The sequence below is a fragment of the Prosopis cineraria genome, unplaced genomic scaffold (assembly GCF_029017545.1).
Source record: "Prosopis cineraria cultivar Desert tree isolate PC_DT_omini unplaced genomic scaffold, ASM2901754v1 PC12, whole genome shotgun sequence".
In the NCBI taxonomy this organism is placed as follows: Eukaryota; Viridiplantae; Streptophyta; class Magnoliopsida; order Fabales; family Fabaceae; genus Prosopis; species Prosopis cineraria.
The window spans coordinates 26,350,238-26,422,326 of record NW_026555343.1 but is presented as its reverse complement, the minus strand read 5'-3'; the positions used below and the strand labels follow the sequence as shown (position 1 = coordinate 26,422,326).

General features: G+C 31.4%; 2 protein-coding genes and 1 long non-coding RNA gene across 4 annotated transcripts in view; all 3 read right to left on the bottom strand.

The window, feature by feature from the left end:
• Positions 1–24,549: 24,549 nt before the first annotated feature.
• LOC129288993 (uncharacterized) lies at positions 24,550–27,711 on the bottom strand. Its single transcript, XR_008588107.1, has 3 exons — positions 26,598–27,711; positions 25,612–25,696; positions 24,550–24,846 (listed from the first exon to the last, which is right to left on the bottom strand). It is a non-coding gene; the product is annotated as an uncharacterized LOC129288993 (long non-coding RNA).
• A 512-nt stretch (positions 27,712–28,223) lies between these two features.
• LOC129288992 (pentatricopeptide repeat-containing protein At2g22070-like) lies at positions 28,224–47,514 on the bottom strand. Its single transcript, XM_054925823.1, has 4 exons — positions 44,639–47,514; positions 41,363–43,720; positions 39,831–40,044; positions 28,224–28,510 (listed from the first exon to the last, which is right to left on the bottom strand). The coding sequence occupies exon 2, from the start codon at positions 43,572–43,574 to the stop codon at positions 41,724–41,726; it is 1,851 nt and encodes a 616-aa protein (XP_054781798.1). The 5' UTR covers positions 43,575–43,720; positions 44,639–47,514; the 3' UTR covers positions 28,224–28,510; positions 39,831–40,044; positions 41,363–41,723.
• Positions 47,515–68,924: 21,410 nt separating this feature from the next.
• Positions 68,925–72,089, bottom strand: part of LOC129288234 (Golgi SNAP receptor complex member 1-2) — a 10,755-nt gene continuing 7,590 nt past the window's right edge. The window contains exons 5-6 of one of the 2 annotated variants that reach the window (XM_054924745.1): positions 69,811–69,940; positions 68,925–69,337 (exon numbers count right to left, since the gene is read on the bottom strand). In XM_054924745.1, the coding sequence (XP_054780720.1) occupies positions 69,240–69,337; positions 69,811–69,940 (228 nt within the window). In that variant the 3' untranslated portion in view covers positions 68,925–69,239. Of the gene's footprint in view, positions 69,338–69,808; positions 69,941–72,089 lie in introns of those variants that run through there. The other variant, XR_008587962.1, reaches the window with a different exon arrangement.

Genomic DNA, 72,089 nt, shown 5'->3' with positions numbered 1-72,089 from the left:
TCAAATTAGAGCATCTTTTCTTTTAATGTCAACAAAATGGAGTAGTGTTAAGACAGCCTTGCAGCGCAAAAAAATGAATGGTTGGCATTTCCAATGGATGTGCGTGCGACTGTGTATGTATGTGAGAGAGAGAGAGAGAGAGAGGAAAGGGACGTGTGCATGGGAGTGATAAGCTTTGGGTCATTCACCTGTTGTTTTCACAGTTAATAAGAGACGGGCTAGCTGCCTCGGTTCTCTACAATTCCTTTTTATGATGATGCCCTATTAGGCCCTATCAAATCATGTTTTGTTTCTCCACAATAATCTAATAATTAATAAAATGAACAATAATATTCTCAAGTCCCAACAACGCGGGCCACTGCAATCGAGATGCTATGTGATGACACTCCTTTTGCTTTCCATTCTGCGTTTTGAGCAAGGTACTGAAGATCGGACCGGTCATTGAACCGGCCAAGTTCAGGGGTCAGGGGTCATGGGTTCAACCGGGGGTCAAACCGGAGTCAGACCGATCATAATAAAATAATATAATTTAAATAAAAAATGTATTAATTCTCAATACGTTCATACATATCCAAGTCTTAATATCTCATATAACATATAACAATAATTGTAACAATAATAAAGTATAACAACATTTCTATATTTTTTTAAAATAAGGTTAACTAAATGATAAAAAAATTTCAATGAGTTAAAATAATAGAAATAAAAATTTATTTTAAAATAAAAGATAATAAATGAAAGTGATATATTTTAAAAATTATTTAATTAAATAATTCAAATTAAAAAATAATATAATATAATATATATTTATACTTTTTGATTTCTTTTTACTTGTTTCATCCCCTTATCTGACATAAGTATATTTTTTTTACCCTATGACTCATATTGACCTATCATTAATCATTATCATGTTAAAAATAAATATATATCTTAATTAATCATTATTATTTTTTTTTAAATTTCAACCCGCCCAACCCGCCTGAACCGAGGGGTTGGGCGGGTTAATCCGGGTTAATCCCGGGTTAACCCGGGTTAACTGAAAAAAAAAAAAAGAAAACCGGACCGGACACATGGCCGGGTCACCGGTTCACCGGTCGGACCGGCCGGCCCGGTCCGGTTTTAAAAACAATGGTTTTGAATCTTCAATGATGCTTCTCACCTATCTTACCCTCTCATTCATTTCCCTCTTATTTGTACTAGTCAATACTCGCCCCAGCCTACCTTTTAAGAGTACAATTCGATCCACCTTGTAAGTTATAAGTTATTAGTTGATATGATTATTTTATTTTAAAATTAAAATCTTTAAACCAACCTATTAAAAAAATAAGAGAGAGATAAAAAAATAATAATATTATATAGTTGTTAACTTTTTATTTAAGGATTATATTTAAAATTTTATTTACTTTTATTCTTTATATTTTTATTGTATTAATATTGATAAGATTAATAAAATTAATTTATATAAAAATAATTTATAAATAAGATGCATACAATTTTTTTAATGCAAATTATACTCTATCCTTTTAATTTTATAAACTATTTTTGATTCAATTAAACTTTTCAATGAATTAGTTAATTATTTATAAATTATATACTATTTTTATGTTTATCCTTTTGAATAAGGTGTCTCAGTTAAATGTTTTTATTAATTATACTTCTAATTAAAGATATATTTGAAAAATTTATTAAATTGCATTTTAAAATATCCAAAATGTTTTATATTTTTTAGCATTATACTTTCAAAAATATCTTATAATATTAAATGAAGGGAGTATTGTATATGTCTCACTTCCAATTCCAGGTATATATGTTTGAAATATATATGGATCACTTAAAAAAACTTAGTTTTTTATTTTACTTGATCTTCTTTTGTGTTTTTGTTTCCACTCTACATGCAAAATGGTTGCTTTAATTAATTATTACGCAAAATGGTTTTCATTCTACATCCAATTTTCCTGTTTAATTCTTAATATTTTGTAGGTAGAATCTTCTCCCCGGGGGGGGGGGGGCGATGACATTTACATATGCAGGAAAATATATTAATTATATTTAAAACCTTCAGAAAATAACCAAAAAAACCTTAAGAATCAAAATAATTACTGCCAATGACTAAAGTACTACTCTGAGCTTTTCAAAATATTTAAAAATTACATGTTGATATTTTGGATGAGACAAGAATGTTTTTGGTTTATAATTTTAAAAGTAAGAGTGATAGACTTTGAGTGCATGGGGCTAGTTAGTTGATAACCTTTTTGAAATCGAAGTTTCCAAAATAATATTTTGAATGAAACTTTTGCCTGCCTTATTATAATATATAAACTTTTTTATTCCACAAGAACTAATAAATAAATAGCATCATCAATGGTTAGAAATTTTATATATATTCCATCCTTTTTAAATTATCAAACACGTTTTTAAAAAATTTAGTGTTTTAAAATATAAGAGACTTTAAAAAAAATAAAATTTTATTAATAATATTTTTTTAATATTGCACTTCCTGTTATATTTTCTTCCTTTAATATTTTTTTATGAATAGAATATTAAATAAATAATATTTTTAAAATTTTATATTTTATTTAAAAAAATAAAATTATAAAGTATATTTAATAAACTTTATTAATATAAATAATTTTATTTAAAAATATTTTATAATTTAAGATGGATGAAACGTTATTAAAATAACTATAAATAACATATTGTGATACATCTTTCAAATTTTGTGCAATGTTAAAATGTCTCGTATGAAGTTATAATTGATGGATTTGACTCTCCATAATAACCAAATACATGTCTTATCCAAATGAATCAAATCCATGATTCGGGCAGTTCAATCGTATATTGATTCTTAATTATATATTAAGAAAAAGAGATAAAATGAAATTATCTATTGAAATCACAAAACATGTATGCTCTTTCCAATATTTGTCACAGTTAGGAATTATCAAATATCTCTAAAAAAATGGGGGTTAGAGAATGTTCTTAACAAACAATTAACTTGAAGATCACGACTTTATTTATAGACTTAAATTTGTTACACACACACACACACACACACACACACAAAATTTGATCTCTCAGCAAATTATAAATATTATCACTCAATCTCTACACTTTAATTTTATCACAATTATATCTTCTAAATCTTAAAACTTTAATTCTAAATAAATTAATTATTTAAATTTAATTAAATAATATCAACATGATTTTAATATTTCAATTTATGTTCCCATATATTGAATTTTATTCCAACAATATATAATTAGTGTCATGCCTCTTTTAATTTTAGAAAAGTTAGCATAGATAATTTTCTTGTGAAGCTTAGTCAAAAGAAAACAGTCACATAATTTAAATTTCTTGATGTTTCAATCACAAATGAAGCTCAGTTCTGATTTTCTTGAGGTATTCCCAAACACGAAAAAAAAAACAGAGAGAATTAACTTAAGATTTAAGGTTAATTTTTGTCCTTAATTTATTTTTATAGGAGCTCTCAATATTTTAAACTCTTTATCATGGCGATATTGCCTTTGAAATAATTAAATTTTGAGCAATGTTTTTCTTGATATTAAATTGGCAAATGTCCATTAACTTTACTAACTCAAACTTAACATCAAGGGCAATATTATTACTATTTAATTATTTAAAGAGCAAAATTGTTGTGATTTAATTATTTTTAGCACTACATTGTTATGATTTGAGTTAAACTTATTTCTAATTCAACAAAGTTAATGATTAACATTTGTCTATTTAATGTTAGGGGTAACAATATTATGCTTAAATTACTACAAAGATAATATTACTATAACAAAGAGTGAGGGTACTAGGTGCTTTTATAAAAGAGGAAATGACAATAAAAACTCTTCAAATTATATAATTAACAATTTAATCTCTTAAAATGTTATAATATTAATGAACTCTATAGAGACCTCTTTACCAATAACTTTTCTTAAAAAAAGATCATTTTACTCTTACTGAAAATACCAAGACTCAATCACAATTTTTGTTTGAGAAATCACAACTTTTGTTTTGTAAATTATAAGAATTAAATAAAAAATTATAACATATCAAGTGTAATTCCTGTTATTGAAAAACAAACTCCAATCATAATTTTTATTTAGGGAATAATAACTTTTGTTTTGTGAATCGTAAAAGTTGAATAAAAAATTATAATTTATCAAGTGTAATTTCTATTATTAAAAAATAAGTTTTTAAAATAAAAAACTATATTTATAATTATTATTTAAAGAATTACAATTTTTTTTAAAAATTACAAGAGTTAAATAAAAAATTATAATTTATTAATAATAATAAAATGATATTTTTTTAAAAAAATTATCGATAGAGAAAACCTTAAAAACTTCATTAATATTATGATATTTTGAGAGATTAAATTATTATTTATATAATTTAAAGGGTTTTATTATTATTTTTTTTTATAAAAAATAGTTTAAAAGTGAAAATATCTTAATCCTTCACTTAATTTCTGCTGAAATTTTATTTTATTTTTATGGGGTTCTCGTTTCACCTCACCGTACATGTAGGTACGTACACGCAGAAACTAAATCTTGAGAATGCCTAGCTGATTTGACTGCTCAGTAATCCCCCCCTCTCTCTCCCTCCCCCACTCTCTCTCACACATATTTATACAATACGTACCTGTCAGTGTTAACAGAAGGCAGCGATATTTTAATCTCGTTGGCTTTCCTTTGTCGTTAGCAAAATTACATGTTTCTTTTGGGGTTACTGTTTTCCCATTTCAGTTTGGTCCTCCTGCTTAACTGGTAGCTCTTGTGCATAGGCTTTACTGTTGTCCCTCCCGCAGATCATCTCCAAAGTAACCCTAATTTCGCTGAAAAAGATGTCCCGTCGTTTTTACCCTCCTCCCTTAGAAGGTTGTGTTAGGAAGTGTGCGAACTTAAAATAATACAAGAAGTTTTCAATCGCATAAAATTGCGGCACATAATAATTAACATAATTTTTTTGTAAATTTAAATATTAAAGTTTTGAGTTATAATATAATATATTTTTACTATTCTTATTCATTTATTTCTCTTTCCCGCTTCCTTTTAGGTGATTGCTCCAAATTCCTAATCTAAGTGTAAGTATATTCAGACCAATGTGAAAAGCTTAACATCAGAGAAATTATACTTAATAACCACGTGTGTGTGCTTGATTTTTAATTTGTTAAAAGTTTATTTGATAAAAATTTATTTAATAAAAATTAGTTTATTGAAAGTAAGCTGTTGTAATGAAATTTGTGTTTGAATATATTTTTTTAAAAGTTAATTTAATACATTAAAATTATTTAGATTATGATAATAAGATGTGCTTTTGAAATAAAGTTTGATCTATATTGCTAAAAACTTGATATTTAGTTATTTGTACTTTTTTAATTTATAATTTTAAAAAATGTGATAAAGATTTATAATTTTTATTATATATTAATGTTAAAAATTAACATGATTAATTATTTAATTTATAATGCTAAAAACTTGATACCTAATTATTATTATTGAAATAATAATTATATTTTTAATAAATTAACTATTTTTTAAATAAATGAATATGATATTAAACTTGAGGTAGTATAGTCAAATATCATTTTACTTTTTAAATTCACTTTTCAATTTCAAATAATTATTTTTTTAAATTCACTTTCAGTCACTATTTAAATATGCTTTCAGAATATATTTTTTTGTAATTTATCCAAATAACTTCTAATATTTTAAAAGTAAAATTTTATTTTTTAAAAGTGAAACAGAAGCAAACCAAACAACCCTAATATAAGAAAAAATATTTATAAATTTAAATTTTAAAATTTTGAATTAAAAATGTAATCTCTTTTTACTATTTTTGTCTGCTTGTCCTCTGCCTTGTTGCCTCCTGTTCTCACCAAGTTAGTGTAAAACTTTGCTCTTCCATGCCACTTGTCAACTTGGGCATAAATACTTCATCGTCCCAAAAATATACTGCAGGGACTTCGTCCACTAACTTACAAAGTGCTTTGTGGGGCCTTCACCAAATGGTGCTGTGTAGTTTCAGCGTCCTTTTATGGGCTATAAGTTATAGCCAGGGCTTCGCCGGCATGTTGCACACGTGTGGAGTGTTTGGACGATCAACAACTCTTTGAAAATGGTAATTGTTCCCCCTTTTAATAAAATAATTATTTATTTTTAAATTAATTTTATAATTTTATATTTATTTTTATTAAATGTATTATAATAAATATAAAATCATTCATTAATAAAATATTTTAAAAAAAAGATAATAATTACACCTCAAAAGATTAAAAATATCTTATATTTTTTAATATTCAACTCTTTAAAAAATACTTTATATTTTTAAATGAAGGGAGTACCGTCTTAGATTGGTTGAATTGGTGAATGGTACATGTACAATTAAAGCTGGATATGATGGTGAATGAGGATAATATAATTTAGTAATGTGCATTGTTGTTTTGAAGGCAAACTTAGCATTGTTGAAAGCATTAAAATTATATTATCAGGAATTTCCAATGGAATCGTATACACTTCACTCAATATTCTGAAAAAATACATGAAAGAAATAATGTCTTCAGCACTACTGAATAAAAGAGAGAAAATTATGAAAAAGAATATATATATATATATATATACATATCTCTGTGTGTGTATGGTGTTCATTGATCCAGTACATTAATACAATTAAGAAAAAGTAGCTCTAGCATTCACTGCAGCTGGTGTGTATGAAAAATAAAAGAGAAGAAAAGCAAAAAATAATATAACTTGTTTGAATTCTTGCTTTCAATAAAGCTACACTGTTTACGATGGAGAATGTGGCATTCATTATGATAGTTATACATGCATACACACATACACATACATTACATACAAACATACAAACATATGTTATAGTGTAAAAATGATTTTTTAAATCTAGTGAAAATGGTTTTCTAAATCAAATCTAAAACTGATTTAAATAGGGGTAGTTTAGAAGTCAATTGTTCAACTAGTTTAAAAATAACATTCTAAATCAATTTGAGCTGCTAAAAGTGTAAAAGTCATTGTTAAAGGTTTAGTGGTGACCAAATTTTGCTGCCGAAAGTTTCATCACTAAAACATTTTGGTGGCAACAATATCACTGCTAAAAGTTGACCTTTGTTGCTGCCAAAAATTATAAAGTTGCTGCAAAATGTATGAGGTGTAGTCTCCGCCAATGACTAAACTTTTGGCAGTGACATAGGTACTTTTGGTGGTGACAGTATTTGCCACCAAAGAAAAATTACAATTTGTCTAAACTTTTGGTGGCGACTCTCTATTGCCACCAAAAGTACTTTTAGCGGTGACCATACTTGCCACCAAAAAAAATTATGATTTATCTAAACTTTTAAGGGTGATTCTTTGTCGCAACCCAAAGGTACTTTTAGCAGCGATAACACTTGCCACAAAAAAAAAAACATTTTATCTATACCTTTAGTGGTGACAAGTTGTTGCCGCTAAAAGGTTTTTAGCAAAGGCTGGTCATAAAAAAATAATTTCTATTTATAACGAGTACTTTCATATTTAAATTAACTATTCATATTATATCCCTTGATTGAAATAGCAAAATCCAATAACTAATAATCCAGCAACAGAATAACAACCTAAAATTAAAATATAAAAAATCCATACAACCATCCACATAACATCCAATTAACTCAACAATACATAAATCATTGAACAATGTAACAACTAAATTTATTTAGTAGGTAAACTATTCAGAATTGCAACCGCCACTACGCGTATCAGTGGTTGGAGTTGGAGTTGGAGCTGGTGTTGGTGCTTGAGACTATCCTATGAGAAAAAAATACATGTTGGTTTATAATTTATTTTATGAACGATAAATTAAACTCTAAATAATAAAATATATAAATAATGTAAAATTAATAATTACCTGCTAAAATGAAGCCATAATGGTAGCCACTTCATCTTGAATCCTTTGCAAAAAAATTTGTTCCATCTGCTCATGTTCTTGTTGATGTCTTTGACACTCTTCTTGAAATCTCCTCTCAAAATCTGCCTCCATTTGTTGTCGAATTTTTTCATCTCAAAAGATTGAGGTTGAGCCCTTTTTTTGGTAGGATGAATTGCAATGAACAATGAGCATCGAGGGGTTGGAGATTCAAAGTGATTGTGCTAGCTCTAAAGTGCCCTAGCTACTTGCGCACGTGAGAGTTTCTAAGGGAATTGGGAAAAATTTTGGGATTTTAGAATAAGGAGGGATATTTTGAATTTTAGATTCATCAATTCAGTTTTACAATACACGAACACAAATTTAGTATCCTATTTTTTATTGTAATGTTTTTATATTAAAATATTATTTATTTTTAATATTATTTATAATTTTCTTATATTTACTTGTTCAGAAATTAAGGGCCCATCTATCTAATATTAAAAAATAAATTGTTTGTAGATATTTTAGAGACTTTATAGAAAGATATTTATTTTATAGAGATTTTATAAAAAGTGGATATTATCTTATGTTTGGTTACAATAATAAAAAATGATTATTAATTAGTTATTTTTAAATTTTCTGATGTCTTGTTTGATTTTTATTTTGTAAAAATGATTCAATATCTAGTTATTTTAAAATTTTAGAGCCACATTAGAGGTAAATAAAACATGAATAGCAGAACATAAAAGAGAGAGGGTCAGACTCAATTTATAAGTTTGGATTGAATTCTTTCTTCCACTTGTTTATTTGAGTAGTATTGAATGAGCTAACCCTAACTCATGATAGGAGTGTTAATTTTATTTAAATTATGAATAATTCAACCTAACTATTCTGCATTTCAACTAACATGATTCGATTTCACCTATATCTTACTAATAATGCTTTGCTCAGCATTATGCTAAAGTATTACATTCAAATGGATAAAGAGAGAGAGCAATAAAAAGTGTGTGCAGGTATTAGTCTACTCAAGTTTCAAGCTATTAGTTGAGGTAGATTTGCTAGATGAAGATTTCCTCCATGTGAGAGAGACTAGTGATAATTGAAAAGGTCAGCCATAAGAGAAAGAGATATTTACATTTTGTATGCAAGTAATTATAAGGGAGAATTTCAATAAAGGCTCCTCAACTGTGCTTATTTAAATTTAAAGCTTCTAAATTTCTAAAATTACACTACAGTTTAGGGGTACAGATTTGATATTAAATTTTTAAACAAAAATTACAAAATTGCCCCTCATTTAAATTAATAACAGAATTTTCCTACTTTACCTGTTCATTGTCCTACTTTACTTGTTAATTTACATATGGAATATTGTTAATTACCCTACTTAACTTATTTTCATTTCAAGTATTCAAATTATCTTCAGACAATTTATTGATTCCTACACTGTATGTTGTTCATTTTACTTATGGACTGTTATATTAATTACCTACTTCACTTATTACTTTCCAAACTTTCACTTGATTTCATTACAGGAAAATGAACAAGTGAATCCAATTAACTACATTCAATAAGCAAATGAACAAGTAAAGTAAAACAATTAACGAGTGAATTATGGTAGTTTTGAAATTAATTTAAAGAAAGGGCAATTTTGATATTTTTCTCATAAATTTAATATCAAATCAGTATCACTGGAGTGCAGTGAAATTTTAAAAATTTAGGAGCTTTCAATTTAAATAAATGTGGTCAAGGGGGTCTTCATTGAAATTCTCCCTAATTACAATCCTCATTCTTCACATGCAATAATAGTAAACTACAAAAATCATAAAAGTATTCCTAGGAGATAAAAAAATAAAATTGTACTCCTTTCGTAAAAAATTATAAGACACTTTTAATAAAGATTCAGTGTCCCAAAATATAAGATATTTTGATAAAAATAAGGATTATTAATGATAGTTTTTCAATATTACCCGTCCCATAAATTCTCTCTCTTCAATATTTTTTTATCAATAGAGTATTAAATAAAAGGTATTTTTGAAATTTTATATTTTTGTCTTGAAAAAGTAAGATTATAAAGTATATTTAATGAGCTTTATTAGTATGTGAGATTTCATCTAAAAGTGTCTTAGAATTTAAGATAGAGGAAGCATTAATATTAAAGAACTATATATATAAATTTTTATTTTATCATACTAAATAAATTCTTCTAAAATAAACATAAAATTATTCAACTAACTTAAAAAATAAAAATAAAAAGTAAAAAAACTAAAATGCCAAAGGTATACTTTTTGAGGCGACAAAAAAGATGTCGCCACCAAACTTTTTGGCGGTGACAAATTCACCACCAAAGATCATGTCCTACTTAGATGTTATCGTAATCTTTTAGCAGCAACTCATTGTCACCGCTATAGGTGTGTTATGGTGGTGACTATTATATGCGCCGCTAAAACTCAACAGCGACTAAAAGGTTGCCAATAAAAGTTTTTTTTTTGTAATGTGAAAAGTCACTACTAAAAAAAGCCAATATATAGCACCCTCTATATAAGGATTATTTCAAAAACCATTATATAAAAGAGGCTAGATTGAATTGTAGAGACTATATAATAGTTATATAATAGAATTGTTATATAGTTTCTAGGTCTATATATGATTACTGAGAAAAAAATTGTTATATATTCTTTATTTTTTTAATTTTTCCCTAGACACTATTTAGCGGCTAGTTTAAACTAACCACTAAGTTAGTGTTTGCAACTATATATTGGTTAGTTTCAGTAATCATTATATAGACTTATTGTTTTTGAAATTTTTTTACTTTAGAGACTATAGCGGTGATTTCAATATAACCATTATATAACATAGAGTTTATATATACTACTACAAAAAATGCAATAAATGATGACCCTTATTGGATGGTTTAAAGACCAATAGTCCAATAAGGCCAAGAGGAGAGCAATATTGGATGGTTGCTATTGAAACCGTCTAATATGGTTTAATATGTTAGATAGTTATTTGAGTAACCATCCAATATGTGTTTCAACATTTTAAATTTGAGAAAATAAAATTCATATTGGACATTTAACTTTATAACCATCCAATATATTTATGCTATATTGGACAATTTTTGAAGACAACTATCCAATATAGGTATTTAAATCCCTAGATTTTGCTCAGAATCTCCATTTTCCTTCACATTGTCTCACGTATCTCTTCTTCTTCAGTGAAATCCCCATCATTCTCTTCGATTTTTGCCCAAAAACAATGGCCAACCTTCATAGAATCCTCCGCCGAACTCTTACAGCATGTCTCCCTCATTTGGTTTTCTCTTTTTTGCTAACACCACTTGTTCTTCAAACTCTCTAACATAGTTTTCGTTCATCGGTAGGTGTGGAGATTTTGGGTATGTGAATTTCTTCTCCCATTTGTATTGATTAATTTTTCTGGGTATGAATTCATGGAGTCATGGGTTTCTAGATGAATTTTCTGTTTTTTAATATTTTTTTAGATTGGTGATTCTTTGAGTAGTTAGTGGTGAAGAAATCTGTGTTGGTGGAGATTCTTGGAACTTTATGTAGCTTGATTTCCTTCTCCCTTTGGTGAAATCTAGAACCCCATTTGGCAAAATTCACTGTAAGTCTTTTTTTTTTTCCTTTGAGTTGTGTTTCACATTTTCTTCTTAAGCTTGCTTATTTTGATTGAGGGGTGTTGAATGGAATTTTTGATTATTTGAAATTGTTGTGTTAAATGGAATAGGCTATGATGTTACACTGTGAATGATTATGTATGTTGGAATTATTGTGATTGAAATGTAAAATTTGTAAAAAAAAAAAAATGTTGTGATTGAACTTGCTTATGTAATTGTGATTGTAGATCTTATTGAATTTGGGACCTTTTTAAGTAATCTTTAATTGTTATGGATTGAATTTAATATGAAAAGAGGGCTAAATGCATTGGAAAGTTTTATTTTAATGCTGTTATACTATCAAATTTTAATTTGAATATAAATAGAATTATGAAATTTGTTAGAATATGGATAAACATACATTTCACTTGCTTGTTTCTGTGGATTATTTTTTTTAAAGTTGAGTCAATGAATGATTTTGATGTATGAATTTAATCTTTTGTACTATTTTCAATCAATTGGCACCTTTTTGTGTTATCTCTGACTGCATTGCATTGAATTTAATATGAAAAGAGGGTTAAATGCTTGGGAAGGTCTCATTTTTATGACGTTGTGCTGTGGGATTTTAGTTTGAATATAGATGAAATTAAGAATTTTTTTAATATAGACAAAGATACTGTTTACTTTCTTGCTTATATAGAATTTTTTTAAAAAAAATTGACTCAATGAATGATTTATGTGTATAAATTTAATCTTTTGTACTATTTTCCATCACTTGGGACCTTTTTAAGTAATCTCTAATTGCCTTGGATTGAATTTAATACGAAAAGAGGGCTACTGGCTAGAAAAAGTTTCATTTTTATGTTGTTATACTGCTAGATTTTAGTTTGAAAGTTCTTACAATTATTCAATATAATTATAAGTATTATCTTAAATTTAATTAGCTTATAAAGGGATAATATATATGTGAAAGCATGTGGCTCATGATTGATTGAGTTAATAGTTAATTTATTCAATCATATTGAACCACTAATTACATTTCCCTCAACAATTCTTGTTAGATTGAAATAGATCATGGGGAAGAAATAGATATGTGCGAATAGAGTCATAAAAGAATATGTGGATAGGGTGAAGGGATTTATTAGATTTGCACAAGAACATGAGACGGATTATAATAGCATTGTGTGCCCTTATGTAATGTGCAGCCTCTTGAAGCATGTTAGTGTGAGGGAGTTGAAAGATCATTTAGTATGCCATAGAATCGATTAGACTTATACATGTTGGCATAAGTACGGTGAGCCAAGAGATGTGATTGAAAAGCCTTAAGTCATATCAAGCTTTTCAAAAATTCTAGAATGTCATTGAGTATACTTTAGGTCATCAAATTCCAAGAGAGCAAGCTTAAACAACCAAAGACAATCCATAAACTATTTTCACAATTTAAAAGCAATGTTGTTTTCGAAAGGCAAAATCAAGGTTTAAGTGCTTATGATTTTTGAATTTTATAGAAAAATGTGAAGTAAGATAAAATTGACTTAACCAAGCAAACAAGTAAGTTCTCCAAAGTTTGAATCCACTTTCATTATTATAGAATCCTAAATTCAATCCATTCAGTTCTTGCAACTTATTTGACATTAAGTAAAATTCCTAATTACCACTAGGACTAGGTGATTATGACTTAGATCAAGTCACAATTCCTATGAAAATTATGCCAAACAATAACTTGACTCAAGAATTAAACCTTGCCTTGCCTTGACCATGTTCTAACACTTAGAACCAATCAAGAATTGAGCAATTAACTTTAATTTAAGACCTAAACAAAAGCTAAATGGTTTAAATATCACCACAGTGATTGGATAGATTAGCATTTACACAACAATAACCATTGAAGCATAAATTTAAACATATAGTGTACATCATCCAATTAAAGAGTCAAATCATAGCATCTAATTCTCTTAAAGGAATGAAATCAACTAAAGAAATCAACCTAACTAGAATTGAATCAACTATTGAAAGCGACAAAGAAATCAAATAATTCAAATGTGAATTACAACAAAATTGTAAAGCATTGAACTAAGAATACTCATGTTTAAATCTTATCTTCCTTGAAGAACTCTAAGAAGAATCAGCTACTCATTTTGGTTTTCTCAATGATTGATTGAATGTAGACGCTTGTGAGAGCTACCATGGCTAATTGCTTGAAGGAGTTGTGAATGAAAGAGTGTGTGACTGAACTGAAAACCAAGAGGAAGATGAGTGTTCTTGTGTGTGTGAGGTGATGCGACTAGAGGTGTAATGCCCTCAACGACATTACCATACAACCTTTCATGCTTTCTACTAATTAATTCAAAACCATTTATTTTGAAAGCTTGGGATCCTAAATAAAACATGTCTAAAACCATTTCATAAAATATTCGAGTTGTAAAACACTACACAGCAGAAGTATGAGGCATAAGCACATCAAAGAGCAACTAAAACCAACTAAATTCACCCAAAAACTGGGCCATGCACCGTGGCTCCTGCTACATGTGCTACGGCATGTGGCATAGAGGTATAAGCACCATGTTTTGTACCATGCATCGTGGCATGTTGTCACATGTTTGCACATGCACCACAGCACACATACTAGAATCTATTGTCAAATTACAACTTCTGATACGAACTTCGAACGTGCACTATTTTTGCATCCAATGTTAGTTAGTGTGGTTAAAGTGCCCACACGAAGCTTGTTTCACAATCTAACCAATGACTTTCATTTCATTCAAATCTAATATTCTATTGAAAAGTTGGACACTCAAGTGTATTTTGATCATTTTATGCCAAAATTTACTACTTGAGCATCTCTATTTGAAATCACAAGTCATTGACTACTTTTAAGACCTTAACCATATCCAAATAGACAATATACATTTGATTGAGTGGTTGCATATGTAATATAGCACAAAGACACACATTTGGCCTACAAACTGCCCATTTCACACAAATTTGGGCATATTCACATTTTCTCTCATTCCAAGCATATGAGTGGCCAAACTTTCACAAACATCATACATTCATCTTTCCTCTACAATCACAACCAAAAATCTAGCCCATAGCATTAAATCTTACCAAACACATATATACAAAGTCAATTAGGCTAGAACTCAAAATTCTACACATTTCACAAGTTCATGCACAAGTATTGATTCCTATAGCAACTTATATATATACATACAACATACATATTTTCAAGTCATTAAACTAATTCTTACAATGTGCTTTTAGGAGAAATCTCTACTCTTATACCAATTCCTTTTCCTTTGCACCACTAGTACTAGAACTTGAAAAATGTAAATAATCAGGGGTGAGATCAAAATCTCAATAACCAGTATAGCTCATTTAATTTCTATCAACAAAAATAACCATGCAAAGTAAATAAAAATCAAAGATATATATATATATATATATATTATCATAACATAGCTTTTCTTTTCATAAACCTTTTTCACAAATCTTACATACTAGCATGATCATCTATCCGTCGATCCTTTAAAGCTTCCTAACATGAAACTATAGCCTCTCTTGGATAAATCACTCATTCTCCCGAACACACTTTCGGTGGTAGAAACACCCAGCCAAAGGTAATCTATCTTACCTACGAACTATGATTTTCTTCATTTCACACACTTGTGATAGAGGTATCATTAACTCCTAACCGCACCCTAACAGGTACTAAGGAGTTGGCAGACTGCTTGAATGTTCCATGGTAACAATCCTAATATAATGTTGTACCAGATTACCATGGTACTAGCCCATATAATGCTGCACCAGATGTTCTATGGTGCCAACTCGACTATATGGATTTGTTCTCTCACATCTCCACACACATACATCCATACATACCCTAGGAGAACTCCCACCCCTTATGATTATGCTTTTCACAGACAATTCATTGCTTTTTCACACTTTATACCACACACACACACACAGAGAGCACCAATATATGTCAAATAAATATTGAAATCATCAAAATTTTATTTCATAAATCAATTTCATGCTAAATTGTGCATAAAGACTCACAAAACAATAGTTATACATTTACTTCTATACAGTTATGATAGCTAATAAACATAAACAAATTAGATGGTTACCTCAACCTTTCTATCTGATGGAAAAGGTTAACTGTGTTTCACAATCTCACTCAACTTTCTCTACTATTCAACTTATCGTACATAGAAATTTATACAATTAAAGCACCTAAAGTCAATTACTTTATTGACTACAAGTGCCTATTACATCAATTAAGCACCTAATCACTACCATTTTTTTTACTCGTGTCTATTTCCACGTTCTACGCCCAAATCACCATTCAATTTAGGCACTAACATCTCCACTATCAAATTTCTCCTAATACTCTTTCTCTAAATTAGGTGAATTTGAGCCTATAGCTTTAAAGCTCTATTGTTTTGACCTAAACCAATCATAACGTCTTAATTTAGTCCTAGAGAACCTTTCTATTACTATAGGATAAGAAATCATCTCCTTAAAACTTCCAAATTCAATTTTTCAATAGTTTCAACTGAGAGAAAATAGGGTAGAATCAGAGGTTAAGGCAGTACAAGACTTACCCGATAAGTAACAAGTCAGAAACATTGTCCTTGCTTCCGATTTTGCTTGCCCTAACACACCTCTTCTCTCTTCTCTAAGCCTGAACCTCTTTTTCCTTTCTTTCCTTCTGTTTCATGAGTTGATACATGCCCTAATTAATCAGAATTCTGTGCCATACACCGCAGCACATCTAACTTCAGCTGTAGTGTGTGGCACAATGAGGAAACTCCTTACTGCACTCACATGCTTTGCTTTAGGACGCCATTCTTCCACTCATATCTATTTATATTACATCCTAAAGAGTCAAAATATCATTCCACCATCCAAAATCCTAATCTCACATTAAATTACTAATTAATTTCTTAATTAGCATTAGTGCAAGAATTAAAAATTCAGGATGTTACAAGAGAAGAGTTAGCAATCGTGCTAATTGGAGGAAGATGTGTGATAATTTTGTGACTCAAAACTCTTGAGCGTCAGCCTATGATAGTCTGAAACCTCAGAGGAAAGTGAGCGATAAACCTGTACGATGACTGGGAAGCTGAAGGAGATGAATTCATGAATGGCCGAATTAAAAAGATGATCACGTGTGTGGTGGCAGTGAGCTCTGAACCTATAGGAGAATGAGAGGAGATGAGTGATTTTCTTCCCATCTGAACTCAAATTAAGCAAGAGAGATGAGCGATTTGTGTGTCTCTTAAAGCTGTGTGACTAAAGAAGAGATGAACAATTTTTCTATGTGACCCCTAGCCAAGAAGATCATTATGTGTTATGCATTTTTGGTTTCTACGTTCCTCCCCCTTGAAAAGTCAAAGTTGAATTAAAAAGGAAAAAAAATGAGATAATTACCATATTGGCCCCAAAAATGCTAAACATGCAAAATAAATACAACTAAATCAATTTAATGAAGTTGAACAAAATAAAATCCTAAAAATGAGAATAAAAATTACCCAAATAATAAAATTTGTTAAGGAACTAAAATTCTAGATTAAAAATAATTAATTCTAATAAAATGTGCAAAATAACCAAAAGGCCCCTAATGCCAAAATTGAATGAAAAGTGAGCCAATGATCAACTTTAGTGCCAAAACTATGCATATAAAGGTCTAAACCAATAAAAATATGTTCACAAATATAAAACAAAAGTGTGCAAAATATGTGATTCATCAAATTTTCCTACACTTAACTTTTACACTCTGGGCAAAATTTAAACTCAAAAACAACTTGTTAAGGATCCTCTAGTTATTGATCAAAGATCTTTTCACAATAACTCAAGAATTGTTGCTGTTCTAGTTAAAGAACTCTATCCATCATATGCAAACCATTAGAAAAGTGAAATATCATAAAGAGAGCCTCAAAAGGATAAGTGTTTAGCACTCAAGCTACTCAAAGTGTTTATAGTAATGATTTTGCTCAAATCCCTTGGCAAAGCACCCTACCATAAACTTGTAAAATATCTAAATCTCTACTATTAATAAGCAAATGCAATCAAAAATCAAGTGAACTTTTATTTGGATGTAACATGGTTAAAAAAGGAATTCTTGAATTTTCATGTAAAAGGGTGGGGTTTGGCTTAAGAAACTTGTCTTAGCCACAATGTAGCATGCAAAAATATACAAAACACCCCAGAGTTTAACAAATGGACAACCAATAAAAAATGAGTGAAGAAAGCTGAAAATATGGAATAAGATAGGACATGGAAATGATGTTGAAAAAGGAAAGAACAAGGAACAATTCTCATAACTTACAACCCAAACATTTATTTCAAAACTCTTTCTTTTCATTTCTCTACTTTTCACTTCTTTCTTTTGCTTTCAAATATTTTTTTCTTCTTGTTTTATTTTCCAACTTGCTTGTTCTCTATTTTTTTCTTTTCAACTTGGCAACTTAGGTTTTTAAAATAACCTTATTCTTTGACAAATATTTAGGTAACTTTGTTGGAATGGAATGAAATGGAAAGGAATAGTATAATGGAGAAAATAATGGCTATCCTGAAAGTTAAACCAAAGAGAGAAATGTACATTGCAACATGCAAATCAAATTTACATGCAATCCATGGTTAAAGAGGATGAAATGTTTGTTTTTATGAATAAAATAAACCAAAAAGGCTCAAGGGACTAACAAAGGATATAGAATAAATCAAGGTTAGCTAAAAGCCTTTGACTTTTTTTTAATGAATGCTTGCTATCACTTTCTTTCAACCGCATGCAATGATGTAGTCTTAAATAAGATGAGAAACAAGTTCTAGAAGACGTTAAAACTAAGGGAAAACTCACTTTATAATGTTTGTCTTCTTTCAACAACGTTTGTGCCTCTCTACTCAATTGCACATAATATAATAGAAAGCTTGTTTTACAAGGTACAATAGCGAAAGCAAAAAAATTTCAAGAGTTATATTCTAAAGTCTAAGAAAAGTTCCTTAATTCACCTTAACAAAGTCAAAAATAGATTTTTTTTATTTTTTTTGAAAAAATAAAATTAAAAACCAAAATTTTTATGACTTGTCCCCCACACTTATGCCATTCATTGTCCTCAATATGTGCTCAAGGAAAAATCAAGACAATGATCCCATAATAAAATGCATGCAAAGTGTGTGAGAAAAGAAGTTTTTTTAAAAAACCAAACAAAAAAAAGAAAAAAAATGAAAATCCTAATATTTTTCTAATCACGAAATATATTGCATCTTCCCCATACTTGAACTTGAAGAAGATGTTCACAAACACAATCACATGAAAAGTATAGTGTACTACACGTGTGATTTGTATTAGCAAGCAAATTTAGAAAAGTGCTCCACTTGTGTGAGTTGAAAACAATTAAAGCAATCAAAAAAGACAAAAGGAGAGATACAACCTTGTGGACATTATGGAGGATCTTTGTAATGGATTTCCTTAAGTTGAGAAGAACTTCCCATGTGATCTTTTTGGTGGATGCCCTCATTCCTTAAAGAAAATATTACATTCAAGTCATAGAAATGTGATATAGAAGCATTTAAATACCTAGCACAACTAATGAAGTCTAATAAATTCAAACCATCATATAATAAGCAATATATGCTAGGCAATAAAGAAATCACACCCCCACACTTGAGGTTGACCATACTATTAGTTCTTAGTGGAAGTATATGAAATGTAAATTCTCTTATTAAGAACTCAAATATACTATTAAGAGTTGCGTGAACACAAGATATAATGCAATCATATGTATGATTATGTAAGCTTATCAAAGAAGAATCAACTCCACCAAGATAGGGAGGAGTGAAATCTTGCAATAATAGGATTAAGCAACAATGACCCTTCAATAAGAGTAAGGGAAGAAGAGACAATAGTAGGAAGTTTATCACCATCTCTTAAGAAAATGCATTTTAAATGTAAAGCTAATGGCTTGAGATCTAATTGAGGGGGCTCCAAAATGCTAGGAGAGTTATTCTTCACTTGAATTTTATTAGCTGAATCCTAATCCTCCATGATGTGCTTCTCAGCCACACCACTCAAAGAAATTCCAGCATGCTTGTCACCTGAACACTTCTTAGATTTGGCTTCATTTTGCACAGGTAAAGCCATGATTTGAGCCTCTTTTTCCCTTAGTACATCACTTAACAAACTTCTCTCCAATGATGGAGAGGGATTAGGTGCAAAAGAACATGAAACATGGTCTAAATCTTCACAAAAATAAGAGCAAAACTCATTTAAGGTTCTAGAAGTATGGTAAAAAGGATAATCAATGCATTTTGGTGAGCTAGAGCCACTATGTTTTAGAACTTCACATACATCATTCAAGTTAAAAGAGGATGCATTTGAAAGGCTAAAATCAATTATCAATTTATCAAACTCATCCAAATCAAGCAAGTCATAAAAAAGAAGTAAAAATTAGTGAAGCTTTCTCACTAGTGGACTATTTTGAGTCTAGAAATGCATGTGGTATTTAATCAATGTCTTTCTCATTAATGGCATGGAATCAGAGGTAGCATTCTCATTAGAGTCTAGAATATCATTCTCCTTTAAATTAGAGAGCAAAGAAATCATTTCCATGCAATTTGCACACATAAAATCATTACTACAAGCATAAGAATGTAAAGCAAGTTTAGACCAACTTAATGCATCAGTGTATGTGATATATGATCATGAGAAGACCATAATGAAAGTGAAAACTCATCCTTTGAATGCTCAAGAGAATTCTTCATTCTTTCATCTAAATTTACCATTTCAATGCAACTATCACAAGATTCATTATTCATGTAAGCACAAGAAAGTATGGTATTCAAATCAATGTCAAATGCATATTCTTCATCATCCTTATGTGAACAAGCAATGGAATCAAGATCAAGTGAAGAAGGGTCTTTAATTATACTAATAATACTCAACTCATGATGAACATAATATTTTTCAATTGATTCAAAAATATCAAACTCAATTTTCTTATCAAGGAACTCTATAGTCATCTTACCTTCTTTCATGTTGAGAATGGTGTTGCTTGTTCTTATAAAAGGTCTTCCTAAAATGAGTGCTCTCTCTCCTCCTTATTGTATATCCAAGACATAGAAATCAACTGGGAAGATAGGGCCTTTTACTTTCACTATAATGTCTTGAAGCAACCCTTTAGGCCCTCTTATACTTCTATTAGCTAGTTGTAAGATTATATGTGATTCTTGAAGATTCTCTAGATTGAGAGATGAGAAAATATGAGAAGGCATCACATCTATTGCTACACCTAAGTCAATCAAGGTATAAAGTGCCTTAATTAATCAGGACTTTACCATTCTCAAACACATAATTATCAAACAATAATCATACAATATTAAAGGAATAGTCTTTTAATTATTTTTAAAATGCAAGATCCTGACTTTGTCAAAAACATGTTTAAATAAGAGGGCTAACGGAAGCATAAACATGATCTTAACTTAAAAAGGCAAAACTATTTTCTAGGAAACATGCCATGCATTATGGCTTGTACTATCATGCATTGTGACATGTGGTATGGAGCGACGAGCTCTATTTCTATTTGTGTCATGCACCACAGTGTGGCACACAATGTGTCACGGCGTACTATCATATGACAATTCATAGGATGAACTTCCGTTGCACGCTATTTCTATATCTGATGTCTAATTGAAGTGATTTAAGTACCCACACGAAGCTTATAATATATTCTATCTAATGAGATAAGTTTAAAAATGATCTAATGATTTGATCTAAAATTAGACACTCGGGGTGCAAAAAGATACTTTTTCTTTCAAAACTTGCACTCAAAGTATTCAATTATCATTCCTTATCCTATTAAACTATTTTGGGCCTTGAACTAAGTTCAAAAGGACTGTATACACTTAATTAACACAATATATCATATATATCATATCAAATACTCATTTTAACCTTTCAATGCCACATTACATACTTGTGGACTTATATGAGGCACAACACATATAACTACATACATATATATATACATATATATGTATATACTAGTTCCACTTTAATCATTTGAATTCCTCATATAGGGCTAAGCCTCACTATATGGTCAAGAATAATAAATATATTTGAATCTTCCAAATGGGGCCAATCCTTACCATTTGGGTCAAGTATAATATCCTGAATTTCAATCCAAGAAAACTAGTTGCTAATCAGGGGTAGATTAATAATTAGTGGATTGATTATAGATTGAATGTTGGATTAATATATGGTGTTGGTTGTTGTTATGTTTATAGAATTGAAGGATAGAATGGCAACTTGGGATGAAACGTGAGACCATAAGTGAGATTAACCTCATTGTGCCATGCGTCGCAGTGGGAGTTCTATGTGTCGTGGCGCATTACACGGATTTCACTTAAAACTCATGTGATTAGCTCATGAAATTAAAAGAGGGAGTGAAGGAAAATGCATCTGGAGAGGAGAGGAAGTTCATCTTTACTAGGGCAAGCATTATCTGGCTATTGGGAGTTTGCTTTAACTGGTGACTTATCAGGTAAGTATCATATAGCCCTGAGCTTCATTTCTACCCTATTTTCATTGAGTTTGATTAATAGAGAAATCAAATCAGGAAGTTTTAAGGTGTTGGAATCTAAAAGAGAGGTTTAAAAAGGGCTATTGAATTTAAAACTAAGTTTTTGTGACTAGTCTAAAGTTAAATAGTTAAACTTTAAGAGTTTAAGCTCAAAATTGTCTAAATAATTAGGTTGAAATTGAGAAATTGGTTGATTAAATGAGTTAGGAGATTGTTATAGTCATTTGAAAAGCCTATAGGGCAAATGACTATAGATAATAGACTTTATAGATCTAAAAGGTGATGATTGAACTATTTATGTGTTAAGGGATTCAGTTTAACCAAATCAATGCCTATGTTGAGTATTAAAAATTGATTAAGGGACAGTATATTATGTAGATTAAGAATTTAAGAAGTTGCTTAGGAGAATCTATACTTTAAGAGTCCATTGTGACTGGTAACCCTTGATTATAAGGGTAAAAGGTAACTAGAGTAACCCTTTTACTTATTCGTTTGTGAAATTATTTACAAGTATTTTGTATAACTTTGTGCATTGTGTTATGAACTGATAAAGTAGCAATATTATAAAAGGAATATGCATGCGGGGGTATGAGTAATACATGGGATGTATGAGATAAGACATATGCATAGATATATGCATTGCATCTGTGAGTATACCCTAAACTAGGGTTAGGTGTTGCAGCCCTACTCTACATAAGTTTAGGAAGTCCTGAAGGTCTCAAGCATAGAGCTTGACTTTACCAGGAAGGACTTAAGAGATCCTAAAGGTCTCAAGCCTAGAGCTTGACTCTGCCACGATGGACTTAGGATGATGATCCACAAGTGTACCCTAGACTAGGGTAAGGGGTTATGGTCCTACTCTGTGCAAGGCTAGGAAGTCCTGATAGTCTTATGTGTAGAGCTTGACTTTTCCCAAAAGGACTTAGGGGACTACCCATATACGAAGAGGATACCTGGTTTGAGACAGAGGTATGGTGGGCCCTGTTTCATGTAAGATTAAAAATCCTGGTTCGAGCATAGAGCTTGCTCTATTAGGAAGAACTGAGAGTGCATGAGCATGAGAATGATGGATGATGTGTTTAAATTCATGTATATGTATATTATATTTTTTTATTAGAAAACATGCTACTTTATCTCTTATTTATAATTTTACTTACTAACTGGCATTTGGGTTATATTCAAGTTACTGAGATATATATCTCACTCTGTTACCTTTTTACATAGGTGAAGAGAGTACAAGAAGGTCAGGAAAGGAAGCAAGAAGAGAGTAACCTCGATTGGAAGTGGTATGACTACCATTGAGTAAATGAATGTATAATATGTTGTTAGAGTTAAGTTGCCAATTAGGATGCATAAGTGTATGTGAAATGAATATGTGAATGTGTATATGTTATGTGGTTAAAAACTTGCTTGTATATATATGATTTTGCATCTCGCCAAGGGTACCATAGTAGTAGGTACATGGGTAGGCTTAGCTGCCATTCAAGCAAGTGTATGTTATTATGTAATTTGTTATACTTGTTTATATGTGAATTGTTATGTGAAATTGTGTATATGCAAGAACTTGACACAAATAGTGAGGCTAGGCCCTATTTGAAGGAGTTAAGTGTATTTATGATTCCTAATTATATAGTGAGGCATAGCCTTATATGTAAGAGTCGGATGACTGAAAGTGGAACAAGTTTATACATATATGTGTTGAATATGTTTGTACCTTATATAAGTCCACAATTTTGTAATGTGACATTGAGAGGTCAAATTAAGTATTTGATGTGATATTTGTATTGTGAGGAGTCAGTCAGTTGTATTTAGTCCTTTTAGATTTAGTTTAAGGCCTAAAGTGGTCTAATGGGACAAGGAATGAGAATTGAACACTGATGGTGGAAGTTTTGTAAGAAAAGTAGCTTTTTGCACTCAGGTGTTTAGTTTTAGATCAGATTATTAGATCACGTTTAAACTTATCTCATTAGATAGAATATGTTATAAGCTTTGTACGGAAACTTGAATCACTCCAATCAGACGTCAAATGTGAAAATGGCACACAGTAGAATTTCACCCTACTAATTGTCATATGACAGCAAAATTTGTTGTCATATGCACCGCGACGCATTGTGTGTCACGTCACGGCGCATGGCATAGAAAAGAACAGAGCTTGTGGCTGTGTACCAGTTATGGCTCATGGCACTTTTTTAAAGAGAGATGTTATGTTTCATTGAGTCATTGAATTGTGCTTACGCTTCTGTTAGTCCTCTTATTTGAACATGTTTTTGACAAAGTCAAGATCTCACATTTTGAAAATAAATTGAGGACTATTACTTTGATATTGTATATATAATTGTATTGTGATGTGTGATAAAGATGGTAAAGTCTGGATGAGGTTATGGACTTTACGTCAAGTTTTCACACATATACATAATTTCACATAACAAAATCACATTCAATTCAAGTGGAACAAGTTATACAATAACATATACTTTTTTGATTGGCATCTAGGGCTACCCACGTACCCACTGCTATAGTATTCTTGATGAGATGCAGCATCATATATACAAGTAAGTTTTCAACCACAAATTGTATACACATTCACATTTTTATATTCACATACACTTATGCATCTTGGTTGGCAACTCAAACTCTAACAACGTATTATATATTCATTTTACAATGGTAGTCAAACCACTATCAAGCGAAGCTACTCTTTTCTTGCTTCCTTTCTTGACCTTCTCATGCTCTCTTCACCTGTGTACAAAGGTAATGGAGTGAGACATATGTCTTAGTAACTTGAATATAACCCAAATATTGGTTAGTAAGTAAAATAAAAAACAAGAGATAAAGTAGCATACATTTTAATAAAGACAGTATAATATGCATATACATGAATTCATACCCATCATCTATCATGCTTATGCTCATGCACTTCCGATTCTCCCTAATAGAGTAAGCTCTATGCTAGAACCAAGACTTTTTGTTTTACATGAAACAGGGCCCATCATACCTCTATCTCAGACTAGGTATCCTTTTTGTATATAGGTGGTCACCTAAGTCCTTCCTAATAGAGTCAAGCTTTATGCTCAAGACCATCAGGACTTCCTAGCCTTGCACAGAGTAGGACCATGACCCCCTACTTTAGTGTAGGGTATACTCGTGGATCATTATCCTAGGTCCGTCATGATGAAGACAAGCTCTACACTCGAGACCTTTAGGGTCTCCTAAGTCCTTCCTAAAAGAGTCAAGCTCTATGTTCAAGATTTTTAGGACTTCTTAGCCTTGCACAGAGTAGGGCCGCGACCCCTTACCCTTGTTTAGGGTATACTTGTGGATGTAATTCATATGCCAATGCACATATCTTTTCACATTCATTTCATACATAACTCATATACTCGCATGCATATTCCTTTCACAATATTACTACTCTATCAGTTCATAAATCACAATGCATATAGTTATATAACATACTTGTAAATAATTTCACAAATAAACAAGTAAAAGGGTTACTTCAGTTACCTTTTTATCCTTTTTACCAAGGGTACCTATCACATCAAGCTCTCAAGGGTGTGGATTCTCATGAGCAATGTCACAAATGCTCAATCTACATAATACAATGTCACTCAGTCAATTCTTAATACTTAACATAGGCACTAATTTAGCTAAGACATATTTCTCAATATACAAAACAACTCAATTATAGTTCTTTGAGTTCATATAATCTTTACGCTATAGTCATTACTCTGATAAGCTATTCAAGTGACCATAACACCCTCATACATCCTTTATTTATCAAATTCTCCATTTTTAACCTAACAATATGGGTTAACTATGCCCATATACTAAAGGTTCAACCATTTAACTCTCGATTAGTTGCAAAACCTTAGTTTTGCATTCAAAAATCCTTTTTAAACCTTTCTTTCATATTATAATTCCTTAAAACTTCTTGATACAATTTCTCTACTACTCAAGTTTAGAGAAAATAGGATAGAAATATAGGATAGGGATGTACGATCTTTACTCGATAAGTCACTAGCTGAAGCAAACTCCCGATAGCCGGATAATACAAGCCCTAGCAAAATAAAGCTTCGTCTCCTCTCTAAACATGTTTTCCCCACTTATCTCTTTTGATTTTATGAGTTGATCACATTTATTTTAAGTAATTTTTGTGTAATGCCCTGCAACTCTTCCAGCACTCACCTCAACACGTGGCACAGTAAGTTTAATCTCACTTATGTTCTTGTGTTCTATCCTAAATTGCTATTCTACCCTTAAATCCTATTAACGTAATAGCCAACCAACATAAAATATTAACTCAGCGTCTAAACCATAATTAATCTACTAATTATTAATTTATCCTTGATTAGAAACTAGTTCTTTAGATTTAAATTTAGGATGTTACATAAGGCATTTGGGACCATAACATTTCCAATTTGACAAGGAATAGTGCAAGCTCTTGGATCTTTGCACTTTATAGGAACTTGAGGTTTAAAGATGGAACTTACATTGGGACTCATTTGAATTGTTGCTAATGGTTTGAAACCCCTCTTTGTTGTACATAACTCCTTTAGAAACTTGGCACATTTAGGCATACTTTTGATCATGTCAAGCAAGGGAACAGTCACCTCAACCTTCTTAAGTATCTCAATTAAATCTTGCTTTTCCTCCTCTTGATTCTTGAAAAATCTAGCCAATGCCTTTAGGAATGGCATATCCTTAGGAATTGGATCTCACACTTTATATTCTATTAGCTTCCCTCTTCTCCCAAGTATTTCCTTCTCTTTTGGAGCTTCATCTCCCTTTAAATGCTCCAGATCACTCTCTTGGCCCTCTTTGATCTTAAACTGTCCAGATTTGGAGTTTGATGTTCCCTTACCATTTGAGCTACTATTTGAATGATGTAAAGCATGAGAATCATCCTTGGGACATAAAGGAACATGTTGGGCCTCCTTTGGTGTCAATTTTGGATGCGAAACACCTTCAAAACACAAAGAATTCCCAATGCTATAAAACTGTCCAGATTTGATTTCTTGACTTTGCTTTTGATTCAAACTAATCTATTGAGGTCTAAGGGTGTTTTCCTCATGATTTGGGACTTGTATGCTTTCATTAAGACCCTTAGAATAATTTTCAACCAAAGGAAAAGTGGAGAAATGAGATGAAGAACTATTATTACCATCAAAGATTAAATATGACCAAGAGCTACTTGATGCTTCAAGCTTCCTTCCACTTCTTAATTCAATAGCACTAATGTTCATGACATTCTTTCCTTGATTTTTATCTTGAGAGATTCTACTTGCCATTTGGTTAATATTAATCTTAGTTGACTCTTATCCAGTTTCTGATTTATCTAACTTCTTAATCAAAGCTTCAAATTGGTAGTTCACTTTACCAAATTTGAAATCAACATTTAAGACATGAATGTCCTAAAACCTCTCCTAATATCTACTTGATATTAGCAAGGGTTAACTTAATCACCACTCTAAAACATGAAGTAGTATCAAATACTTTGTTTGAAAAGCTTGGGCCCAAGACTTGTTTTGCAAAATCATTAAAAATCATAACACATCATAGCATTACACAACGAAATTGAATCATATGCATCTATATCAATCACTGCATGCATCTAAAAAAACAAGTCAGATTAAGGGCCATACATTGTGGTGGACAACATGCATGGCATATGGCACAAAACCACATGCCTTAATCACCTCTGTGTCACAAGCCTACTTCTGCAGCTGTCATTTGACAATGTAAATGATGAACTTTCAGTGTGCATCATTTTCACATGCAATATCCGATCAGAGTGATTCAAGCGTCCACTTATAGTTTATCTCGTAAGCTAACTAATGAGATAGGTTTGGACTTGATCTAATAGTTTGATCAAAATTTAGACACCCAGGTATAAAAAGTCACTTTTTACAAAAATTTCACACACCCAAACGCTAAAATCGATCCCTTAATCTCATTAGACCTTTCTAGGGCTTGAACCAAGTATAAAAGGACCTATTTCACCTGATTAACCATATAATATCTCAAATATATCCACATATCAAAATTTGGCTATTCAACGGCCAATTTTCACATTTCACAAAATTTCACCACTTAGTATAAATTGACCTACTTGGCCATTTTCACAACAAAATCACCACTTTATATATTTACCACATATTCACAACTACAATCTTAGCCCAATTAATTATTTCACCATAAAATCACACATATGGGCTAAGATTCATGAATTCACTATAATTTTTCACATTTCACCACTAAAATATGCATGCAAATCCCTATAGAAACTTATATATACAATAATCACTGTGTTTTCATACATTACACAATCTTAGAGATTTTCCATGATAACAGCACCATTATGCTAGTCCAAACTCTTTTCCCTTGCTTAGCTCATTGCTCTGTCCTGTAAAAATGTAACCACGGGGGTGAGATAATAATCTCAGTAATAAAATAACTCACTACTGTCAACTATCACATGCAACTATATGAAAGTATAGCAAATATATAGTTAAGCATAACATATATCATATATTCACTTCAATTTCATTTATATAAATCATTTCACCTCTTTGACCATTTATTCACCATTTTTCACCACTTTTCTAACACAAAGTATGCTCACTACTGACCGAACTTTCAAATCATCTCGACTTTAAACCATAGGCTTGCCTTAGACTAATTACACTTTCATTGGCCCTGAGCTTACCTTTAGTGGTAGGATCACCCAACTCAAAAGTGTTCTATCGCACTTCCGAACTATAATTTCCCTCAATACACACAATGGGGTGTTGTTGACTCCAACATTACATCACATCACATCAATACTAAGGAGTTCGAATCTCCAACAACACACCACAATAGGTACTAAGAAGATAATCTTCAATATCACACTTCAAAAGGCACTAAGGAGATACAATTTTTTAACATCACACCCCATCAAGCACTAAGAAGAATAATGTCATCTTTCACTATACTCCATATAGGTAAACTCTCACCTTTATGATCATACTTTTTGAACCAATCATAGGTTCCCAATCACTACTTTCCACACACGAACACACACATAATTGCACAATTTCACATATTTATTCAATAAAAGTTCATTTTTCATTCAATAACCATGCAATGCTACAATACATGCTCAATTTAAAATAGTTTCATGCAATAGATAGCATACTCATACACAGTTATAACAAATAATCAAACAAAGGAAGTTATTCGGTTACCTCAACCCTTATGTTACTAGAAAAGTGACCCATAGATTTTAGTTACCATAAAAGCTCTATACAAGCTTCTCTCCACAACACACTCATGAAATATGTCAATCTACACAAAATTGACATTATTAGTGAATTAGTTCAATTGACTAAAAACACTTAATTGCTACTTAATGGTACAATTAGTAAATCTTTCATTTCTACTTATCCATTTTAGGTTAATTAATACCTGATTATCACTTTATATCACTTCAAATGATCTCATTTTGGCTAAACACGATTTCCACCTTAATGTTCTTAGTTTTGGGCCAAATTGAGCCAACAGGTTCAAAGTTCTATCATTCAGCTCTAAACCAATTATGAAGCTTTAATTTAACTCTCAAGAACCTTTTTATTACTATTGAGTAAGAAGTAAACCCCTTAAATTTTCTCGATTCAATTTCTCTATAACTCATACTAACAGAAATTATGGTAGAATGGAAGGTAAGGATTATACGAAGCTTACCCAATAAGTTACTGATCAAAAGTGCCTTCCTATGCTCTGAAAACCTTTGCCTTAGCCAACCTTAGCTTCCTCTCTTCTCCTTCTTGTGTGTTTCTAATTTTTCCTTTTGAAATTCACCCTAATTTCACAATTAAGGGGTCACTTTCTAGTCCATGTGCCTCGTTGCATGTAGCTTGTACCACGGTGCATGGCACAGTAATAGAAATCCTCACCACACGCAAATACTTCAACTTGAAATGCAATCCTTCCACTTATATCTGCCTATTCAATATCTAAAGGACATAAATCATCAACTAATCATTTAAATATCTAATCCTTTACTAATTACCACTTTACCCCTGATTAATAACTAATCACAGGATTAAAAAATTTAGGATGTTACATGTCCAGCCTTCAATTCAATTATGTCATATTGTTATTCATCTTTTCCAAAAGTGAGAAAAGCTTGTTATTATTGGAAGAGTCTTGGATAGGAACTATTTGATTGTTCCTTGAAGTAGTAACCTCTTGATTAGATCTATAAGTCAAATTAGGGTTATTTCTCTAACTAGAGTTATATGCATTCCCATATGGCTCAAATTGACCACTTCCTCCTTATTGTGGGTGATTATATGGCTTTTGTTGTTGATAATAGCAGCAACATCTTCCCTCTTATAGGCATGTGTGCCATTTGAGATAATGTGCATGGTCGAGTGGCAAATGGCACAACTTAGAGCTACCAATGCTCTTGATATAAAATCCATTTGAGGTTGTTTAGAGGTTGTAAGAGACATCTTGAGGAAGTTTAATTGAGAGTAGATATCATCTAGTTAAGCATTAGGAATTGAAGCTTGATAGATTCCATTCACACCTCTTGTGTTCTCCTTTGTGTTGTACTATTGATTATTATTGGCCATCTTCTCTATAACATCCTAAAAATTTTAATCTCGTGATTAGTGATTAATCAAGGGTAAAGTGGTAATTAGTATGGGATTAGAGATTTGGATGATTATTTAATGATTTGTCTGATTAGGATGTTGTATGAACAGATACGGGTGAAAGGAGTACATTTTGGGTCGAAGAAATTGCACATGGTGAAAATAAATCTCACTGCGCCATATGTCGTAGCTTGTGATGCATGTGCCGTAATACATGGACCAAAAAATGCCTTCACAAGTCGTGAAATTTTAGAAATTTTAGAAAAGTGAAATTTAGAAACACATGAGAGGAGGAGAGAAGAAGAGTTGAGAAGCTAGAGAAAGCTATTTCAAGTCATTAGAAGGTGCTTCTAATTGACAACTTATCAGGTAAGTTATGTATAACTCTTGCCTTCCATTCTACACAAATTTCTCTGAAAATAAGTTACAGGAAAATTGAATCTGTGGAATTCAAGAGGTTTGATTTTTGCCCAATAGTAATAAAAAAATTCTCAAAAGTTAAATTAAGACTTTGTGATTAACTCGTAGGCTCAATTTGGCCTTTAGAGAGAGAGATTTAGGGCAGAAATCTGATTTGAGTGAAATAAGACTAGTTAAGGTGATGTAAGGTAGTAATCAAGTAGTAATAGATTTAGAATGAATAAATGAAAAAAAATTTACGGTTGAATATAGCCCTAAGTAGTAAATATGATTTTTTGGTCAAAATGGACTAAATGACTAAAATGTGTCAAATGTGTCCAGATTGGCATATTGGATGTGTGAGTAGAGAAAGGATACTTGAGATAAGTTATTATGGTAGTTGAAATTCATGGGTAACCTTTCTAATGATAGAAGGGTTAAGGTAAATAAATAACTTTTTTTATTTGACTATTTACTATAACTGTGTGTGAGTATACTATGTAATGCGTGAAATGGTTTTGAACTGAGTATGTTTTATAGCATTATGTAAATGTTGCATGAAATAGCTTTTGATGGAATAAAAGCATTGAAATGGGTGATTTCTAGTGTTATGTTAATACATATATGTTATGTATGGAAATGTGTAAAATGATAATGAGGAACCTTAAATGGTTTAGAAAGTATGATCTTAGAGGTAGGAGTTCACCCGAGTGAAGAGGTGGTGATAAGACCATATGGCAGATTCTCCTTAGCGCCCAACGAGGTGCGGTGTTGGAGATAACCTCCTTAGTGCCTTATAAGGCACAGTGTTGGAGATCTTTTTAGTGTCTATTGAGGTATGGTGTTGGACATTTGAAACTTCTTAGTATCTATGTGATACGATATTGGAGTCAACAACACTCCTTTGTATGTATTGGGGGGAAACCATAGTCCGATAATGAGATAGAACATCTTTGGTCGGGTGATTCTACTACTCCAAGTGATCTCAAGGCCAATGAAAGTGTACATTGGTCTAAGGTGAGCTTATGATTTCATGTTAGAGTGATTTGGAGGTTTGGTCGGTAGTGATCATGCTATTGAATACTATGAGTAGAAAAGTGGTAAAAAGTGGAGTAAAGAGGTTAAATATGAAATGTGGATGTAATTTAAGTTAATCCTATGATACATGTTATTTTAATGAGATTTAAATGGTATATTATGCTTTACTTCCATATTGTCACATGTGATAATAATTAGAAGCGAGTTATTCTATTACTGAGATTTTTATCTCACCCTTGTAATTACATGTTTATAGGATCGAGTAATGATCAGGGTAGGGGAAGAGAGTTTGGGCCTGCTTGAGTTGTTGAAAGCCATGTAAACTTGGAGTTTGTGTAATGAACCATGGATTGGGGTATTTAAAAGGTTAAAATGCGAGGAAAAGGTTGGAAGAGGGCTTTTGGATGCAAAACTTAGACTTTGCTTGAATGGTTAAGTTAAATGAAGTAGAATAGGGTGCTTTGGTCGCTTTGATGGCTTAAGTGTGTGTGATTTGGTGAATGGGTTGAGTAGACCCAAAGAATGTCATTAAGATTGTTATAAATGCCTAGAGTAGTTTAAACAACTTAAGTTTTGCATTAAGCTTAGAAACTGACTAGGGATTCCTAATTGTATAGGTTGAGCACTTGAGAAATCATTTGTGGGAGTTTATACTCTCGAGGTGAAATAGTGCAAATGGTAACCCTCGATAATAAGGTAAAAAGTAATTAGAGTAACCTTTTTACTTATTAGCCTATAAAATAATTTACAAGTATTTTATATTAACTACATGCATTATGTTTAATAAAAAGTTAGAGTAGCAAAGTTGCAAAAAGTGATGCATGTGTGTGTGAGTAAAGATGCTTGAAATGTGTGTGGTGACACATGTGCATTTGCATCTATGAGTGTACCCTAGACTAGGGTGGGGGTCGGGTTCCTATTCTATATAAGGCTAGGAAGCCCTAAAGGTCTAAAGCATTGATTATAATCCACTAGTGAGGACTCAAGAATGTATCCACGAGTGTAAGCTAGACTAGGGGAGGGGGTTGTGGCCTTACTCTAAATAAGGCTAAGAAGTTCTAGTGGTTTGAGCATTGATTTTTATCTACTAGTAGGGACACAAGAGAGCTTACTACCCATCTATGATACCTTAGCCTGAGGCAATAGTTGGTGGGCCTGATTTCATGTAAGGTTAGGAAGTCATAGTTCGGGCGTTGAGCATGCTCTGCTAGTAAGAGCCGGGAGTGCATAAGCATAGTGGATGATTGAGCATGGCATCATGTATGTGTGTGTGTACTTATCCATGCTGCTTTTATTGAGATTAATGTTACTCTATCTCTTACATTTAATTTTACTTGCTAATCGATATTTGGGGTTTATCCAAGTTACTAGGATGTATATCTCACTTCATTACCTCTTGTGTACAAGTGAAGAAAGTTTTAGAAGGCCGAAAAGAGGTGAGGAAAGAGTAGCTTTACTTTTGGTAGTGGTATGAAACTACCCTATGATGTAATAAATGTATATAATTAGATTTAAGGGCTTCGGTTGCTAATTAGGAGGCAAACATATGTTTGTGTGGTTTTAGAAACTTACTTGTATAATCTAAATTGTATCTCATCGAGTGTATCACTATGGTGAATACATGGATAGGCCTAGATGCTATTCAAGAAGTTCATAAATGTGATTTTTAACTTGTTCCACTATGGTTATATGTGAAATTTTGGGTGATGATAGTGTATGTGTGTGAAACTTGACCAAAATGGCAAGGCTTGGCACCAATTATGTAAGTCAAGTATATTTGTGATTCCTGGCTATATGGTGAGGCTTAGGCCATATGTTGAAGTCAGACGTGTGAAAGGGGAATAAGTGTGAATGTGTATATGTGATGTAGGGTAATACCTCATATAAAACCACAAGTGTATAAAGTGACATTAAGAGGTCAAAACATATATGTGACATGTTACTTGTGATTAGATGTGTCAATCAAGTGTGTTTAGTTCTTTTAGACTTGGTTTAAGGCCCAAAATAATCTAATGAGGCAAGGTATGGAATATGGGGCACTTAGGGTGCATGTTTTTGAAAGGAAAAATGATTTTTACAATCAGGCATTCAAATTAAGATCGGACCGTGATAAGAAACATTATTTACACACTTTATCTATTTATTTAAGACCCATGTTACATGTTATATTTCCTATTTTGGTACATTCAGTCTTAAAAGCAAAAAAATTGCCTAAGGGGCAAAGTTGTGCACCAGGAGCATTTTGGTCCAAAAATGTAATTTTTATGAAAATTTTGGTTGATGTTGTATTAAATGTGTTTTATGCCAGGGGAACGAATATTTTGAAAATTCAATGTGTTTGGAAGATATTAATTAAAAATCACAAAATTAGAGTTGTTGACTTTGTTGACCTAATTAGAGTTTTGTGCATCTATGAGCATGCATGGTTTCACATGGGGCAGCCCTTGAATTGCATTTTATTATTTATTTTTTATTTAAATAATTAATTTCATGTTCCTAAATATGAATTATTATGTCACATGCATTTATTTAATTAATTTTGTTCATTATGTGACATAGGTGATACATGTAAACTTGAACTTGTATCAATTGGTCAAGAAAGTGCAAGAAGGGCATTTTGGGCAAGAGTGGCATGCTAAATGGCTAAATGATGGGTAGATCAGATTTTTTGAGTGTAAAGCATGGGAATATTCAGACGAGAATAGGAATTATTACCCAACAAATGAGAATGTGTCACTTAAGGGCATGTGCACAAAGTGTGAAGTTTTCCCTTAGACTTTAATTTGTTTTTAAATTAATATCTAGAGCCAAGTCAGATGCAAAACACGTCCTCCTCAGCATTTTATCATATTTTTCATATTCAAACACTCAATTACCATACACTCATTCATCTCTTTCATTTTCTTTTTCTAGTTCATCTTGTTCTTCATTTTCTCCACCTTCTCTCTAGAAACTCTAATTTTTCAGCACCTCCATTTTCATTTCTAGCCATCAAACCTCCATAAAATCACCACCATTCCACTCCTCTCATTGAGCCAACCTCATCCCTACCAATTTCATAGAGATTAAAGTTGGGATTCATTTTCTATCATGGAGCACCACACAACCATGTTGGTTTCTTAAAGGAGCAAGATGATCTTGATGAGTTCAAGCCAAATTCTCCATTGAAATTCTAGGGAGGAGTTGATGGAAGAGGAGCATTGAAGACTACTTTTCGCAAAGCTCAAATTTTTCCTCATCTTGTTTCAATTTCACTAGAATACTATGACTATAGTTGATTATAATTTAATTTGACTTTGTTTCATAGTTGGTTGTAAATGTTTGTGTTGAAACAAGGTTGTTTACTTGAATTTCATCTCCTTTTATTGTTGGAAATTTTAGCAACTGTGTGAATTTGCATTGTAATATATGATTTCAAATAGTAAATGTCTTGTATTGACCTAACATATAACTGTTTGGTAAATGCTTGATGAATTGCGTAAGTTACATAGTCTTGTGCTTGAGTGTGCTCTTGACTGTGGCTTTAGAAGAAGAAATTTGATTAATCACTTGGTTAATCCTTGAGCTAAGCTAGTGAGGTTACTTAAGGGGCTTGCAATTAGCAGGAATTGAATTAGTAAAATTATATTACTTAAAATAGTTGTCTTGAGTAATTACTGTTTCAACCAAAGGGGAGAAGTTGAGTGAGTTGCCATTATCATTTAGAAGTAAGGATTCCTCTATCAACATTTAGAAGCAAGGAAGTTTGTATTAGAAATTTGTCATGACAATAGATTCTAATACATGCACCATGGTGCAAGATGGCATGCTGCAAAACTTGTGGTACATGCCGTAGTGTATGGCATGTTTTTTAGAAAAGTAATTCATTAATTTTCTTAAGAAGTAGGCATGCATCTACGCTTCCGTAAGCCTTTTTTATTAAACTTTGAATTTATATTTGACATGTTTACAAACGAAGTCAAGATCCCACATTTAAAAAAAAAATTAAGGGCTTGTCTATATTTATTGCGTTGTAATTGTATTGTGATGTGTGGTTGTGTAAGTAAAGTTTGAGGTAGAAAATGGGATGTTATAGCTATCATCCTTTTTCACAATTAGGACTAGTGAACCTCAAGGCAACACATTAAGGCATATGAAAGCCTTCTCTAACATCTCCTTAAGTTGTTTCTTAAGTTCTACCAATTCAAAAGAAACCATATGATACAGAGCTTTTGAAATTGGCTAGGTACCAAGCACTAAATCAATTGAGAATTTCACCTCTCATTTCGTTAGTAAACCCGTGATCTAGTTCGCAAACACATCTAGGAACTCTTTTGTAACTCGAATTTTACCAACACTTTCATCATTGTTGCCTTGCACTAAAAAGAAAACCACATACATTTGATAGCCCTTAGAAACCAATATTTTTGCTTGCTCCACTGAAAGAAATCTAGACTGACCAGAGGTTACTGAATGAGTCACAACAAGGGTCACATGAATTGGTAACAAAACCGCCATCTTCCTGGCACAATTTAAGGTAGCATTATTAACCGTCAACCAATCCATCCTAATAATTACATCCATCCTTATATAGGAATTAAGATCAGATCCACCATAGACATCCAATCCTTAAAGCACAATTCCACTCCCATATACACCTTCCTAGTCTTGTCTAGTAAGTAACCTTGATGGTGTAAACACTTCACTATAAAAGAAAGCTCATGCACTAGCAAACACAACTTTTTGACACTCATGGGACACAAATAAATGAGTGGCATCAGAATCAAATAATGCCTCACTCTCTTGTCTATGAATAGAGATTTTACTTGTGATCAAATTTTGACACTGCTTAAGCCTCCTGCCAACAAATTGTATACACTGAGCCCTGCACAATCGATCACTACTTAGAAACCCCACCTTTATTCCTTGGGCAATCTTTTGCAAAATGGCTTGTATCACCACATATATAACACGTCCAACACCTCCCAATATGGTCCCTCCCACAATGGCACAAACAGGTGAGCATATAGTGCTCACTCGAGAAGTCAATGTAGTGACTATCTGACTCGAATACTGTGGAGCCTCAGAATTCCTGGCCCACCAATCCTCCTGCTTTAACCAACCATACCTTAAGGTGATGATCCTCTACTAAAAATTCTCTTGCCTAAGGATCCAGAATCGCTGGCACTAGTATTGTTCCTCTTTGGTACCCCTCCTGAAGGACCCAAAGGAGTAGAACACTGTCCATAATTGTCCCTATTCTTTTCTGTCTCTATCTTTATCTCTCGACCCCGCCTTATAGCTATACGAAGTCGATTACACATTTCTTTGTATGTGGCATAATTCAATAAGGCTATTTGCCTCTTGTATTTTGAGCACATATTCTCTAAAAGTCTCTTCGCCTTTCACCTACTGTCATCCTGTCATGCAAATAGGTCATAAACCTAGAAAGCTGATTGAACTTTTTCACAAATACGTCCTCGTCCAGATCACCCTGCTAGAAGGCATAAAACTTTGCCTCCTTCTCATCTCTAAACAAAGCCTAGAAATGATAGTTGAAGAACTTTTCCTTGAACTAATCTCAGCTAAGTCGACTACCATCAAAGGGCCTCACTAAATTCCACAGTACTTAGCATCTTCTACCAATTGTACAGTAGCCAATATCACCTACTCAAAAGAACACAAGGTGACCTCAAAGATTGTCTCCATTCTCTCGATCCAATTCTCCACATCACCCCCTTCATGCTTCCATTAAATTTCAGCAGACTAAAATATGAGGACATTTTCTAAACCCGATCTATAGGACAACTGAATTTTTAATGAAAAACAAGTAAATGCCTAAGGGGACTATGAACAACAAAAATATGAAAGAAACAACAATTCAATTAATTTAGGTTTGTTATTGTGCCAAATACAAACTGAATGATAAACAAAACCATAAGGCTCCCCAAATCAAAAAAAATGTCATGGGGATAAGAACAACATCATGCCCATTTTCAACTACATCACATCTTACACAAAAAACAAATAAGGGAACGTTTAAGTATTATATATTATATAGCAAGCCATATTAACCTATAACTAATATGAATTCAATAATACAACATGGAAGGCAACTAAATTGTCCCTAAAATCAAGTAATTGTGAAGAGAGAGAATGAACAACAAAAACTTAGATGAAACAACAACAATTCCATTAAGTTCAGCCTGTCTTTTTATCAAGTGCAATCAAAATGATAAATAAACATTATAAGGCACCCCATATATATCATGGGAGGCAAGAACATCATACACATATTAAACTACATCCTGTCCTATACCAAAAAAAAAAACTTATAAGGAGGATGGCCATAAGTACATTTCAAAATACTATCACATTTTCATTCAATCTTCTAGGGTCCCTTGATCAGCATTTCCTTATAACTCACTTGAGTTATGAGATGCATGCAAGAGCTTCTTGACTTAAACTTATTTTTTTCTCTTCTTCAAACATAACATTATGCTTTGATGCATATAAAACATTATGCCTAAAATAAAAATTAATAGCCATAACAAATGAGTCATTTAAGCATTAATACACAATAACAAGAACAAAATATCATTTTGGGCACATAGATAAAATGATGGATGTAAATCTCATAAACGATATGAGAACGTTCATGCCAACTTAAGAATATTAATAACAACTTAAGATTCAACAAGCTATTTTTAAGCATGTAAAATGCTCAAAGCTTACAAATATCTCTTACCTGACATGGCTAAAATACTCATACCTTAATTTAATCATAAGAGAAAAAGAATAGTAATGCAAACAACATACCCCCAAAATTATCAACTTGAGTGTCTTATGGATGCCAAAAATCTTTCATTTACTATTAAATGTACCCTGCCACTTATTTGGCTCAAGCATTTTGTCTATGTTTGCTTGCTCCACACAAACTAAATAAGTGATTTATCATTTGAAAAATGCAATATTAATGATAATAGGTAAAAAAAGAATATAATTTAGTTTCTATGAAAAACAATAATTCTTATATCTAGATCAACAAATGCAGTGAATTCTCCCTCAGATGACCAATGCATGTATACAAAATTAAGAGGAAGCTGCAATCTGAAATAGCATTAATTAATGAAATAAAGATATCCTAAGTTTTCAATACAACTTATTGTTATAACCCCACATATTAAAGCAAGAGCATTTTCAAAAGCTAAAAATGAGATATTAATATGCTATTGAACACTTAAAACTTGTAAATAAAGATAACAAAGCTACTCAATCCTTTTGCATATCAGATGCAACACTTTCTTTTAAAAAAGGGCATGTGAAGAGTAACAAATATCAACCATAAAAATACTTATAGATTCTTAATGTTAGATGTTCTAAATTTTAAAGCCAAATGCATTAAACTAACATTGCTTTTGCAATATTCATTTGGAGGCATTCATTGAAGTCTCATGATGGTATTTGTCATCAATCTTTCTTGACACTATTTCACACATAAAGTAAAAAAGTGCAAATAAAGAATAATTAAATGAACGTAAACTTGTAAAGGAAACTCAATATTCAAAGAAAGGAGCAATATGAAGAATATTTAATTTCAAGAGCATCAAGAAGATGCACACCACTTTTCAATCATTCTAAACATCATTCGAACAAATCCTCACTCACATCACTAATTGCTCCTCCATTGATGCCGTCCATCATGACTACTCAATCATCGCTTCGTCTCCCCAATTCTTCAATCGTTCAGTTCTCCAACGGAGTTGTCTTTCTCAAAACTTGTCACTCACAACTCACTCATACCTTAGATCATCGTTGCTCCTCCATCAAATCCATCCCTCACTGCCGGCCATTGCACAACACTTTAAACTCTTGTGGTTTTCTAAATCATGCAAAGAAAGAAAGAAAGGGTGGCTTTCTTTTTTAAATTTCTTTGTTTAAGATAGGTATTTTGATCAGATGATAACATTGTTAAATGAATAAAAAATTAAGCTTGATTCTTAAAGTATATTTGATCCCTAGGACCAATTGTGGTTCTAACCAGATCTTTTTGACCGATTTTTCCTTCTTTTTTTAACTTTTTTTAATCTTGACATTTTGAAGCCACTGGTTTTCGCAGCACTAAACCTGACCCTAGATCTAATTGTTATTATCTTTATATTTATTAGCCAGCAAATTATTAGGGATTAGATCAGATTTATTATCTAGTCTTTATTTTTCAGATTAGTGAGGAGATTTGATACAATTATGATCTCATCTATTATTCTGATTTTATCTCTCCTCCCCTATATGTATCGCTGTTATCTATGAATGAAATTCAACATATTTGATTGTAAGATCATAACATGGCTGACAGCTAAAAAGTGAACAAGCATCATTCAACTTTGGTCAGACTTAAAGCGCAATGAGAAGAATGGGTACAATCAGCATAGTAAAATCTTCTAATTTATAGTATAAATTTCAATTTTAATCAATGTTTTTATAATTAGATTGGATATTGAATTGGAAAGGTGAACACTTCACAGTTTACATGGTTGAACCGGATTTGACCAATAATGGAACTGATGACATAATAATTAAATAAAAATAACATTAAATGTATATATACAAAAATATAAACAAGAAAAAAATCTGTAATATATTAATAAAATAACATAACTATAAATTAATAATATTATAAATTATAATTTTATGACTTGTCAAATATAAATGAATTTTGATTAAATTAAATATGAATAGATTCAAAAGTATTTGTATTTATATCTATAATTATCATCTTTATAAAAAAAAAGATCTCAAATTATATTTTATACATGTGAATTGTCCAAAAATAAACTTGACTTTTAGTAGGTCTAATTTTTGAATTTTTCTCGTTTTTTTTAAAAAATTTAAGCTTTTTTTTTTAATATTATGTTTAAAACTGCCCGATTTTCTTAAAACCACTCCAATTCCAATTCAACTCCGATTTTTAGCTCAATAACAGCTTAACTCTAATTCAATCTGGCTCAATCATGAAAACAATTTTTTAATCCAAACCAAGCCATTATGATCTAACCGTCCGGTTTTTAAATCATTGATTTCAATTATGAACCACCAATTGTAACAAACATTTCATGCTTTACATATTAAGAAAGACTGATGGATTACATATTAAGAATCAATGAAATATCTATTAATCTATTAATAGAATACATACTTACATGAGATATACTTCCACGGATTGCAGATCTCTCCCATAGCAACTGCTTCCTTGGTGACATACTTCCTGAAACCGGCCAGAAGAAGGAAAATCTAATATATCATGCAGAGGCTCATCCAAATGGTGTATTAAGGGCAGAGTTAATGTTTCCAAAGATATACTAAAGGTGTTTCACTGTGGTAACCAATTAGTACTTCCCTTTGTTCCTCATCTAATATCCTACATGACTAATTCCACGCAAGGGAATATCCTAGTAACTTCAATCTTCCATTTAAAGAATCCAAATGTGAGTGTGTGTAAGCGTGCCTGTCCTTAAATTGTGCGGGCACCTATCTCCAATGACAAAGGACTTCGTCATTTAGCTACAACCAAGATTGACCAGGATGCTTCTTAACACCTCTATGATGCATTAAACTCCTTACCCTAGCAACCTCATCCCATCTACGATTGTCAGCACACATATTTGATGACAAAATATAAGCTCCAGCATCAAAAGGTGCAACTTGAAGCAGGATCTCAGAAACCCACTTTCCCATCTCAGCGTTTTTATGGAGTTGACAAGAAGACAAAAATGATTTCCATACAGAACTGAGGTGAGAGATACAATGATCAAAAATAAACTTCTTCGTCTCAAGTAAGCACCCCGCTCGACCATAAAGATCAACCATACAAGTCAAGTGTTCAAGTCCAGGGTCAATGCAATAAACATCTCTCATCATTTCAAAATATTTGCAACCTTCTTCAAGGAGCCCTTCGTGGCTGCAAGCATTTAAAACCCCTAAGAAGGTAACCTCGTTTGGTGTAATGCCTAGATTAATCATTTCTTTAAAAAGACAAATGGCCTGCCTCCCTTGACCATGCAAGGCATAACCAAATATCATTGAAGTCCACAAAACAACACTTGGATCATTAATTAGTTTGAAAATCATAATAGCATCAACCAAACTTCCAGATTTAGAATACATATCAATTAAAGACGAACCCACATAAGCATCTATTCCATGTCCAACTTTCTGAATATAGGCATGGATCTGCCGACCAACCTCCAAAATTCCTGTGTTGGCACAAGCAGAAATAATGCTTGTGATGGTCCGAATGTCAACTATAACCAGTTCACAAACCATAATCTTAAATAATTTTAAACCTTCTGCAAAATTGCCATTAGAAACATAGCCAGAAACCATTGAACTCCATGAAACTATTTCATCCACTGGTTCATTACAAGAAACTCCAGAAATTTGTGATTTTAGAAAAGTCGGGGGAATTTCTCTGAGGATTAGAGATGCTTTATCCATTCTTGAGCACTTGCAATACATTTCTATAAGTGAACTTCTTATAAAACCATCTCCACTAACGCCAAATTTTAAAACACGCCCATGAAGTTGTCTGCCTAGTGGTAAATGGAATAAAGAAGATGCCAACGTAAGAGCTACGGAAAAAGTGACAGCAGAAAATTGAACTCTACTTTCCATCATAAAATGGAGTTGCTCCAATGCATATCTTTTATAACCACATTGCAGCAGTCCATCTATGACTATATTCCAACTTACGACATCCTTGTAAGGCAAGTTCCTGAATATGTCAAGAGATTTCTCCACATCTCCTGTTTGCATATATGCACCAATCATTATATTCCATGACACAACATCTCTCTCCTCCATCAACTTGAATAATCTCTTTGCATATTCAAAATCTCTGCATTTCAAATAAAGATCAAGCATAGCATTATGCAGCACGACATCTCCATCAATACCAGTTTGCAGCATCCATGCATGGATTGCCTTACCAAACCGGATATTGTTTCCAATGGAGCAGCACTTGAAGACACTGGATAATGTATATTGATTTGGAGCTGTAAATGCTGCCAACATATCTCTGAAAAGGGTAAAGACCATGAAGGAAGAGCCAGATCGAGCATAACCTGATATGAGAATGGACCACGTGTGGGTGTCTTTGAGGAGAATTTCATCAAACAGCTTATGAGCGCTTTCCAAATTGTAGGATTTGAGATAAAGAGTCAAGAGAAAATTGGCAGAGTAAGAAGATTGAAGAGAAGCATTCTTGAGAGCCATTGCATGAAGAGCATCAACCAGTGGTGCATTGGTGAAATGGGGGAGGGGCGATGAGTGGTACCAACAAGACAGAATTGATGGAGTAATTAAATGCTTGAAAGAAGTGAAAAGGGAACGGGAACTCATGCATAGCAATATCATTCTTATTTCACAAAATAACCAAAACCTCAGTCAGCTCGCTCCATTCTAGACCCCCCATGGCATCTGTGGCCATTATATTATGCAATGGCTTCCATCCATAAGCATTGGAAAATGCCACCATACAAAACTTTTGTCATATGCAAGATCTGCATCTTAACAAGAAAAATTGGTTAAAAGCTACGAATAGTCACCAAAAAAAAAAAAGGGCGTTAACTAAAAGGAGTATCACATTAACTAGATATCATAAAATCAGCAAAGGAAAGGAAGCATGTTTTCATATAGAAAGCATTGCAAATCAAGCAAATGATAAGGTCTGTTCAAAGGTTGGTTTATTTCAACATGACAAAAATGAAAAATAGCAATAAATAAAAATAAATTTGCAATCTTCAAATATTATGAACAGGGTCAGGTCTCTATAATTTTATCCATAGAAAATATAACAAATTCAATAAGTTTAACCAGAATAGGCTATTGGGAGAAAGACATGTAATTGATCATAAGAGCAAATAGCATGCCATTAGAGCTAATAGCTTACCGTAGCCACAAGTATACATGTAAAACCATCATCTTAAAAACATCCTAAGCAGGCACAATTGATGTAAAATATCATCACTCAATAATGTACATGAGGGGATGCTTTCATGTTCTAGGCTGGCTGTAATCCCTATAGCAAAAACATGAAATTCACTATAAAACACTACTAGAATGTTGAAACATTGCAGCAGCTTCAAAATAACTCAAGCAAGCTGCAGGAGAATCTATGTTATAAGTACAATGGTTAATCCTTAGGAAATGTAGCAATGTCTCATTATTAATTGAAACAGCAACCCAGACTACAATTTTAACGTCCAATTTCAACCAAAAAGACACTCACGAGCACTTTGTCAAACACTTTGTGGGCATATCTTAGAAGAAGCACCAAACATAATCTAGCCAAGTGCGAATCATGCCAAATCGTGTATATGTATTTCAACAAAACAACTACCACAGTATCCATTACCTAAGCAGAGACAATTAAGCTAGTAACAACAAAGATGAGGCTGGAAAGAGCAAGGAATCATTACATGCATAAGTGCTTCGAATCATTCTCTTGCTTGCACAATGCAATTCACCTCGATTGCTGCAACTTCCTTCTTTCTGCCCTCAATTTATGCTTCCCTCTTCTATCTTCTTATCTCATTCAAATTCCTCCTCTCTTCTTCTCCTACTCAGAAGGTCTTCTCTCTCTAATCTCTTCCTCCCTCTAAAACTCGACTCTCTCTAAACCCACAAGAATTGCTGAAAATTGTCAAACAATGGCGCCTCATGCTCCTTCGTGGTGTGTTAGTTCATGTCCTCAAAGCAATGGGAGGAGAGGCATGGGTGCATGGCCACCTCCTATTTTTTTGGGAGAATTTCATTTCAAGACATGGTAGGTAAATATTTTCCAATTACACCCAAATATTTATGAAATAACTATGCAGGTTTCGAAAACAAACATGATACTAAGTTTCATGGCAAAATGATATTATCACCCCTAGTGTTCAAACAAAAGTACACAGCATGAGAGAAGCCATGTTTGCAAGCAACATGACAGACTTGACAAGCAACGTAAGACAATTTACAAGTAATATTAAATGTTATTTCTACAAGTAATGTTAGTAATTTAACAAATTATGGATGATTTTACACAGGATGAATATTGGACAAGTAATATTTCAATCTTAAAAAGTAACATAATGGAATTTACAAGTGAAATTAAGGGAATTTACATTAATTTTAAGACAAGTACATTATCAAACTTTACAGGACATTTTACTTGTGAAGTTAGTAATTTAATGAGTCATGCATAGGTTTACACAGGTTAGGTATTTGAAAAGTAACATTATGGACTTGACAAGCAATGTAAAACAACTTACAAGTAATGTTATATGTTCTACAGGTTACACTAGTGATTTAACAAGTCATGGATGGTTTTACATAGAATGAATATTGCACAAGTAATATTCTAGTCTTAACAAGCAACAAAAGGGTTTCACAATTTACAAGTGAAGTTAAAGAAATTTATATTAATTTGAAGGCAAATACATTATACTTTACAAGACATTTTACTTGTGAAGTTAGTAATTTAATAAGTTGTGTATAGATTTACACAGGTTAGGTGTTTGACAAGTAACGTTGTGGACTTGACAAGCAACATAAGGCAATTTACAAGTAATATTAGACATTCTACACCATCCACATAACCTGATAGAAGAAGTTAGATTAATACACATGTATAAGACTGGCAGAGCTAGAAAATTAAACACCACAATCCCAGTGCCAGAAAATGGTGGAAACTGCTCAATCATAGATGAATAAAAAAAATAAGCAGTTAAGCACTGACTACAAGCTATATCTAATAACAAATACTCTACTAGAAGAAATACAAAGAGACAGAATGCACTTGAGGTTATTATAGTCTTCTGTAACTATATACAGCTACCAATCCTAAAGTGCAGTTTTAGCAGCCACCTTGTAAGACCTTAATATGATGGAATTGAGCTAGGAATTATTTCTTCATGCTTCTGGAAGTAAATATTTTATCAATGCTCTCCTTACAAGAAGACATCAATACTAACAGCCAAAGCCACAATAACCAGAAGGAAAAGATAATGTATAGGAACTGATTAACAAGGAGAAAATAGCATGCGAAGCAACAGCTACAGGAAAGAGAAGAAGAGATATAAAAGTTGCTCAGAAAAGAAAAGTGCATAACCACTAATGTCCCTGCACTGTTGTAAAGTGACTGTTGTGACATACATTCTGAAAATGTACTGCCAAGACAAACAAAGAAACACCCAACCAATTTATAGCTTATAAAGTGAGAGAAAATAGGAATTATAACTCCCAGGCCCCACCCAGAGCACAGGGGTGAAAAATATTGGGGATATCTTCATCATTGATATTCATCTTGAGAGCGAAAACCCACTTTTTAGGGAGGCAAGCTTCCCTGGAGGAAAATTACAACATATTGCTTTCTGTCTGCTGTTATTAGATCTCCTTGACTCATTAAATAGACCATTTTCAGCTTATAAACAGGAGCCACACCAAACGACAGAAACTTAATTTTATTTCTCCACAAATTTAAGTTGAATTACAGTTTTCCACAAACAGTGGCGATCAATAATCAAAAAACTTAAGATGAAACATAGCGAACAAGAAGAAGTAAGTTCAATAAATAATCCTAAAAAATGAGAGATCCGACCGAACTCCTCCGTAGAGTAAAAAATGTCTCGCTTTGAATTAAATTTGCTAAGCTGCTAAGCAACCACAAGAATCAAGCAAGCGAAATATGAAGAGTAAATGAAAATTCCATTCCCTTCATAATTAAATGAATCAAGAAGAAGAGAATTGGGGTTAACCCCTCCTCCCCAACGCAGACAAATAGCAATTGCAATTCTAAGAGGCATTAAGGAAAAGAAATGGCAACTTGGGAAATCCAACACAAACCCACCATGTCATACTGATAAAGTCAACATTCATCAATATGTGAAGTACCAAAGCGAGAGTGGAAGAATGGAGTAAGCTACATCATGAAGAAAACAAACCCCCTTGTGTGAACCTAGAGCCAAGCTTAGCATAAGAAGACAGCCTGACGTCAAGATCACCCTCGATCTTCCGCGATTCCTTTCTCAGTTCCTCCCAACTTGATTCCGGCAACTGCATGATCGAATCCGACAAACGGATCTTCTAAGAAACCAAACCCAGATCTTCCTACTCCTCCTCCTTCTTTCGTTATCTTCGTATCAAACTTCGTCGAATGGCTATTACAGCAAAAACTCTGGTTCACTCGCATCACCGCCTGCATTCAAATTCAATCCTTGGCTCTGCCTTCGCTTGGTCCCTCACATCTCACAATTTTACAAAGGGGGGAAAGAAAAAGGATCGACCGCCGATAGCCCACCGTAACAAGACCTGCAACCTGCTACCTTTTGATCTAACGTGGCTGCTTGCTTCCTCACGTGGAATGCTCAATGCCCGGGACCCGCGCTCACCTGACTTTCACATGTTGGGCCACTTTGAAAAGTCAAAGGCTACATTTCATCTAACTTTTTTTAAATGTTGGGTTAAGTAGCATATTTGTATTCATACATCTTAAACTTATTTTTAATATAATATTTTTTATTAATTTTTAAAAAATATATAATATTATCCCTTTTATTGATAAATATTAATTTTGACTATAATTAAAAAAGTAAAAAAATGATATCAAAAATTATGGAAGATAATTAAAAAAAATTTTAATCCTTGTTTGTAATTTTGTACTTTAATTTTTTTCTTTTGTAATTTTCTTATCAACAAGCAGTCAAAATTGATTTTTGTTAATATTAGAGGCAATATTGTATTGTTTGTAAAAGTTGAAAGGAAATACTAATTGTACCAAAAAGGAGTTTAGGGTCAAAGAAACTCCTAGACTTGCAATATAATGGTGAAATTATCCTTTAACCCTTAAAAAAATAAAAATATAATAACAAGATAAAAATGAAAATATTACAATTTAAACGTTCTCCTACTAACATTAGGGGAGGGGGAACAAAATTATAATAGGAGACTCGTATCAACTCATAATTAAAACATTTAAGAAGTTCGAAGATATTAGAACAAGTTAGGTGTGACCCTATAAAAGTATACTCTGTTAGAGTTTTAAAAAGCAACAGTCGTATATGCATCAAAAATATTAAGTAAATACTAATATAATTAGTGGTCATCTAAGTCAAATCCTTAATGAGTTAGATTGAAAATTGATTTGAAATAGATTTCAAGTGTATAAACAATACCAAATTGATTGATTTTATTATCTTAGCACAAAGAATTAAAACTTAATTACCGTTTATGATTTTTTTTTTTAATGAAAACAAATGAGTGAATAAGTATTTTTAGAGTGAATGAAGAGTTCTTCAAAGACTTGTAAAATGCTATCCTTGTCAAAATAATTGGGATGAGTTCAATTCTACTTTCAATGGTCACAAGTTTGTTTAAGACAAGCTAGAAACAATTAACACAAATGCGAACCAATAATTAAACTTCTAGTGATTAATCACTCAAGTGATATTAAATACATTGCCAAAATGTAAGTTTGATTAATTTGACATGGTGACAGTCCAAAACAATATCTATTCAACTTTCAAATCTAGTTTAAAACATGAATTCAATCTACTCAATGGCATATAAAGTGACCACATAAGGTAAAATTAAGAAAATTGTGAAAAATCAAGGCAAGTAAATAATTTCACCATGAATTTCAAAAACTCCAGCAAAAATATTTTCAAGTCCAACAGTCAAATTACAAGTTTAATTATCTCAAATGAATATCCAATAAGTCATATATATCACTATAATTAACAATTAACAATTAACAATTAAATTGAAAGTAAGTAACGCTGAAATAGATAAACTTAAATAGAAAGAATTTCTCCTTTTTATAGACCCTAACACTCAAGTATCTCTACAAGCTCCTTGGAACTGATGGATCTTAGCCGCAAAACTTCATCTCCAAGCCTCCAATTTTTTGGTCCAAAAATTGAGAGAAGATGATCAAAGAAATTAAAAATCACGATGCTCCCTCTTCTGCCGAGAAAAAGGAAGGAAAAACGATTGGAAAAAAAAAAAAAAAAACATAAGATACCCCATAATCCGCGCGTTTCAATCCGCGAAATAACCATGAAATCATTCTTCCTAAAACAAAGGAAATCAAAGGAGTTGTTACCTTGTTTTTTTTTTTCAAATAGAGATATCGATGAAAAAAGGAAGAAAATAAATGAAAAAGTAAAATTAGAAAAAGCCAACTAAGAATGAAGGGTAAGATAAAAAATTGCTTCTTCTCTTCCCCATGTAACCACCTACACACAAAAATAATAATAATAAAATCAATAGAAAATAAATTTTTAGAATTAAAAATACTATTCAAAAAAAAATATGCAATAAATCTCAAAAATTTTCTAAAAATATTTCTTTGCCCTTTAACAGAAATATTACTTATTTATTTTAAATTATATCAAAACAAGCATTAAAAACTTAAGATAAGAGGGATAAAAGTATGTAAAATATATGAATTATCAGGTTTTTCCCTTCCCTTCTCTTAGAGGGCTTCTCTCATGATCGGTAAGTCTATTCTTCGTCTCATGGTGAGCGTAAGTGGGGTGGCCATATTGGAATTGTGGGTTGGTGCGTGCGCGCGCAAGAAATCAGGAGGTGATGGAGGCAATTTGGGAACAAATCTTAAAATCAGGAGATGCGAAATGAAGGTGATTTTCAAACATCAACTTTGGAATGGTTTTTTTGATTGGATTTGGCTCCGTGCAAATAGATTGTGGAGGTTTCTTGAGTTCCCCTTCCATCAATTCATGGCTCTCCTCTCTCCCATCCTCTGCTTCCCTTCCACTCACAATCTCAAACTCAAGATTGCCTTTATGGGTCCCCTCCTTCTCACAATTGACGATGAAATTTTCCAACAATTCGGATGTTGTTAGGAATCTCATCAAATGACAAAGGTCTCTAATAATCCATTTGTCACCCAATGAAGTCAAGTCGATCCTCCGCGTTGCCATCGAGTCGATCAACTTGGATAGCATGGTTTATTTACTGTTGGTAGCCTTCCCTTCTCTTCGAATTTTGCTATTGTTTCTCCTTGGCCTTATCTACTTAAGAGGCCATTTGCTTATGCCTCTCCTCCCACCCATTGCTGTGAGGAAGGACACGAACTAGCACTACATGAATTTATGGAGAAATTCTTAGGTACATACCACATCATCCATGATCCATCCAATAAAAATATAATATTCAAATGGCATTGAATATAAATTAATTTTGATATTAGTGATAATAGAAAAAGAAAAGGCAAGAAATCAAATAGATATTTTATTATAAAAATAATGACACATAATATTTTATTTGATTGAATGGTGCAATTTTATTGGATGAGTTATGAATGACATGGTACACCTGGTCTATCCAAGAATTTCTTTAAATTTACGTATTGTCACATATAAATATAATGATAATCACTTGTAAATTTTAAGGTGGCCATAATTGACTTTATAGAAATTTAATTGTGAATAAATAGATAATCTCTTAAATTTATGCATTACCACTTTGACTAAAGTTATTGCTATCCTAGCAAAATAAAACTAAGCTACACTAATGTAGTATTAGTGTGAATTTAGGTCGACCTCTATGAAGAGGTTTAGTTAGAAATTTAGATTTGAAATGTGCTATAAGATAAAAGTGATTTAGGACAAAATTAACCTCAAAACTAAATGAACTAATTAACCTAATTAAAAGGTAAATAAAGTTGGTGTGTAAAAACCTATTAAAAATATGAACTCCTATGTGAATTTGGTCACCTATCCTCATTTGATTATGACATAGTTAGTGTGGTCTCCTCTTTCTTCTCTTTGGTTTTAGTGACTTAGTTATGTTAACCAAGATTTAGCTAAAAACTTGACTAACTCTAATATATAATTATGGTCTTAGAATGTGCCAAAACCTAGCTAGCATTAAGTGTAATGAAAGTGTTACTAACTTGAGTTAATTAAATTAAGCACATATGTAGGAATCAAAATACTCAAGATTATGATTCATGAAGATATTCACAAACATTCTAGTTGGCAAGATTATGATAAGAAAGAAGACATGTTAGTCTCATCAAGCAAGTCAAGATTATGAACAAACTTCATGAGATTGAAATCATGCGCTAAAAAAAATAAAACTCAAGTTGCAACAATCATCTCTCAATTATATGAATTATCACTTGGGATTACAAGTTCAAAGAGTCATACAAATTTGTAATTCTAGATAGAAAAAGTAGAAAGAAGAAATTTAAAATTAGCTAGAAAATAATACAAACTCAAGGTTTACTTCTCTACATAGTAGCTCCTTCAAGAATCTTGCCTTGCATCTTCAAGCAATCTCCAAGCTGAAGCTCCAAAACCATAGTTGAATCTCCCATAAATTCTACCCAAAGAAGACAAGGTTTAATCCTTGTGAAAGGTATTAGGTTTTGAAGAGGAAGAAGAGAAGAGGAGAATGGTGGTGCTCTTGTACAATTTGGATGGTTAGATTGAGAGATATGGAAGAGAGAGTAGAAGTATAGAGAGAGAAATAAGAGAATTTGAAGAACATGAAGATGAAATCTGAAAATGTACTTGCTTCATTTGAAAAATTCATCTAAGCCTAGTTATTTTGTGTTTGGCTAAAATTCTAGGTGGGAGACTTGCTAAACAAGATGCAAAAAAACTCAACACAATTTATTAGGTCAAGTGAGGTTATAAGTAGTCTAGGTTGCAAGTTACTTGGGTGATAATTCCAATGTTGCTCTTCTAATCCCAGATGTGCATTTATATGACAAGCTCTTATACTCCCTTAATTGCCTTGGAATTCATGCTTAATGAAGCTTAAATTCAGATCTAAGATTTGCCTCGAAGCTTCTAAAATACATTGCAATTAACTTGAACTTTAACAAGTTAACTTGATCCCTTATATGCAAGTGCATTGAAACCTCTCGTGTGCCTTATTTTCCCTTAAAAATCATGCCATTTATGTCCCATTTCAGGTCCGAATTATGTTCCAAAATATATCTCCGTGTGCCAAGCCAAAACTTGAATCAAAGTCTCTTCTATGTAAAATGTCATCTAAGACAACAACATGAAATTTTAACTAGGTTATTTTGCACGTGTGATAAAATATAAAATATTCAAACCCTAATCTCTATTTGCATGTATTTTTAAAATCCCTCCAAAGTTTCACAAACACACATGAGAAATATAAAGTAGCCATGCATGCATGCAAATTAAGTCAAATTCACCAAATTGACAAGTCAATCCAAAATATTGACTTTTTAACCTAGGTCCAAATATGACTTTTAAGACCAAATATTTCAACACTATTGGACCTAAAACTAATGCACACAACAAATTTTCAATTTGCCCTTCAATTCCTAACAAAGTGTAAAATGACCAAAATGCCCCTATTATGCATACTTTCTTACTAGGGCACAAAATCCTAATTTTATACCAAGAATACACATTTTAGGGTTTCCTATCATGAAATATGGTCCTAAATACCTAAGAAAAGTAAGCAAAAAATATGACCTATCACACTTGCAATTTAAGAATCAACAACTATTAATTTAAAGAATGTTACTTGTGAATATATAGAAGGTTAGTAATGAATGGATATGGACCATCTTAATTGTAAATCAATAATTAAGAAACCATCTCATGTTTTTTAATATTATTTAGAACTAATTTTTCACAAATTCACATATAACTTTCTTAAAATATAAACGTGACGATCCTTAAATTTCCATGTAACGATATATATATATATATATATATTAAAGTATATGAAGATTGTAATGTCTATCTTGACGTTACTAAACTGTACCCACTCTTAGCATATAAAAGTAATTAGAAGTCATTAAACCCTTAAATTGGGATCCTTAAAATCTTTTGAAAACAAGGTAAACCTTTAAAATATAAGTATTTATCCACAACAGAAGCGTGTAGAAATACATAAATACTATACCATAAAAAATAGGGCAAAATAGTCATACTTGCCAAAAAGGGACCATATGTCATGGCATGTGGTATAGAAAACATTATCATGTCTCTATGTGATGCACTATGACATATTCACCTTATGCAATGGCGCACGTATCCATGACGCTGTCATGACAACTTTTTTGTAAGAATTTTGGACATGCTCCATTTTCTCATATGATGTCTAATTGAAGTGACTGGACTATCCACACGAAGCTTATTTCATAATCTAACTAATGACACAAGTTTTATCTTAATCCAATATTTCTTTTAAAAATTGGATACCTGAATATAAAATGATAATTTTATATCATTTTCTCTCGCATAAGTGTCTAAATCAAGACCTTATGTCATTAGCCCTTACTAAGGCCTTGATCACATTCAATAGAACATTTTTCACATGACAAAATAGATATATTGACAAAAATACATTCACATTCAAATTTAGCCATTCAAATGCCCTTTTTCACATCACAATAAGGCCTTTTTAACATATCCACACAATTTATTTAATTGGCCAAATCTAACACATTGCTTCAATTCAAAACACATAAACATGCACTTGTACTAGTATTTTAACACTCCCTGTCACATTTCACACATTTTCACACCTTAGGGCTAAGATACTTACATACATATCTACAAGTACAGCCAAAATCACATGTATTTATTCTTATGACAACTTATAAACATTTATATTTACAATAGTTCAAATTCATTACACAAACTCCAAGACTACAAAGTAGTAGATCTACTACTCCTGGCCTAAGTCTTTCCCTTTGGTCCTACTAGCATTTGAACTTATATAATGATAACCATAAGATGAGACAAATGTCTTAGTAACTAAAATACTCTAAAACTATATACTAATAAGTAAAACTATAAACAAGCAAATAAAAACTTATTAATATAAATAATCTCTACTATATATATATATCCATATTCATAAATAATTATAATTGCATGCATGATCATCCTATCTAACTGAATCTCCACATTCACCTTGACTAAATCCATAAGCTCTACTTGACCAATTTTGTATAAACTAATCCGAGCTAACCTTCTATGGTAGAATCACTTGGCCATAGATGTTTTATCCCACTTTTAGACTATGGATTCCCCCTATCACACACGCAATCAGGGTTTCGTTACTCTAATAGTAATCACACAAATACTAAGAAGCAAAATCTCCAACACCGCACCTCTTTTGAGCACTAAAGAGAATATATTACAATGCCATATGGACTTTCACATTGCTCCACCTAGGATGAACTCCCACCGTCTATCATGATCATATCTTTTTACTTAATGCACAATCATCTATTCACATATACATAAAATAGTTCGCACACCATTTTAGCTTTTTAAAACAAATTTCCTTTAACATACATAAATTATTTCAATACTTATTTTTATTTCCAAAATCATTCAAGCGTACTATCATGTATATGTTATATTACAATACTTTACTTATAAATAGTTAAAGCAACTAATAAATAGTAAGAATTATCCAATTATCACAACCCTTATATTTCTGGAAAGGGTTGCTTATAGTACTCTCTATACTTTTAGCTATTAACTACTTTGAATAACTCTTGAGCCATATCAATCTACACAATTTAGCATTATATGTCAATTACAAATTAACTATAAGCACTTAGCAATACAATTAAACTAAACTAAGCATGCTTAAACCTCTATAACCACTTCCATTTGGCAACCTTAAGTCTTGACCACTCTTTACAAACCTTCTATTAGCTTCCATACCATCCACCCAAGAATTCCACCCTTCACAATATCCCAATTTAGGCTAAATTGAGTCTACAGCTTCAAAGTTTAACTATTAATCACCAAACTAGTCACAAAATTTTAGTTTAACTCTCAATAGTTCTTTTATAACTATTGAGTCAAAAAACAACTCCTCAAAACTCTCCAATTAAATTTCTCTATATCCTATATTAAAAGAAATTAGGTAGAATAGGAGAGTAGGAAGGTACGAAACTTACCCAGTAAGCAATAGAGCCAAATCATCTACCAATTGCCCAAATACCTTACCCTAGCAAAGCTTCCTTCTTTGTCCTTCTTCCTTGCATTATTTTTCCTTTTCTCCCTTTGGTTCACAAGCTAAGCCACATACTTAATAATAAAATTTCCATGCCACGTGCAGTGGCACATCCTATATATGTCATGGCACATGGCATAATGAGAAAATTCTCGCTGTAGCACACACGCTCTACTTTAAATTACCATTCTCCCACTCTATCCTAATCATCTAATTTTTCAACCATCCAAAATGTCAATTTACCATCCAAAAATCACCATTACAAATTAATCTATTACTTTACTAATTTACTCTTAACTAACAATTACTTTTTGAGTTAAGGATTCAAGATATTACAAATATAAACAAATGACTTTATGTATATAAAAAAGTAAAGAGTGCTTACAAAGGAAAGACGAAGAGTAAAGGAGAAAGAAAATTTTACAAGTGAAAGGGGAAATAGTTTGAAAGAGAGAGAGAGAGAGAGAGTTTGAATTGCTCGATGGATGTATGAGGAGGAGTTGACTCTTCTTATAAATTTTAGAGTGATCTTGGTTTTCTAACATTTGTTTTGTTCTATCACTTCTTGCCTTTTCGTTCTACATTTTATGACTTTACTTTTCATCTTCTTTCTTTTCTTCTTTTTTACTTTTGCGTACCCTTTCTTAGCTTTTATACACACTTGTCTACCTTCTTTCTTCTTTTTCTTTTCTTTTGTCATTTCAAGTTCATTACTTTTTTACTATTACACATTTTGCCAGGCATCTTTGCTTCTTTTTTCTTTGATTACTATTCTTTTTTACTTTTACACAATTTTTCCTTTTCTTTTTTGACTATTCTTCTTCTTTTTCTACCACCACCTTTATTTTTTTCTATTAGAAACTAATTGATATCTTTAAAATCAACACTAAATATGTCTCTGTCTATTATCTTTTGTGTGGAGGACCTCACATCTAAAGTTGTTTGGGATGTTATTGAGATGCTACCTCTTGGATCAGGGAGGCCCATTCTTTTTTAGTTTTTGTTGCTGCCAACTACATCATTAACCTATTCTTTTCAACAAGAAAAGCAATTGACTGTGTCGCCTATTCCTTCACTTGCTTTGAAATGTTTCTAGTGGTGGTTTTAATCCATCTAAGAACTTCTTGGGAATTAGCATATTCTTAATTATATTTGTTCTACCATTTGACTCTAAATCTTCTAACTAGATAATTGACTATAGGACATGGTAGCTTTTCATTTACCATTGCAAAGCACCAACTCATGATCTATGGTACTCTCATATTAGTATCAGAGCTTATGGTTTTTTCTGTAACTATTGATTATTTTGTTTAAACTATTTTATTTTCAAACTATTTTATTCTTTTATTGTGAAAACATTGTTAAGTATATAAGCTTGGACTTAGCAAGGCTAGTAAATCCATTGTATTGGGCAATGGTGTTCCCATCAAACCTAGAAAGAAGAAGAAGAATAGTAAAAAATAAAGATAGTATAAATAGAAAATGAGTTGGTTCAGCAAAATTTTAGGATTTGAATCCAAAAAGGAAGATAGGATGAGTTTAAAAAGTCTCAGTCTATTGTCAAATAGAATTAGTGAACCTGAAGATGAAATAGAAAAAGTCATAGAAAACTAAATTTTTGGAGAAACAGAAATAACTTCGGTCAACCTATAAGAAATATTAACCAATTGGTCTATGTTGAGATTTAAAAAGGAAATTTTATAAAAAGACAACTTTTGATTTCTCATATATAACCCAAACTATAAAAAGATAAATAGGAATTAATAAAGAAAGATAATGTATTCATATGATTCCCAAAAAACCCAAATTTATATGTTTAAGAGATAAAAGACAAGAAAAAGATTTTCAAAAATCCTTGGTAGGAATTATATGGTCAACTTTGTTTAAAGGACCAATCTATTTTGATTGTTTCTCAAACTATGTAACTAGAATAAAAAAACAAAGATTGTAAAGAAGCTTTAGCATCGGAGATTGGCAACCAATACTCTTGGAAAAAAGGAGTCACATACATGGTTGTATAATATAGGATAATGTTTAAAATGCAAAAAACACCAAAATTTTAAAGCCCTAAAAGAATCTCCTAAAGGAGAATCTATATTAATAGAAATTGGAGATCCCTCTAAAACTTTGGTTATAATCCCAAAAAGAATAAAACATAGTGAAATATAGCTAGTCACAAGATGGACTTTTCCAAAATTAGTCAAGCCAAAATGATTAGAACAAGAAAAATTAAAAGAAATAATAAGAATATCAGAAGCAGATATAACATATGAAATATTAAATAGATCAACTTCTTGTAAAATAATGGCAAAAAAACACCCTTAGTAATACCAAAATTAAAACTGTTAAGAGATACTTCTAGTATGGATATAAGCTAATGGTGGTAGATTTCAATCCAAAATTCTTGCAACTAATTTACCAAGCCAAAACTTCTAAAGTTAATGATAATAACTCTGAAGGGAATTTTGAATTAGAAACACAATTAGAAATAAATAGAGAATTTCAACCACCTATAGATTATCAATCCATAAGAAATTCATTAATGGTTATAAGCAGAGAAAATTTTTAAATAGATAATGAATTATTAAGGACAGAATTTATGCTATCAAAAAAATAAAGATAAAAGAAATTGGTTTTTTAATTATTTTACAAAAGAATAACAAAATAAAATAAGTTAAGGTTATTTTAAAGAATTAGAACAACTCAGAGAGCATATATATATATATATATATATTTTCAACTAGTTAGAAACTTATACATATAGTAGTGAAATATTTAATCCTTTTATAGAAAACAATCATCCCTCAATAAATGTAAACACAACTAGAATTAGAAATTGAAAATGTAGAAATAATGTAACTATTACAACAACACAGACCCCATTAGAAAAAATAACAATAAATATAAGAGAAAATAAAATAATAGTCTCTCCTTTAAAAATAACAAATCAACAAGAGGATAAAGGATTACAAAAAATGGTACAGAAAAATAATTATACAAACCAAGCCTTGTATACTTTAGGACAACCATTAGATAGAATAGAAAATAAATTAGAAAATTCAGAAATAAATAAAAATCCACCCACATAAAGTATAAATTCTATGAAGCCATTCCAGAGCAAGCAAAAACAGTTACTTTAAGAAAATGGGAAACAAGAGATAAGAATAATAAAAAATTTATTATTAGATATAAATGAAAAATTAGAAATAAAAATGAAGATTTTATAAGGTGAACATTAGATAAAAATAGTGTCTTTATTACATGATTTGACATAATCAAGTAATTAAAATTCTATATTTAATCTTAAATAAATATATGGAAATTTATACATGATATTATATTGACTAGGTGTTGTCAATGAGAGTTGTAATTCGGGTCAACTTAAACAAGCCCAAAAAAATTCTAGTTAAAATTTCATAATTAATGAGTTCGCACAATAGATCGTTACTATAGAAGATGGAATTATTGTAGAAAATAACAATCAGGAGACAGAGATCACCATTCCATATGACATTTTACTATAATATTCTGGTGGACCTATAAAGTGTATTGTTTATTCTACATATTCAAATTTTATTGGTCATCTCAATGGTTGGTTCCATTTTAGAGATAGGGCCATACTAGCCCCCATGTTTTCTATAGTGGATGAGTTTAATGAATATATGTTATCCATGATTCCCAGATATGAGGTGTTATATTTAAGTTTAGATAGTATTTGTAAGCAAGCAAGATAGAAACATTGACTTAATGAATGATTTATATTTCAACAAGTTTCCAAACTCAATATCAATATCTGGCCTCCTAAATCATGAGTTGAAGCTCCTATTATGCTTTCAAGAAATATTGATAAATCTTTTGGTTTTTGTAATGTTATATGTCTAATTGTTACACAAACAGGAAAACATATTATTGAAGTACAAATAATTTCCGGATCAAATGCTAGGATAAAGATCTAATTTCCAAGGATTGATATATTACCTTCTAACTGCCGACTGCCATTCACATTTCATAGAAGACGATTTTCAATTATATTATCCGTTGCTATGACCATAAACAAGAGTCAGAGTTAGAGCTTGTTTAGCATTAGACTGTACTTACCGAGATTTGTCTTTACATATGGCTAGCTATATGTTATTTTATCTCAAGTGTAGAATAGGAAAGGGTTAAGGATATTAATTCTTGATGTAGATGGTAAGCCCACAAATGTTACTGCAAACATTGTCTACAAGGAGATCTTCAACAATCTAACTAATGTATGACAGCCATCTATTTGTTGGTGTGCTATACTATTTTATTTTTTAACTATTTTCACTTTTTATTTGATGTAACAAGTTATTGCATTCATCCACAATTTGTTTTTACAAATTATCTGTCTTTCTTTATTTGCTATAACAGCCTGTTGTGACCAAAATTAAATAGGTGTTTAAAATTTATATTTTGTATTATCACCATAATTTGTTTGCGACGTCATTTTTAAATATTAATTATTTAGTTATTTCTTATTATTGTTTTAGGCATATAACTACTTAATATATTTACAATTTGCCACCGTCTTAGAAGAAGTCACACAAATAATAATATCCCTTACAATGCACGGGTGATTAACTAGTTTGATTTGAAGACAGGATACTATCAAATGTATATATCTAAAAAAGATAGTTATAAGATAGTTTTCATAGTCCCATTTGGTCATTATGATTGGAATGTAATGTCATTTGGACTAAAAAAACACCCATTTAGAATTCCATCAAATAATAAATGATATATTTAATCCCATAGCATATATTGATAATATTTTAGTGTTTTACAATTCAATTGAAGAATATGTAAACATCTCAATCAATTTTATGAAATAATAAAAGCCAACGGTTTAATTGTCTCATCCAAAAAAAAGAAATTATTTCCTATAAAGGTAAAATTTTTAAGGATGGAAATATATCAAGGAAAGATAACTCTAACCAGTAGAGTTATAGAATTTGAAAATAAATTTTCAAATAAAATTACAAATAAAATCAATTACAAAGATTTTTATGATGTCTAAATTATATGGCAAATTTTCTTCCAAATATAATAATAAAGATATCATTACTTTTTCAAAGATTAAAGAAAAATCCTCTAGAATGGATGGAAAAAATGACAAAAAGAGTAAAGTAGATAAAACAATAAGTCAAAAGCCTATCCCGTTTGAGAATAGCTAACCGTATAACTTTTAAGATAGTAGAGACAAGCGCATCAGATATAGGATATGGAGAAATCCTGAAATAGTTAGGAGATAAAAAAGAAATAGTTAGATTCTATTCAAGAGTATGGAAAAAGGCTTAATAGCAATATTCCACTATTAAAAAAGAAATTTTATCTACCATTTTGTGTATTTCAAAATTTCAAGACGATTTGATAAATTAAATTTTTTTTAAATAAAGTAGATGTTTTTACAAAAAAGCTGTTAAAAATTTGGTTTCAAAATAAATTTTTATCTTATGGCAAGCAATTTTATCTTGTTTTGATTTCGATATACAATTTATAAAAGGAGAAGACAACTCTTCCATATTTCGTAATAAGAGAATTTTTACAGAGAAAATCCTTCCAAAATGAGTAAAGTTACTACCTTAAAAGATAAAGGTGAAGCTTTAACATTAAAGCCAACCACTCCTCAAGAGCCATAGACCTATCAACAAGCCACAATCCAAACAGTCAAACTGGATCCTAGTCAATATATCTTAAAGAAATACTCACTGACTATCTATACTATAGAGCCAAAATTCCAAAGAGAATGAATTATTCACACCATACAGGCAATTTTTCCTCCTCATAAAGAAGAAGAAATATGGAATTACATTCTGGTAATTATGAAAAAGGATAAAAAATATTATGAGTTAATTTTAGTGGCATCAAGATCCATCACAATTACTCATCAATAAAAAGATGAAAGTCTTTATAGCCAAATAAAAATCCAAAAGGTATTAACTTACACTAGTTGGGGTTATTCACCTTATATAGTAAAAATTTTTCCAATAAACTATATGACCAAGTTTATAATTGCTTTGGCTATAAAGAGGCATGGTATAATGTTTTATATTACAAAAATTATGAGACCTCTTGGTTTTCTAGTTTGACCAGAACTATCTAAAAAATTTTTCAAAATGGTTCACATTTTTGGACCAGTAAATAAAATACTCCCTCTAGTGGTGGTTGAGGGATATGATTGTTTTAAAGACAAAACCAATTTTAAAGAAAGTTAAAAGGCATCTTATTTTATTTTTATCTTATGAGAGTACTATGGATTATGAATTGGTGCTTTATAGTGGTAAATGAAAAGCCACCATATCCTATAGTCAATTATCTAATTAGAAGATTTAGAGTTAAATTGTGGGATAAATATAATAAAAAAATGTTAATACCTAAGCAGTTCTTGAATGGATTAAAACCACCATTAGAAACATGCCAAAGTATGTGAAGAAACAGGCAACACAATCAACTGCTTTTCTTACCAAAAAGAATAAGTTAATGACACAGTTGACAATAGCAACAACTAAGGAAAAAGGAGCCTCCCTTATCCAAGAAGTAGCATCTTAAGCATCCAATCAGATTCAAATGTGGAGTCCTCCACACCAAGAGATAAAAGATGAAGACATATTGGGCACTGATTTTGAAGAATATCAATTGGTTACCAATAGATAAAAATAAAGGTGGTGGTAGACAGAGAAAAAGAATAGTCAAAAAAGAAAAAAGAAAAGAAAAAGTATGTAAAAGTAAAAAAGAATAGTGATAAAAAAAGAAGATAAAGATACTCGACAAATGTGCAATAGTTAAAAGATAATAAACTTGAAATGACAAAAGAAAAGAAAAAGAGGAAAGAAGGCAGACAAATGAATACAAAAATCAAGAAAGGGTGTGAAAAGCAAAGTCATAAATTGTGAAAAGAAAAGGTAATAAATGACGGAACAAAATAAATGTCAGACTTTCCTTTTAAGTACTTTGTACTTTTCTTTACATAAATAAATTCATATGTTTATATTCATATTATTTCTTAACTTTTATATACTTTTATATATAGAGAGAGAGAGAGAGAGATTCATGAAATCATCTATCCATTTACAATTAATTTTGAAAAAAAAATAATTATTAATTCTTATAGTTTTAACATTTTTTGCTATGTCCCTGTAATTTTTTTGTTTCTCCAAGTTCCTCTAGTTTATCCTATCTACAATACTAGTCTTTCTATTTTTGAATCTACCGAAAAGGATGATGTAATAGCACTAATAGTGTTAAGTATGCAGACCTGTGCCTTACACTATTAACCTATCTTAAGCAGAATTATGATTTATTAGATTAATAGTGACGTTCACCCTATTTTGTTTCATATTTAATGTTTCAATCTATAGAAGCATAATTCCACTTCAACATAAAGATTAACATCAATGCTCACATGTCAACATATTTAGTATTGTTAGTGCTATCTCATCATTCTTTTAGGCATATTAAAAAAGTAGAGGAACTAATATTACACACTGAATAAATTAGAGAACTTGAAGCAACGAAAAAACTAGATGGACCTGTACCAAAATATCTTAAAATTAGAGGGACTAATAGTTATATTTTAGATTAAGGTTCATTTTTAACCCTAAAATTTTTTTTAGGAATGCTAGGCATCCTATACTAGTAAATAGGACAATTTTTTCCCTGAATCATTTTTTCAAGGAGCAAAAAAACCTTCCATTAATTACCTATTAACTTTGCCATTTTATATGGAAATGGCATGTGTGTTATGTAACATCCTGAAAATTTACCCCATGATAATCAACATAATTAAGGATAATTAAGTAGGACTTATGTGGTATGTGGTTAAAAGGGACTAATAAGTGTCATTAGTTCGGATTTCAAGTATAGATTTGGGTCCAAAGTGAAATTAGGTCACTTGGGCATCAAAAGTAAAGAAAAACAAAGAGAAAAGCCTCTGTGTCATATGCCACAGCGCATGTGTGATTTGAGGAATTAAGTCGTGAAACAGAGAAAAAATCAAAAGAGAAAGAAAAGGGAACATGAGAAGAAGCAAGGAGCTGTACTAGGGCTTTGACTTTGAGAAGGTTTGAGAAATTTTGAAGCTATCAAACTCTAAGAGTAAGTTTTCTAACCTATTCTTCTTCCTTTCCAATCAATTTTTTTAATATTTAAGTTAGGGTTTAAGTTGACAAAGTAATTTTCAATCTATACGAGTTGTGGGTCCGAACTCATTGACTCAGATAGAACTAATAAAAGTTGTTTAGATTATTGAAATGTAGTATTAAAGATTTTATAAGTTTTTGGTTGGTAAGCTTCGTTAATGCCAAAAAATAGGGCATTAAATTTGAGTTATGAAGGTTGTTACAAAATTAGTGACCGTAAAAACATTTAATGAAGCTAATGTGGGCCAAAGAGAGTTAATATACCTAATGGATAAGCCTAAATGTGAGAAATGAGGTCTTTGGGTATTTTAGAAATGAAGAGTAAGAGTTGAAAGTGTGCATTTGGTAATGTTGATGACTTTGGATTTGATTAATTGTAGATAAATCGTTTGGGCACCATATTTGGTTTGAAAAGCGAGTTTGAAAGTAAGTTATTGAGGGGTAAATCCTTAACCTCTCAAATGTTTAAGATAACCAAGGGAACCCTATCTTTAGTAGTTGGTTGTTAATTATATTATATTGTAAAAATAAGTTTATTTGCATGTATAATTGAAATTGTGAATGTGAAAACATACCATAAACCATATGATAGTGTATTAAACTTGATTTAACATGAAAAATGGAGTTGAATTCGAAATAGTTTTCAAACTATAAATATGTATTGGAATGAGAAGTGTATGATGAGTCATGTGATGATAATTTGGATGTATTAGCATGTGAATACTAAATGTGTGGCTAAATGAGAATTTGAAGCATGTTATGAAAATGAGAATTGAAGTGGTTAATGGTTGTGAAAATAATATTGATACTCACTTAGGTAGTGTACTATTGTAAACCTAATGTGTTAATGTGAAGTAAATTAAATTATAAAATGAGTGAACATATTACAATGTATGATCATTTGGGGAAGTTTACCCAGGGAGACGAGTAGAAAATTCATATGGCATTTATGGCTGCCTTCAGGTGCACAAAGTTTAGCCTTATCCTACTACTTATCAAGGGACTGTCCCATAGTTTATTGAGGAACTTGAATCTAGCTATTTCCATCTGTTTGTCAAGGAGACTAGTTTAAGGTATATGACATGGTTTGAGAGTGAGTATTATAATCTTTAATCAAGTCATAGCTCATAATTAGTGAGCTTAGATAGTCTAGTCATATGGACGAAGCCCTAATTGATTAATAGCCTATGGTTGTTAGTTAGAAGGTATAAGGAGCACCTAAGGATGGTCTGATCATACATATGTGTATTCAACATGTCACATGGTTGTTAAGTTTGTGGCGAGTCATGATTGTTAATTAGACTATTATCATATAGTTGTCTGTATTGTGCATGTCTTATGGTGTGAACATGTGAAAAATGAAAAAGCTAAATTGTGAAACTACTACTTGTATTGTATATAATCTTAGATGTTTGAGTATTCGACTCCCACTTATGTGTTTTTATCAACTGGTATGCAACTGTATAGAGTTGATGCATCTTGGTTATTGAATGGTTATACTCACTCTTTTCTTTCAATATTTTACAGGCTCTAGCTCCGAGGTGGAAAGGAAAAAGGCTCAAGAGGCTTAGGAATCTTGGATTCCTATTGTAATGCCTCTTACTTTCATTTTTTTGTGTAATAGTTAAAATATTATCAATTAGGATACATTTTTATTTATACTTAAACTATGTTATCACTTATAATTGTGAGATGTATTTTAGGCCTTAGGATGTTATATGTAATTTGCTAAAGTGTTAATAAGGCCGAAATACTAGTGAAAGTGTAGGAATATTGATTAGATCATAATTATGAGAATTAATTGAACAAATGCAATGCTAAAACCCCCTTTCTATTTTTTATTGTAAAAGGGGTTGACGAGTAAAAATTTGATATTGTCAAGTATATGTGCATGTGATGTATTATACAAGTAATCCTAAGTCTTTTAAGCGTGTTTTGGGTGTTGAATAGCTATTAGCACTTGTATAGGGTTTTGGACACCCTGAAATTGCGAAAAGCATAAAAAAGTTGTGAAAATGTTTTTGGGGTGTCCATCATCCTTGTATGACCTATTTTAGGAGTAAAACCTGTGCCATTAGCTAATTTATAAAAAGAACTTTTTGTAAACACCTAGATCGCCCCATTTGAATGTCAGACAGGGAAATTGGAAATAGCAAAAGTTGCTTTGAGTTGCTATCAAATGGCAATAGAATAGCTATCTGATATGTGCATCACACCTCAACACATGGTGCCTGCACCGTGGCGTGTGGTATAAAGAGGGACGATCGCGCCACATGTGCACATGCCACAACATGTTGCTCTGTTTTTCATTCCTTGATAATTTTTCAACTAATTTTGAATATTTTCATTCTCATGAGGTATCTCATGCTTCCAAAACAATAGTTTACTCTGATTAAAAGTTTGATAAATGATTTTTGAGTAATTATAAATTATAAAAAACTTAGAATCCCATTTCTATAAATAACAAACTTGATAATCTCATTAGATTGGCCCATTAATTGCATTGGATTTGGAGTTAAAAGGAGTTTGAAATTGGAGATTTTATAACTTGCTATCAAATATTATATGTAGAGTACACGAGCAATGACAAGTAGGACTTTGATCCTATCCTTTAGTGCTAATTTGTTCCTGAATTTCTTTTCCTAAATCATTAGACACCTTGAAGTTTTGTTAAAATTAAATTTAATAAATATTATTAAAATATTAAATATTTTAGTTATTAATAATTTAAATATTATTATTTATAACTTGCACGTCAAGATTTGTAAATAATAATATAATATTTACCAATAATAATATGCATGCTCTGGACTCTTCTTGGAGGAACCACCATTCTTCTCTTCCATACCAAACTAGACATAAAAGGAAAACAAGATAAAACAAGTTGCCTGGTTGCCAAAAGCAGTACTTCACTTGAAACCAACAGGGTTGTACTGAGTTTTTCTTAGATCCTGTATTAGGTAAGGGAAAAATTCCTTCTTTAAACTGTGAACATTAGAAATTTTTAGCACTCCTAGCCCTCCTTCTTGAATTAAGTTAAGGCTACCCCTTATGCATAGTTTCGCCCTTATGTCAAAATCTGAAATAACTTTTTTAAGCTAGTTCCACCAAGTCTTGCTTTCTTGTGAAAGTCTTGGCTTGCTCTTTTTCCATATCTGTTGATGTCATAGGAATTCTCTCTGAAACAATCCGGAGAAATAGATTGATATAAGTTAGATTCGGAAATTTCTTCATGGCAACAAAAGTTCCATCAATTACAATGGCATTGCATGCTATTATTTAAAGTTGACTTTCTTCTTTGGTGCCTTAAGTGGATCTGAATCATACCACCCTGTTGGTTTTTCGAGGAGTTGTTGTCATGTACCTGGGGCAACTGAATATTTCACATGATAATCAAACTCATTAAATTGGCTCATAAATTTATTTGTAAATATTATTATATCATTATTTTTAAATCTTCATTCACAATTTACAAGTTATATATAAATTTTTATAAAACTCACAATTTACAAGTTATATATAAATTTTTATAAAACTAGTTTGAGCTGTTAATATTAAAAAATAATTTATAAATTTTGAATGAATAATTATAAATAATAATATTTAAATTGTTAAATATTAAAATATTTAATATTTTAACAAGATCTCAAGGCGTTCAACATGCCTAAAAAAAAGAGTTTAGGAGCATATTAGCAACAAAGGATATGATAAAAGTTTTATCTATTATTTTGTATAGACCCCACACATATGTCATATCAGTAGAAAACAAACAAGTTAATGAGTAACTAACGAAAGAGATTTTTTTGTCCTTGAAAAAATGATTCAAGAGAAAATTGTCTCACTTTTTAAGTGCAAAATGCCCAGCGCTTATCGAAAGAAATTTTAGAAATAACCCTTATAAATTTCCCTTTGACTTTTTATAAATTCACAAATAATCTTTCTTAAATTCACAGCTACCTTTCAAAATTAATGCATTTTCAACAATATATCCCATGTAATACAAGAAAGGCATGCATTACAGGAAAGAGGTGTGTGTGATGAAAGGTTTTTAAAAATCGGGTCGCGCATTAAACCAAATCTAAGATTAATTTAAGAGTTAATGGTTCAACTGATCGAATCATTCATGATAATTTAATACATTTTAAATTATATATATATATATATATCATGAAATAAATCCATCTATGTAATAATAAAAATTAATATTTAACTAAAAATATTCATATAAAGATAAAAAAATTATAAGTTATTTATATATTTTTTAAAATAATAATATTTTAGTAGATTTCATTTCATCTGCTTATTTTTTATAAGTATAAATAGTATCTAATAATATTAATATAAATCCATAAATAGATTATTTTATCACCCTCTCATTCCAAATTGCTTCCCGCCAATTGCATTCGCGTGGAGAGGAAAGAAACCGCACTGACATTGAAGAATAAGAGGTACATGAAGTAAATTGATCCGCTGCACACATCCTTGCTCTGAGATGTCATGGGGCCCACGTTCATCTTCTTCTTTCCCTCTCTTCTGTCTTCTCTTTGCCGCCGAGCGTCTCGTTCGGCTTCTCGACTTTCATCTGTCTGAGGCTTCATAACAGATCTAGAAGTTTTCTGACTCAAAAAACAAATCCATGGTAATTTTTTGCTACAAAATATCTTCTTTTTTATCCTCTTCATCGTCATCTTCTCTATGGTCCAATGTTTTCGGAACTAGATCGGACATTAAACTAAAAAAGTCAGCGACCGGTTGGACCACGGTGATGTAATAATTAAATTAAAAAAAATTATATATGTATATAATAATTTAAATATAAGAAATACATATGAAATTACTATTGAACTTAAAAAAATCAAATATTTTAAGTTTTTGAACTTAAAAAAATCAAATATTTTAAGTTTATCATGACTTAACAAGCCATAGATACAATATAATATCAAATGATTAAAAAAATTAGTCATTTTTATAAAAACATTTGCTAAAAAATAAAAAAAAAAATTTTGAACAGTCCGATTTTTGAAAACCGGATCCGATTCCCGGCTTGATTCTAATTCTTAATCCGACCGTTGGTTCGAAACAGCTCAAACCAGCTCAACTCTTAAAATAATTTTTTCCTTTGAACCAGACCGATCGACGGTCCGATCAGTCCGACTGGCTGGTCCAATCTAATTTTCAAAACAGTGCTTTGGTCCTTCCACGTTCCTCTCTTTTCTGGTTTGTTGACCGATTGATCTATTTTTTGACTTGTTTGATTACCCTTTGATTTTTCTACCTCAACTGGATTGGACAAGTGACCGGTTCCGGTCTTAAAGTCTTAGTGTGATACAGACTCATCTTCCTTAGAGTGATGTAATTGAAAAGCATATGCATTATTACAAGATATTCCTTATCATAATTTTGTAAGGATTTAGTGACAAAAATAACATTTGTAAACAATATATTCTTAATTTTCTCACCAAATAAACCTAATTAAATAACATCAGCTTTTTTTTTTTGGGTGAAATTGGATCATCAATCCATTTTTATTCTTTTGAATTTGATTAATCTGAAAGAGAGTCAATAATGGTCATCGTAACCTCAAATTTGAGATCGAAAATAATTAACATATTATACAAATCTCTCGCCTTCAGACCATAGCCATTGGCTTCTATTTTATAAATCCAATCTTGCGTATGAATGATAAAGACTATGATCTACTTGACCCATGAATTAAAACAAAAATGAATGATCCGTCAAACAAAGGCAGAAAAAGCAGCAGCAAATAAATTACTTTTTTTTTCCAGCAAGCAAATAAATTCCTTAAAAAATTAAACAACATAATAATCTAATATTATCTTCCGTGTTTCAAAATGCATCTTTTCTTCCTTCTTCTATTTGGTTACTTTGAGAGCCAATAAACAATGAGAAACAACGTACATGCGGCAATCACAGCTGACAATATAAGAGTATCCCTGGACCGTTTCCTTTGTATTGAACCTTAAAAGAGCAGAAGAATTAGATTAACAAAATAACGACCAGAGAGAGAGAACAGCAAAACATCAAAAGCAATGTCAAAAACACTAGCCTGCTTAATTACTTGTTTTCAGAACAGTTTTTTGTTTTGAAAAACAAAACAAAAAAAAAATATTGAAAACATGTTTTCTGTTATGAGAGAAAGTTAAAAGTTGGTCTGAAGAACTATAAGAACCAGAACATCTTTTAGATGTTTTGTTACTTTTGCAAAACTGAAAATAGACATATCATGGTTTTATCAACTATCACGTTAATAAAATAAATTATTCTTTCACTTTTATTTCACCAATTTAGATATGTTTTTCAAAATTCAACAGATTTTTTTCATTTTTTATTTCTAAAACTTGTTCTGAAAAACTACTCTATAAAATTGTTTTAAAAACATAAAAACAAAAAATAAAATCAAACAAGCCTATTCACATTGCATCACAACATACCAAGCAAACTTCGAATCATAGGGAACTTATCGCCGAGAAGTTTCACTTTCCCTTGAACATCACCAAACAAAGCCCTTTGAGACCCCAAAACAGATCTTGTTGCTTGAGCTTGACTAATTACATCATCAATCTGGGAAGCAAAAAGAAAATATGGAGATAATTTTTTTTTTTTATTACGAAACAGCTGATATGAAATAAGTTAGTATAAACACATCACCATCTAAGGATGGAAGCAGCCTTATTTGAATTTCAATCAATAACATATCCTTCAAAAATGCTACGAATGCAGATATGACAATTATAAAGAATACAATTATTGAAGCACCATGAACTTCAATAGTTGTTGGCAATCGCCAAATCTAACATGCATAATTGCTATGAAGAACTAAAGACATGGAGGAGGAAGAGAGGGCAATTGCCTAAAAAGAAACATCTCTAATACTAACGGGCTACAAAGAGATCTCAATATGAAAACTGATTTTAGCATTATATTACTACTACAGAGAATGGCCTTGAGCGAGCCCCAAGTAAAAAGCAAGGTCCATTTAATAAGATTTCCAAGAGATGTATATTTGTTGAGCATTCAAATAAGACTACAGGAGGTACCTATGAGGAAACTAGAACAAATAACTTTGAGCCCTGTTAAGAAGGGTAGAGGAAGGCCAAAGAGAACACTTCTTAAAGTTATTGATCGAGACTTCTTAATTAATAATATTTCTAAAAGCTTAATAAATAATAGAATACAATGGTATCGTATAATCCACATAGTTGACCCCACCTAGTGAGAGAATTGTAGCATTCTTTACTGCTCCCTACATATTTTCATATATAAGCAAATTATTAATCTTTCATCAATTATACCTAGGTAGAAGAGTAGAAGTTGATATCTTGAACTATTATAATCTCAATATTGTAAGCATTCCATTAGTGAAAAGTGCACCTAGATCATTTTTAGTGATCATTCTTATTGGTTTCCAAACTCTTTTCCACCCAGAAATATCCAAGATTTCCAAACACATGCTGCTTTAGTGTAAATATAACAAGACGTTGAATCATCTGCTATTCTGCTCTAATCGTTTGATGAGCAAAAGCAAGGGTTTTAAGATCTATTTTTATCATTATCACCGTTTCAGTGGCTGATTTTGTTATTGTTGCTTGTCTTAAATAATTGAAGAGGCGAGAGTTTGACAAGAAACTATCCGGAACTTCCAAGGGAGGTGCTCCAGCAGAAGTATTGCCATTAATATTGAAGACCATCAAACTTCACGATGCAATACACACACACTCACGCTCACACTGATTTGAACAGAACAGGAAAAGGGAGAAGAAACAGAAACAGAGAGTAAGAGAGAGGAGACGAGAACAGAGAGAGAAGGAAGGAGGGAGAGAGACAGAACCAAAGAAATAGAAAGGGGGGAAGCTGTCAGCACATTGTATCAAAATTCATTCATTCATCAAAGTAAGAACTCTCTTCATGTGCTGCATGGTGGCTTTTTATAGAAGGCACAATTAAGGTTTCCTTCTTATGAAGGAAACATAAAACAAAAAAAAAAAAAATAAGCTTGAGGTTTCCTTCCCTAAAAGGAAACATCTACTTACAGCTGATTTAATACATGAAGTGATAAAACAGCCCACTTGCTAAATAGAGTAAAAACACAAAAAGTAATAAAACATAAAATTAAGATAGATATCCTCTTATAGCAGGCTTTTTCAAAATATATTAATTCTTATATTTCATCATTTCTCCCCCGCTTGATGGAACTCTCCTCCGGAGAGTAAAAAAAGTTGAAGTAACTCCACTAGAGTGTGATGTAGGGAATCCCTCCACGTAGCAATTAATCTGGAGATCCTTTCCAACATATAAGGTAGTGGAAAATGAGATGTGTGGAAAGTAAGCAATATGATCATAATGATTTGGAAAACCTTTCCAATGAACAAGGTAGCTGTAGAAGTTGTTATCAAATGGGACAATAATGTTCTTTCATAACCAAAACAACTTTTGCAGTAAATGGTATAGCACATGGATGATTAAAAATAGGAATCTAACAAAGTTCAACACTCTTGTCAAGATCCCTAACTTGCTCCCACTCATAAGCCTCTACTGCCTATGTGATGATCTTTAGTCAACAATTTGAAGCCTTGATTCACTTTAAGACTAATGCCCTCATTTTTCATAGAGATTTCTTCTGGCTCAAATTCTTTCTCTTGCTTCATAGTAACATCTATGTCACTTCCATTTACTGACTTGAGCTCTTTCATAGGAATGCTTTCACTCCCAA

Excerpts from the sequence above, each read along its gene's own strand:
- LOC129288992 (XM_054925823.1), bottom strand. The coding sequence starts at position 43,574 with ATGATATTGCTATGCATGAGTTCCCGTTCCCTTTTCACTTCTTTCAAG.